Below are 72,089 nucleotides of genomic sequence, written 5' to 3'. Positions count from 1 at the left end.
GAAATAGACTCACAGAAAAAACAAACTTATGGTTACCAAAGGGAAAATTGGTGGGAATAAAGTAGGAGTTTGGGATTATTAGATACAAACATTACTATATATAAAATAAACAACAAGGACCTATTGTATAGCACAGGGAACTATATTCAATATCTTATAATAATTTATAATATTTAAAATTTTATTGTTCAATTAAAAATGTTTTAGGAATTAAAAAAATGATTACAAATGCAGTTATGTAATCTCAGATGTTACATGTACACCTAATAATTTTCTTATAATAGATTTTACAAAAGCTAGTTGTCTTCATGAGCCATGTGAAATAAAACCTCTTTTTGCTCTACTTTTAAAAAAATGAGATCAAATAATATGTGTTTATAAACATTTTGAATGACATAGAAAAATATGACATAAGGTCATAGAAAAAAAGTAATTTTAGTTTATATGGAGGATGATCTGCCTATATAAAGAAAAACCAAGATCAATGTTTAAAAGACTAGAAAAAGACCAAAATCTTATAGGTTGACCAGTGATCAGTGGTGGCGGTGTGGTCGCTAAGTCATGTCTGACTCTTTGCAACCCCGTGGACTGTAGCCTCCAGGCTCTCCTGTCCATGGGATTTCCCAGGCAAGAACACTGGAGGGGGTTACCATTTCCTTCTCCATAAACTGTGAAAGTGTCAGTCTCAGTCGTGTCCGACTCTTTGTGATCCCATGGACTATAGCCCTCCAGGCTCTTCTGTCCGTGGAATTTTCCAAGCAAGAATAATAGAGTGGGTAGCCATTTCCTTCTTCAGGGGATCTTCCTGACCCAGGGATTGAACCCAGGTCTCTTTACCATCTGAGCCACCATGGAAACCCAACTGTGATCAGTAGAACTTGAATATTTTCCCTTTTCCTGTTCTCATTTTGAACTCCCAGAATTTCTATAAAAAGCAACACTTTTTAAAATCACAAGAGAAATGTATAATTCAATATGTTTTGCTGAAATACCTTTCAGCAAATTGATAGTGAGATTTTATTTTTTAAATTAATTTTTGTAAGCTACTTGCAAACCTATCACCAAAATGCACTATTTTATATTTTGTTCTCTTTCAATCAGTCTGTAAAGGGTTTTTATATCTATAATACAGTTCATATACAATTTTAAAGTTCCTATTTCTACTCAGTTTTACTACAAAAACACATATACATGTTTCTACTTGGAGAGACAGCACACTTGGTATGTTATGATGGTAAACCATCCCATCACATGTATACACTGTGGTTTATAGAAACATTTTCCTATTGTTGGGCATTTAGATGTAGGTGGTTTGTCATGATGACAAATGCCACAACTTTGCACTCAGAGCCCTTTTCTTCTTTTTATAATTTTCTTGGATATTCTCCAGAATTGTAATTTTTGTGCATAAGGGAATGCATGAACATTTTTATGGCTTTTGTTATATGTTGCCAGATCACCCTCCAGAATTTATGGAGTTTCTATATCCTTAATATTCTCTTACAGGAAAAAAATGAACAGAAGGAAAAACCCATTGGACTTCTTGAACAGGAAACTAGAACAGGAGCTGGCAATCAGTTGAATTGTCGATTCTAATTTTATAGGAAGAAATAGGAATCGAGAGTAGTCACTGGTTCCAAGATCCAAGACAAGTTTCATAAAGAACAAAGATCAAATTTAGACCTCTTGACTACAGAGCTCCTCTCACATGGCTGCACCACCTTATTCTCTCTCCCCCTTTTCTCAATCCTCTTCCTGGAGTCTAAGGAAGAAAACTTTTATTTTAGCTTAAGGCAGTAGAGTAAGCAAGAATTTGCTTCAGATCAAATCCTTGCTCTGCCACTTGTAATTCTCACCATGCTGCTTAATTTTCCTGGCCCTCAGTTTTCTAACTATAGTGTGGAGATCATTATACTATGCCCACTTTACAAGGTTGTTGTAAGGGTTAGAGATAATGTTTGTGGAGCCATCATTAGCTCATATGATGCTTTGCAAAGGTTAGAAAGAATCACTCCCTCTGAAAATGTGTGCAAGGGATAGAATGCACCATTTTATGAGCAGACAGAAGCCTTGTGCCAGTTAGAAAAGGTGTCTCTTCCAGGGGAAGCAAAGCCTAACAGGGTGTGGGTAGCATAACACAGAATTCTGTCAGCTGTTATTCATCCCTTTGTCCTAGAGCCTGACTGCACCACACAGTGAGGCCCAGTCCGTGGTCATCATTCTTATTCTCATTATTATTTGGGGAGGCAGGGAGGACAATTTCCTTAGGACACTGACCCCATGCACCCTAGCCCTACAACAGTGAAGGCAGAGAGTACTTCCTGGCAAGCAAGAGTTAACAGGGGGCTAAATCCCACTGCTCTGAAGGCCATCAAGGCCAAATGAGAGCACCGACCTTCATTCATTCAAGCTTTGTACTTCTGCTAAGGGACCACAGTTTGCCTGATGCATCTGCTCTTTCTAATTTGGCCTGTTTGGGTAACAAAACTCCCAGTGATCATCTAAACCTCATTTGATGCACCTGTGAACAATTCATTATATTAATATAACAGCAGGGGAGGAGCGGAAACACTAATAAATAGACGTTCGCTGCCAGCACCCCTTGTTGCAGCCTTGGAGGCCCTTCATTCTTCTCTCCTCGTGCTCTCCGGCCCTGGCTGCACTGGGAAGTTCCTGTATACTGCAGGGATGGTGGAGCTCACACTCTAAGTCCCTGCATCTGGCCAGAGCTAAGCATATCAGTGAATTGTCTTTTCTCAAGTTCTGTAGAATTTCCATCTTATCCAATTAAAAAAATGTGTTCTCAGGTAGAACTAAAGAGCCTCTTAATAAAAGTGAAGGAGAAGAGTGGAAAAGTTGGCTTAAAGAAAGCTGAGTGCCAAAGAAACGATGCTTTTGAACTGCGGTGTTAGAGAAGACTCTTGAGAGTCCCTTGGACGGCAAGGAGATCCAATTAGTCAATCCCAAAGGAAATCAGTCCTGAATATTCATTGGAAGAACTGATGCTGAAGCTGAAACACCAATAATTTGGCCACCTAATGTGAAGAAGTGACTTATTGGAAAAGACCCTGTTGCTGGGAAAGATTGAAGGCAGGAGGAGAAGGGGATGGCAGAGGATGAGATAGTTGGATGGCATCACTGACTAAATGGGCATGAGTTTGAGTAAGCTCCGGGAGTTGGTGATGGACAGGGAAGCCTGCCATGCTATAGTCCATGGGGTTGCAAAGAGTCGGACATGACTGAGTGACTGAACTGAACTGAACTGAGACATGGAGCATGAGTGTTGCTAACTAAGGTAGCTTTGTTTAGGCTCTGAGATCTCTCCTCATGGCTGAACCTCCATTTATCACAGCAGATCTGTTCCACAGCAGCCCACAGAGTGGTTGGTCACTGTCTTTATCTTGTTGACTCTCAGCACTTCTGTGCTGGCCTAGAGAGAGTTTTCCCTTTTCTATCACTTGAGAAGATATCCCTGTATGTTTGCTAATGCTCTGTTTTACTGCTTCTTCAAAACATGGCTTATTTTTCTTTATTCCCCCCTCAAACATAACTCACTCAACTTCAAACTAAAAATACATAGTTCAGGAACCCAAAGTCAACCTACAGATGTTCCAGTATGGCGTACATCACACCCCTCCCCCATTCTCCCCCAGGATGTGACCCCTGACTTCCTCTCCAGCCCAGGCTCTCCCACTTTCTGTCTTGTGTTTCATATTCTAGGAGGAAAAGGAAACTAGGAGGAAAAGGAAACTGTTGGCAATTCCTCGTGGATGTCACACTGTGACCTGCCCCTGTGTGTTTGCCCAAGCTGTGTACTCCACCACAAATGCCCTGAGCTGCTCGGTGAGCCTGGGTACCTCTTCTTCATCCTTCACATTTTGCTCAAGACTGGATTAATTATCCCTCATCTGTGTTCCCTGTGCCCACCTCTGTCATTCCATCTATCCTCTCTTATGATAACTATCTGTTATATTTCTATTTTTTCCCACCACCTCCCCAGGAATGTGGGCTCCAGAAATGTAGGGACTGGTCTTAGTCATGCTTATCCTCAGTAGATGAATAAAGCCAGGTGCAGCTTTCTGCTCAGGGCAGATGCAGGTAGAGGAGAAAGGAATACATAAAGATGGTGAGACATGGACTCCAGTGGTGTAGATGGGAACACTGGCCACAAGGCCAGTGAAAGTGAAAGTGAAAGTTAGCCACTCAGTCATGTCCTACTCTTTGTGACCCTATGGACTGAGGAGCCACTAGGCTCCTCTGTCCATCGAAGAATTCTCCAGGCAAGAATACTGGAGTGGGTTGCCATTTCCTTCTCCAGGGAATCTTCCCACCCCAGGGATCAAACCCAGGTCTCCTGCATTGCATGCAGACTCTTTACCAACTAAGACACCAGGGAAACCCCGAGGCCAGACGTCACTGCCAATGATTAGCTGTGTGAGCTTAGACAAGTCAGTTCACCCATGTAGGCCTCTGTCTTTTATTCTATAAAGAATGTTGGATGATCTTTGGAGCTCAAAGGATTCTGATGGGGTTAGGGTTGTCCCCGGGCAGGTGGGTAAAACAGATGAAACTCCAGTACCTTCTTGCTTCACATTCAGCTTAATTTGAAGAATGAGTTCTATGTCTTAAACTATTGGCCTGAGAAAGTAGTTAGCATCTACTGAAACCTCCCATGATGTTTGATATCTACTAACTCACTTCCTCCTTACCATAATAACCCTGTGGGAGGGTAATACTGTCTCCATATTTTAGAAGAGGAACTGAAGCACAAGAGAAATCAAATAATGTGCAAATGGACACACAGCTCAAGAGTGATGGAGTTAAGATTTGAACTCAGAGTAAGGGGCGTTTCAGGACTAATACTTGGTGGTTTTATATTGAGCTGAGGAGATAAATAAAAAACATAACTATGTACATAATATAGTATTTGCAAAGCATGAAATTAAAAGACACTTACTTCTTGGAAGGAAAGTTATGACCAACCTAGACAGCATATTAAAAAGCAGAGACATTACTTTGCCAACAAAGGTCTGTCTGGTCAAGGCTGTGGTTTATCCAGTGGTCACATATGGATGTGAGAGTTGGACTGTGAAGAAAGCTGAGCGCCGAAAAATTGATGCTTTTGAACTATGGTGTTGGAGAAGGCTCTTGAGAGTCCCTTGGACTGCAAGGAGATCCAACCAGTCCATCCTAAAGGAGATCAGTCCTGGGTGTTCATTGGAAGGACTGATGCTGAAGCTGAAACTCCAGTAGTTTGGCCACCTCATTCGAAGAGTTGACTCATTGGAAAAGACCCTGATGCTGGGAGGGATTGGGGGCAGGAGGAGAAGGGGATGACAGAGGATGAGATGGCTGGATGGCATCACCAACTCGATGGGCATGGGTTTGCGTGGACTCCGGGAATTGGTGATCGACAGGCCTGGCATGCTGTGATTCATGCGGTCTCAAAGAGTCGGACACAACTGAGCGACTGAACTGAACTGAACTGAACTGAAGCCAGTGATGCAAATCTAATGGCTGAAAAGCAGGGTCCAGAGGATGGTGTAATCATCTGGCTTGGCTTATTCAGGAAGGGAGCTTGGAGGAAGTAAAACTTTAGCAGAAACCCCAAGTGAGAGCAGGATCCAGATAAATGGACAGATGAGGGAGAACTATTAGTTCTAGGAGAAAGACAATAGAATCTAATCTAAAATATAAAGTGAATATGTTTAACAAACCCAAAGGTAGCAAGGAGCAGGAACTGACAACCCACTCCAGTGTTCTTGCCTGGAGAATTTCATGGACAGAGGAGTCTGGTGGGCTACAGTCCTGCTGCTGCTGCTACTGCTGCTAAGCCTTGTCAGTTGTGTCTGACTCTGTGCGACCCCATAGACAATAGCCCACCAGGCCATGGGGTCACAAAGAGTCGGACATGACTGAGCGACTAACCACACATAAAAACACACACACATACACACACACACACACACACACACACACACACACACACAGGTAGCAAGGGCTTCATAGTTTATTTCTAAAAGGCATTCATTCCTTCTTTTCCCTGCACACACAGGTCCTATTTGGGCTTCCCTGCTGGTTCAGATGTTAAAGAATCCACCTGCATTGTGGGAGACCTGAGTTTGATCCCTGGGTTGGGAAGATACTCTGGAGGAGGGCATGGCAACCCACTCAAGTATTCTTGCCTGGACAGAGGAGCCTAGTGGGCTACAGTCCATGGGGTTGCAAAGAGTCCAACATGACTGAGAGGTTAAGCATGGCACAGTCAGGATCCAAGGAACAGCTGTACCTCTGATGAACTGCGCTACCCTGGACAGTTCCCTTGACTTTGGTGAGCCTCAATCTTCCGATGTTTAGAACAAGGTTAATGATAGTGGATTGTACATGATAGATGTATAGTTATAACAAAGTACAAAGGCACCAAGGTTATTACTATGGGCATATTTTAACTATCTTCAATATGCTTATTGTAAAAATTGTGTACATATAATTCTTGAAATAGCAATATAATAAGGGTTTCTGTTTTGGAGGTCTGAGATTTTTATTGTCGTGTAATAATACTCTAGGCTTCCCTGATGGCTCAGCAGGTGAAGAATCCACCTGCAATGCAAGAGGCACAGGAGATATGTGTGTGATCCATGGGTCAGGAAGATCCCCTGGAGAAGGAAATTGCAGCCCACTCTAGTATTCTTGCCTGAAAAATGCCCTGGACAGAGGAGCCTGGTGGGCTACAGTCCAAAGGGTTGCAAAGAGTTAGACACGGCGGAATGACTGAACGTGCAATACACTCTAGCTGTACATTTTTGCCTCATGGGAGGTATAGAGAAGAAATATAATGCCCCAAATTTATTCTAAGAGACAAGAAGGAAGATCTTTAGGATTAGTGTGTCTCTTACTTTTCTGCTGTTTCAAGCTTTTAGTGGCCTGAAGCAGCAGAGTTTTCTAATAACCACTACAAAATAAACATCTTAGTGATTGAATTAAAGAGCTTTTCTTCTTTGAATTTCCCACACTTAGCTAAGCCCCAAGATTCAATAGGATTCTATCTTATCCTATCCTATTGTTTCTAATCTCTTCTATTTATTCATTTACTCATGAAATATTTATTGAGAAACTATTTTGTGCCAGGCACTCTATTACGTGTGTTGATATGGCATAAATAAGACATAACACGTGCTTGCAAAGAACCAATCATTTAAGTCAGATACAGACATACAAACAACAAATATTTGCTATATCTCTACGTTGAAGAGTTTCTTATGTACCACATAGCTTATGCTCTAGCTGAAGAGGAAGCCTGGAACACTAGGAGAAAACCCAAGAAGCACCACTATCCTGAACTTGAATTTTTCTTGGTTCCTCAAAAAAAATGAGTAAATACTAGCTAACATTTCATGTTACTAATAAACACTGAACTAAATGCTTTAATGGACTATCCAATTAACCCTTAAAACTCTATAAATATGGGTTTTATCATTATCCCCATTTTAAAGATGAGGACACTGAGGCTTAGAGAAGTTGAGCAACTTGCATGCTCTCTTTCACCTAGAACTCTTCTTTTTTCATTTATTTTTATTAGTTGGAGGCTAATTACTTTACAATATTGTAGTGGGTTTTGTCATACATTGACATGAATCAGCCATGGAATTACATGTGTTCCCCATCCCGATCCCCGCTCCCACCTCCCTCTCCACCCAATTCCTCTGGGTCTTCCCAATGCACCAGGCCCGAGCACTTGTTGAAGCATGTATATTATCTAGGGTAGAACTCTTTTTTTTATGTGTTATAGCCTTTGTTTTGAAAATGCCATCTCCTTATTTTTCACTGGTCCCCTCACTCACCCCTCCCCAAATGACTAGATAAACCTAACTCCCACCTGTGTTTCTGATTTTAGTTGAATATCGCTTTCTCAAAATGGCTAGCTTTGATCTCCTACACCACTTTCTCACAGCACAGGTACTCTGCAATCTTGGTTTATCATCAGGTACCAGAATTGCTTGTAGAATCTTCCTCTCCTTCACCAGCCATAATCTCCACAAAGGCCCTTCTGGTTTGGGTTTGTTTCTTTCACTAGTATTTTCCAAGAGTCCAGAAAAGGGTTTGGCACACAGAAGGTTTCAAAAAATATTTCTTAAATGAAAGAAGGGGGAGAACATATACACAACATTTCAGGCAGCCATCAAATTCAAAAGATCTCCAAGCACTTAATAAGAAATTCTTCCTGGGGTCTTATCATACTGTTTCCACAGATGGGAAAAGGACAGTCGATTGGTGGATTGCGTCAGTTATCTTAGGCAAGTTGACATTTGTTGTACTGCAGGGGATTTCTCTTAGCACAATATTTCCTGGGAGGAGCAGGTAAATATTGAGACAAGATACACATCAAGTTTTTTTTTTCCTTTTCTTTTCCCTGTGAACCACTGTACAATAATCAATTCCAGAGATAACAAAGGCATTTGTTAACAGCTCCTTCTCCTTTTTCAAAGCTCAGTTCTCAGTCTGGCAACGTTACAAAGCTCAAGAAAAGAAGTGTTGTTAGCAGATGCCAACCACTTGTCAGAGGAAAAATCCAAAAGGCACTCTGCAATACCTCAGCTTTTTTACATACAGATAGGCTTTCTGTCCCCCAGTTCATCAAAATTCCTGATGGAGTGGCTGCAGAAATGGAAAGTGAGGGCTTTACAAGCCGATTAAATAAGAAAAAGCTCAGTCCAGCAGAAAAATCTCCTTGCACAGTCCTCTGGTTTTTAGGTTATATTTTCACAAACGAGTTCATGGCTAAGGACATAAGTTTCCCTCCATTAGACTACTCTGCACATTAAATGTGCCATTACTGTTAACATTTTTTGGTCACCTGTGCTAGATTTTTCAGACAAAACTTTGTTTCTTTCACCTTTGTACTTTTGCCTCCCTGGGTAGCACATCAAAGTTCCCAAGGGTGTATATTCTCTGAGCAAATGAATGAATGACATGAATGAACATTCAATGAGTGAAGTCAGCAAAGCCCCTACTTGGAAGAGATACATAATTCATTCTTGGAAGGGTTTTTGCAGAATTTTTACTAAGTACTTTTGGAATTCACCTATGTAAACAGATTAATAGACTCAAAAACTGTTTTCAAAAGATAGGATCAGAATTGGGGATAGATTTTTCTTTTCATTCTTTCTGAAGAGAAGAAGTTTTTGTTTCGGGTTTAAACTGCGGTCTGATGAAGTCCAGTTGCCTCTGTATCCAACTGGACACAAGAGTGGGAGTCTCATATGTGGGTCAGCATGACAGCTAAATGGGTGAACGGATGGATCTTCCTGTTTATCGTCCTTAGTCAGTGTCTGAGAGAACAGAGGAAAAGCTGAACGAGAAGGCCAGGCTGAGGCAAGCTCACATCACACCTCACACCTTTGGCAGAATTATATTCTCCTGATTCAGTTGCCAGAGGACAGAACTTCATTGAGTCTCTGCATTTCATATCCCAGTCATCATCACCACACTTTAATTGCTGTTCTTGGATGAAACACCATCACAGCCTTACTTATATGTTCTCTTTATCTCTAGCGAGCAAGGAGGATGTAAGACCCTGGTCAAGGACCAAGCTCAGCTGTTTGTTCCCAGCCCCTGATACACTGACTTCACTGCCAACCTTCGGAGCCAATGTCAGGAGAGGCTGATGGTTCAGTCATCTCCAATCCATGAATTGCAGCTACACCAAGCCTGAAAGAATATCCCGACCCTCTCTTATCTTTTCAAACCAGTCAATTATCTTATAGAAAGAGCAGACTGGAGTTTGCAATTTCTGTGGGCACATCAGAGAAGTAGGACGCAACTTTCCTATGTGTACTGACTGGGGTCTTTCTTCTTCAGCTTCTTCCAGTCTCCTGATTTCCTGTATGCTTGATTTCCCACCCCCACCCCCTTTTTTATGAGAGTTAGGAAACTTTGGAGAAAAAATATATACATATATTTATACACACACACATACACACACACACACATATATACATATACACACATATACATGTATATATAAATTCAAATTATGTAGAAAAAGAAGCTCTCTCAGTCATCCATGATGTGGGGATAATAATACTTAGGTATCAGAGCTCCAGGATCACATTATATAATATAGTCACTGCTGAGCCTGAGTGTCTTTGCATTAGTTTTTGGTTTCTGCATAACAAATTACCACCTTTGCCAGCTTAAAGCAACATTCTCTCAGAGTTCTGCAGGTAAGAAGTCTAGGCAGATTTGGCTGAGTTCTCTGCTTAGCGTCTCAGTCAGGCCATCAACCAGCCTGGGATTTATCCAGACTCTGGGAAGAATCAGCTTCTACGCCCCTTCAGGTTGTTGGCAGAGTTCAGTTCCATGTGGCTGTGGAACTGAGGTTCCTCTCTCTTTGCTGGCTGCCGGCGGGCACTGAGGTCAGTCCCTAAAGCAGCCTGCATTCCTTCTCACACGACACTCTCCACCTTCTAATCAGCAATGTAATGCATTGACTTTTGACTCGTGAAACCTCACCAAATTCTTGTTTTGCCACAAACCAGAGAACTCTGTCTTTAAAGAGGTTGCATAATTAGCTTAGACTCACATAATCCACCTTTTGCCATATAAAATGACATAACTGAGAGAATGACATCTCATTGCATTCATAGGTTCCAACCACATTCAAAGGGGAGGAAATTACATAAAATCAGTGCCCCTGAAAGCCATTCTTAGAATTCTGACTACCACAGTGTATCAGAATCACCTTGGAGCTTTTAAAAAAATTATTGATTCTTCTCTGCTGAAGACCCTCTGAATCAGAAAGTCTAAAATTGTGTCCTGGGAATTTGCATATTTTAAAATGTCTTCATGTAATCTAAACTTAACTGATCTATGAGTATAATATGAAAATCATTGAGTTAATATATTCAGAAAGCTTTGTACAGTGCCTGAGATATAACATGAACTGAACAAGCGTTACTTCCTGTTCTTCTTTCCTCTACTATCTTGGCACTAAAAATGTGGTCCATTGACCACCATCACTTAGGAATATCTTAGAAATAAGGAAGCACAGGTATTACCTCACAGATTCAGAATCTGTATCATAAAAAGATCTCCAAGCCATTTCTTACATTGTCTTAGGAAGTTCTCCTAAAATGGACCCATATTAGAAACCCTAAAATGTCATTTGTACCTACTATTTCCAAATGGATGTGTATATACAAATATTTCAGTTCTATTAGAATCAATTCAACTGAATCCCAGACCATTTCCTCACATCTATTGTTTACCTAGCACAGTGATAGATGGTATTTGAAGAAAAAAAAGAATTGCAAGTTATGATCATAGTTAACTAATGCTCACACTGTTATTGGAAGCATAAAATACAGAACAATTCAAGGCAGCAAGTTTGATAGAACATTTTGAGCATTGTAAGAGAATTTTATGTCAGAATAGACAGGGTGAAGACCTTCTGCTGGTTCTTGAGGTAGACTTTCTTTAAACCCTAGATCAAATGCTACTTCATTCATTTATTCACTCAACAAGTACATTTGTTGAGCTCCCACAAGGTACTGGGCACTTAGAATAGACACTGTTCCTGACTTTCAGGGGCTTCCTGGCTCTCTATTTTGGCCTCATGCTTTTATTGCATCATTCAGACATGTCCTTGCTGAGTGCATCAGGTTCCCATGAAAGATCTTGCACTTCACAGAGAGCAAGGGACAGTTTCCTTGGTATCCACTTTAGCATGACAGTGCTTGACATTTGGTAAAGAGCTCAGTGAGTGAGTGAATGAATGAATGGATGAATGACTACAAGAAAGAGAAAGGGCATTTCTGTGAAGAACATGCATGGATAAAGGTGTGGAGGGAAGAAAGCCCACAGCTTCTTACAGAGAGAATTCCAACCTGATCTGATCTGAGGGTTCATCCTGAAACAGTTGATGGAGAAAGGTTCATTGGAACTAGAGGACAGAAAAAATGGAATTTTAGGATGGAAATTGTACTTTCTGATTAAATTCAACAGATATGTATTAAGCTGATGAGCAACAGGAAGCTATACTACAGGATTTTGAGGGAAACTGTGACATATGGTTTGGAAATCTTCAGTGTCAATACTTCATAAAGGTGAATCACATAGATCAAGTGGCTCTAAACAGAAAAGATGAATGCGGCAGAGATGGAGCCATCAAGACAATGTAGAGGTGTGTGCACACACATGTGTGTATTTACAGTGTGTTTTTGAGGGTTGTAACGAAAGAGGTATCATAGCAGTCCAAGAAAAAAAGCATGAGCAGATGCTAAATATGGAAAAACTCCCATTTCAAGCAAGCCAGAACAGTTAAAAATAGATTGATAGGCCAACTCTATCCCAACAGAGCTCTGAGAAAACGTCCTCGGAATGCTGATAAAGAGTTCACTCACTCATGCATTCATTCTTGCATTTATTCAACAAATATTAACTCAATGCTGGGCACTGTGCTAAGGTCTGGGGTTACAGAGATGAATAAAATGAGGTCTCCTGCAAAAGCCCTTCCAAAAAAACCCTTCCAAATTAAAGCTATTCACTCTGTTGGAGGATTAATCGTGTTACCGATAAGATGAAATTGCTCGAAATTGAAGATGAAAAACTCCTTCTGCAAGTTCTTTAAGCTTTCATTGAAAGTCTGATATTTTCTAGCTCAGCAATGTGTTTAAAATGGAAGGCAGACAGATAAACCTGGTGCTGAATCCATCTGTTACTAACTACCTGAGTTTATGTCAGTTTCTTCATTTGTGAGTGGGTATGATTCCTACATTACAGGACTGCTGTAAAACTTAAACGAAACGATCAACGTATGTGAAGTGCCTAGGTAAGTACATGGCACATCTCTGGGTTTGAGAGGATGAACCTACACACTGCAACATCCAGGCTACATCACTGACTGGCTTCTAGTCACATTCGGCCAATGGTGGGACACCAACAGAATCACAGGGTAAAAGGAGAAAGAAGTTGGGATGTGTTTCCCCCATTTCTTTCGTGCTCCCTCCCTACTTTATCACTGAACCACTGGTAGTAGCCACATTCCTCTGAGAGGCTAGGTCCCACCAACAGCCCCAGCTCCTCTCTGGAGCTTGCACGAGGCTCCTCTCCTTGCTCCTGAAAGCAGTGGTAATATTTCCTGCATTGCTTACCCCTACCTGGGTCCTTCACCATCCACTATTGGCTTCTTTAACTCTTCTCAGATCTCTGTAAGTCCCTTTGTTAGCCTCATCATTTAAACCATCTAGGTTGAATTATAATTCCTATCAGTATTTTGACTGGTACAAAGATATTAAATTTTACCAGCAAGGCCACAACTTCTTAAAGTGTCGTTCATGAGTTATTCTGTGGAAAAGAGGTTTCTATGGTCAAATAAGTTTGGAAATGCTGTATATTTGATCTCCTTCTTTGAGAGTCACAATATATATTAACATATTAAAAGTTCAGAGAAGCCTGAAATGAAGAAATGTGTTTAATTTTATTTAACAGCATTTTCTATACTCATTTGACCATGAAACTATTATTTCATGTAACACCTATTAACATCCCACACTTGAGGAAATGCTGAACTAGGCTAAACTAATAAGATAATTTGTCACATTTATAGCAGTTTGAGGGCAAAAGAACATTGGATTTGGAATCAAGATTTGCTACCTCTAGTCCTGGATCTGCCACTGACTCATGGAAGTCCTTGGGCAGACACCGCACTGAAACTCAGTCTCCATGGCGAGGCTAGAGAAATGATCTGTTTTTTTTCCCTCCTACAAATCTGACTCCAGTGCACACTCATAATGTTTTCATCAACAAGAGCAATCTTGGCAGTTGGGGCAGACGTATCTCAGCCATGTTTTGCTTTGTTTCTTTTGCAACTGCAGCTTTTCACCCCCCAGAATTTTACTTCTTCACAGTTTTCCTATCAGTCAAGACTCCAGAATTTCAAAAGCACTTGTATCAAACTACACAGAAATGTTTATAAAGCAATGTTCCACAATTTTTAACATTCTTTCCACTCTTGCACACTACAGTTTCTGCAATAAAAAAGGGATAGTACTGAAGGTTTCTCCAGTAAGGTCTTAGGATGAGCTGGATGTACTACTTTTCTTTTGGTTACTTATGCATCAGAGAGGGGAGAGCTCCCCAAAGAGTCTTGTAATATAGTGAGTCAGAATCCCTAACTCTCAGACTACCCTAGTGGTTCAACGGTAAAGAATCTGCCTGCCAATGCAAGGGACAGGGGTCCGATCCCTGGTCCAGGAAGATCCCACATGCCGCAGGGCAACTAAGCCCATGTGCACCACAACTATTGAGCCTGTGTTTGCAGCAACTATTGAAGCCTGCAAGCCTAGATCTCATACTCCAAAACAAGAGAAGCTGCTGCGATGAGAATCCTGCACGCTGTAACTAGAGAGTAGCCTTAACTCACCACAACAAGAGAATTCCCTCAGGAACATCAAAGACCCACTGCAGCCAATAAATACATAAATAAAGAGGTGTTTTTGTGGCCTTCCTAAAAAAAAAGAAGAATCCCTCATTCTCATATGGTCTACTCCAGAAAAGCAATGCCTGAACACATTTAAACTCTTGATGATGACTCTAGTGATGTTAAAGAGTCAGGCATCAAATAGCATCCTAAATCCTAGACCCAGCAAGAAAGAGCTATGTCTCTGGCCACCAGAACAACCCCACAGACATTTCACTCTGCTTGGCTGATATTATTCCATCCACAAAATGCAGTCCAGATATTTCTCTCCACAAGGCGAATTGTAGCTCACAGGAAATGGAATTGAATACAGATTTCAGTTCTCAGAGTTTTAGATAAAAATGTAAATGAGGAGCAAGACAATAATTAAACAAATCATTCGCAGGAATTTTTATGGCCTACTTAAAAACCATCAGCACAATTCAAGACACAGCAAGACATTCTGAGTCCTCAAAATAATTGATCTGTGACAAGGCAAACACTCATTTAATCACAATACTAAAGCTGAATCAAAGGAGCAGAGAGTTCCCTAGTTTCTCATACTTTTACTGTTTTCCCCCTAGATATTTAAGGAGAATGTGATGCATAAAATTCCAAAAGGAAAGATCACCATGATAGTTTCATTTTACAAGGTGATATGATCTATCATCCAAATTCAACACTATCTGAGATGGTGATGACTCAAATTACATGTAAAACAAAGTCATCCTTTCCAAATGGGGACAAAGAGAGGTAGGTGCTCTGTGAAATGACTATTCCCTATGTAGTTAAAAAATAAGAGTGTCCTCTCCAAAGATGACTTAAAATTTCCTTAATATGCAAATCAAAATGCTGAATGCACTTCATAACTCTTGACTAATGTTTGGAATTAGAATTGTGATGCACGTATTTGACTGGTGGCATCCCAAATTGTCACATTTCTGTATAATGTAACACTTTGTTGTTGTTTAGTCACTAAGTTGTGACCGACTCTTTACAACCCCATGGACGATAGGTCAACAGGCTCCTCTGTCCGTGGGATTTTCCAGGTAAGAATACTGGAGTGAGTTGGCATTTCCTTCTCCGGGAGATCTTCCCAACCCAGGGATCGAACCTGGGTCTCCTGCATTGCTGGCAGATTCTTTATCACTGAGTTACCAGGGAAGCCCCCATATACCACTTGAGACAGAGCTAAAAGCCATTTTAGATGAGTTCAATGTAAATACAGATGTTCATCAAGGTGGATGTTTGAGAAATGTAACTTTGGCTAGGAAGTGCCTACAGTGTAGACTGGGGAAATAGAGTCATGCAAAAGAGAAAACCTGTATTGCAGAGTAAAAAGGATGATGGCAGTTAAAAGCAGAGGAAGCAGGAGACTAGGGCAGATAATGTCTACAGACACATTTTTCTACAGATGAGACAGTAAAGTCCAGAGACACGCTGTCTGAGTCCCCTGGTAAGTAAGTGGCAGAGCCGGGATGACAACTAAGAATGGACTCCTAGGCTGGTTCTCTTCCCAGAACACTTTGTTGACCCTCAGTCAGGTTCTGGCCCATGTAATTTTAGGACAGGTCAGCTATAAGGAAAATGGTACTGGTCTCTTAACTTCTAAGGCCCGTGGAGTGTCATTCCAGGGGAAGAGAGGCAAAGCTGTTACCAGCTTTATTTAATTAGGGGCATATTTTTACTTAGAAAAAATACCCTCCTCTTACCATTTTGCTTAGCATGTTCATACATTTATATTTATGGTGCACAAAGGAATTAGATTCTGCAGCCAAAAAAACATACTAAAATCCTTCTTCCTTGCATTTATGTGTTTGGGTTTAAGGACAGTCTTCTCTATCTAATGCACAGAGCAGGGAGGGTTTGCTTTATTTCTCCAGGAAGCACTAAAGTCCTTGACCTCTCTGGGAAGTTCATCATATGCTTCTCTGTGTTACTTTTGGACTCTGTACAGGACCTAGGTTAGAAGTTACCACTCAGATTGCATTTATAGTGGAGGCAAAGTGGTCAAGAACTTGTAGTCAGACAGAGCTGGGATCAAATCCTAATTTACTAAAAATGACTCTGGACACTTTTGTATCATAATTTCCTCATTAAAAAAAATGGGGCAATAGCTTCATCAAAGATTGGGTAGTAGATGTTGTTGGTTCCTGAGCTGGGTACCTTCCCTTAGCTGCCCTGAATGTTGGCTGCACACACTCCCATCAATCATTTGTGTAACAATCCCCTTCTTAAGCCTCTGATTCTAGGGAATCAACTAAAGACAGTTGTAAAGATTAAATGATAAACCAGTTTTCACATTGCCCAACATGGGTAAAGTATTCCCATATAGTAGCTATTATCATATTATCAGCCCCATGTCTGAAACCTTTAAGACAATTCCTAACACTTTGAGTGTGTTGTGTGTGCTCAGCTGCTCAGTCATGTCCAACTCTTTGCTACCCCGTAGATTGTAGCCCACCAGTCTCCTCTGTTCATGAATTTTCCAGGTAAGAATACTGGAGTGGGTTGCCATTTCCTTTTGCAGGAGATTTTCCTGACCCAGGGATTGAACCCACGTCTCTTACCACCAGCACAACCAGGGAAGCACTTTGAGGTGTTCAGTAAATTATACAAAGTGAGGCTACATGAAATCATGCCTTACCATCAATGTATTTGATCTATGCGTGCATGCTAAGTCCTTTCAGTCATGTCCAACTGTTTGCAACCCTATGGACTGTAGCCCACCAGGCTCCTCTGTCCATGGGATTTTTCTGGCAAGAATATTGGAGCGGGTTGCCATTTCCTTCACCATGGGATGTTACTGACCCAGGGATCAAAGCCGCATCTCTTATGTCTCTTGCACTGGCAGGCAGGTTCTTTACCACTAGCACCATCTGGGAAGCCCATCTGATCTGATCTGAGTACCTTGAATATCCAAGGAGGTGTCTGTATTGACCTCGATCTCTATCATCTCCAAATAAAACTTACCCCTCTATCCATTTCTATATATTTTTCTTTAAGCATATTAGCCATAAAAATGTCTACTGTATTCCTATTCCTAAAGACAAGATGTCCACAGCGGAGAGAGAAAACTTACAATTTCTATTCTCAAGAAGTATAAATGTGTTCATAGATTTACTATCAACATAAAAGAACAATGCACATCAATGGATTTCAGGAAGTATTTAGGGAAAAACCATTAAGGTATTTATATGTTTACAGTTTTATAAGTAACCACATTAATGGGATATTGATCTATTTAAAGTATTTACTTGCTTTTTCTCCTCTTAAAATACTGGAGTACTGATAATACTGAGCAATCTGAGCAATTCAAAGGGCCAAACCTATATTTTGAAAATTTATAATCACATGCTCTCACAAGTACATAATAAAATTAAGCAAGATTCTGACACTTGATGATTCAGTTGTCATAACTTGTGGGATACTGTTGCCAGGAAAATTAGCAGTTCTTCCGGTTGCTTCCATTTGCACAACCATGAAAACAAGTCCATCTCTCCTCATTCCTCTCCTTTTATCTATATCTGCTAAATAGACCAAACCTTATGTCATGTAAGGACAGGCAATAGATAATGAACTAATTTTATAAATGTGGGTTCACTTTTTGTTTCCATTAGGAAGTATGAACTTTCATGTCCCATTGTTTGTTCCAGAGAACATTACAAGCTCAGGTCAGAAGTCTTAGGGAGAAGAAGCTCAGCTTCATGACTCTGTGGGAAAGTATTTAGCTAGAAAGACACATCCTATATAAAAAGGTTTATATTCATGATAGAATTCAACAGTCGAGAAAAAAAAAGAAAAGGGCACTCTTCATAAGGCAAGTGGCCCATTCCAACAAAATAATACTCCTTCAGAAGCTTTAGTGTTTGAGGCAGATAAAAACAAAGGGACTCTAGGGTATTTTTGAGAAGGCCAGAACATGAACATATCCTTAAATATATATTATAATGATTCTGGGTGCTCTGACACCTGGAAATCTTGGGGTACTAAGAAGGAAAGCATCAGGTCTAGGAGAAAGGAGGTTGTAGCTCAATAGGGAAATGAAAGATAAGCAAGGAGGACAGTGGCCTGGGCCCCCAGTCCAGGAAGCAAGGAGGCATCACAAGATGGTACCGCCTAGCTTTTTTCCATGGAAAACAGACAACCCGAAGTATAGCATTCAGATTCATAGGCCTCATTTTTGGCTAAGGGAATCATGGCAGAGAGGAAGGAACGTCAAATAACTTGCTGGGGTCACACATACTAAAAAATGTTACTGTTGGCCATCAAACTGCAATTTTTATAGAGTGCCATGTGCTTTATGCAAAGTGTCTTTGAGACGAGAAAACTGAGTCTCCAACAAGCTAACTGAAGTACTCAAGGTGTTACTAGTTCTCAGGGTTAGAGCCCAGGACTTTTGCCCAAATGATGAATTTCTTCACAAACACAAACACTTTCATCTCTTATAATAGGATATTTCTTTCTAGCTAAATACTTTCCTACACAGCCATGACTGCCTGCTAAGTTCTGGCTCTTAACTGCTAGGTCATACCGGCCAACGTCCTATTATAACCACCTATCATCTATTCACTCAGCTTCATTATTGACTGTGAGCTCCTCAATGGGAGAAACTGTGTCTTGTTATCCCTATATTCCAGGATAAGCCATAGGGCTTGGCTCAAAAATACTTGTTGAATAAATGAATGGACTAGATTGAACTGCATATAGGATACACTTGGTTCTCAGGTATGCCTATAAACAGTGCAATCATGAATACAAAATGAAAAAAATGCACATTTTATATTATGTGTAACATTTCTCATAGTGCCTTTATCTATCTATACAATTTCCCATTCTTTTGTGATGATCTCCCCAGCCGTCATACAAAGTGATCACTCCTTCTGCTAAACTTTGTTAATATATTTATTACAATAGAAAGAGGCCAAAGAGAACAATGGACCAGGCTTTTCTCTTGGCTGAAGATCAGTCTTCATTTGTTAAATGGTGACACTTTCTCCCACTTATTTAATATGTATTGAGTGATTTCTGGGTGCATGTAAATATGTGCATGGTCCAAATGCAAAACAAGGAGCAGGACATGGTTCATGTTCTCTCAGATTTTATAACTTAGTGGGGGAGACAGACATGGAAGCAGATAATTACAACACAGTGCAGGAAGTGCTATCTTAAAACCTATGTGCCAAGGGACCAGAAGAAAATTGTTGGGCCCAGTCCTGGGGTTTTAGGGAGAATCTCTTCAATGTAATGGCTAAGAGCTCAGGCTTTGGACCCGAAGCCTGGGGGTCAAATCTTAGCCTGACCACTTTGCCCTTGTGTGACCATAGACAGTTTGCTCAATGCAGTGGTCACTTCCCATCTCCCTGTCTGTAAAATGGGAATAATATCAGCTCCAACCTCAGAAGTTTGTTCTGAAAATGAAAATAGTAAATAAGATCTCAAATTTAGCTCTCCCTAAAGGTCCGTCTCAGAGAAGGCAATGGCACCCCACTCCAGTACTCTTGTCTGGAAAATCCCATGGACGGAGGAGCCTGGTAGGCTGCAGTCCATGGGGTCGCTAAGAGTCAGACACGACTGAGCGACTTCACTTTCATTTTTCACTTTCATGCATTGGAGAAGGAAATGGCAACCCACTCCAGTATTCTTGTCTGGAGAATCCCAGGGACGGGGGAGCCTGGTGGGTTGCTGTCTATGGGGTTGCACAGAGTCGGAAACGACTGAAGTGACTTAGCAGCAGCAGCAAAGATCCGTCTAGTCAAGGCTATGGTTTTTCCAGTGGTCACGTATGGATGTGAGAGTTGGACTGTGAAGAAAGCCGAATGCCAAAGAATTGATGCTTTTGAACTGTGGTGTTGGAGAAGACTCTTGAGAGTCCCTTGAACTGCAAGGAGATCCAACCAGTCCATCCTAAAGGAGATCAGTCCTGGGTGTTCATTGGAAGGACTGATGCTGAAGCTGAAACTCCGATACTTTGGCCACCTCATGCGAAGAGGTGACTCATTGGAAAAGACCCTGATGCTGGGAGGGATTGGGGGCAGGAGGAGAAGGGGACGACAGAGGATGAGATGGCTGGATGGCATCACTGACTCGATGGACATGAGTTTGTATAGACTCTGGGAGTTGGTGATGGACAGGTAGGTCTGGCATGCTGTGATTCATGGGGTTGCAAAGAGTAGGACACGACTGAGCGACTGAACTGAACAAATAGTAAAAGTCTGATTAAGGCTTCACAGAAGTTGTGTCTTGAATAGTGAGTTGGAATTTGTTGAAGAAACAAAGAAAAGTATAATATGGAGAGGGTCTTCCAGGCGGAACAAGCAGAATGCAAAATAGTTGTGATGTGTGAAGCTTTCAGTGTTTCGATTTTTTAAAAGATGGTAAAGAATATACTTGACATCACAATTTGATACACACATAGCTAAAACCATAGTTTAGTAAAACAATACTTACTCTCACTGTGTCAAACATACTCTGATTTATTTCAACCCATTCTAATTTTTTTAATGTTGGTTGAAGTCCACTGAGTTAATTTTGTGACCGCTTAGTGGGTTAAGACCCGCAATCTGGAAGACATCTATTTTAGAAAACAGTAAGTGCTGTGGTTTTACATAGCTGAAGTGCTGAGCATAAAAGGAGCAAACCTGATTATGCTACACATCGTTCCTGGCCCTAGGCCCTAATATGAACAAGAGTGATTGGAGATGAAGTAGAAAAGAAAGTTAGGGTCCTTACTCTAAAGATCCTCATAGAACTTCTGGGCATACACACTGAGGAAACCAGATCTGAAAGAGACATGTGCACCCCAATGTTCATCACAGCACTGTTTATAATAGCCTGGACATGGAAGCAACCTGGATGCCCATCAGCAGATGAATGGATAAGGAAGCTGTGGTACATATACACCATGGAATATTACTCATTCGTTAAAAAGAATTCATTTGAATCAGTTCTAATAAGATGGGTGAAACTGGAGCCCATTGTACAGAGTGAAGTAAACCAGAAAGATAAAGACCAATACAGCATACTAACACATATATACGGAATTTAGAAAGATGGTAACGATAACCCTATATGCAAAACAGAAAAAGAGACACAGAAGTACAGAACAGACTTTTGAACTCTGTGGGAGAAGGTGAGGGTGGGATGTTTCGAAAGAACAGCATGTATATTATCTATGGTGAAACAGACCACCAGCCCAGGTGGGATGCATGAGACAAGTGCTCGGGCCTGGTGCACTGGGAGGACCCTGAGGAATTGGGTGGAGAGGGAGGTGGGAGGTGGGATCGGGATGGGGAATACGTGTAACTCTATGGCTGATTCATATCAATGTATGACAAAACCCACTGAAATGTTGTGAAGTAATTAGCCTCCAACTAATAAAAATTATATATATATATATTTTAAAAGAAAAAAAAAAAAGAAAAGGGTTGGTGGGAATATAAATTGCTGCAGCCATGTGGAAAACAGTATGGAGTTTTCTCAAAAAACTATAGTTGCCATATGATCCAACAACCCCTACTTCTACACATAAACCCAGACAAAACTACATTTCAAAAAGATACACAAACCATTATGTTCATAGCAGAACTATTTACGATAGCTATGATACAAAAACAATCTAATTGTCTATGGATGGATAAATGGATGAAGATGTGGTACATGTACACAATGGAATACTACTCAACCATAAAAAAGAATGAAATCATGTCATTTGCAGCAACATGGATGGACCTAGAGACTACAGTATGAAGTGAAGTCAGTCAGGCGCCTAATATCATATGATATCACTTTTATGTGGAATCTAATGACACAAATGAGCCAGGCTACAAAATAGAAACAGAGCTACAGACATAGAGAACAAACTTGGGGTTGCCAAGGGAGAGAAGGGGTAGAGGGAAGAATTGGGAGTTTGGAATTAGCAGCTGCAAACTACTATATATAGAATGGATAAACAAGAAGGTCCTACTGTACAGCACAAGGAATCAGATTCAATACCCTGTGATAAACCATAGTGAAAAAGAATACGTGTGTGTCTGTGTAATTTAAAAAATACTAAAAACCCTCATAAAACAAGTTCCTCGGGCCCAACTTGATTTGCAAGTGCTGAGGAAACTCTGTAGAGTTCTGACACAATCAGTGTTATGGGTATGGGTGATCACTCTGCTGGTTGTGTACAGGATGGCTTTGGAGGGGCCAGGACCGGAGGGATGTCACAGAGTTATGCACTGATGAAAGCACTGAATGACTGCTCAATTCTATTTTATGATAAACTTGGCAGTAAATTATATACCTCCTCCTAAAATTCAGTGCCTTTTCCAGGATGCTGGAACCTCTATCCTGTTTATGGTTGTACCAAGATTTGTCTGGGTTGGATGTCATCACCGACTCAATGGACATGAGTTTGAGCAAGCTCCGGGAGTTGATGATGGACAGGGAAGCCTGGAGTGCTGCAGTCCAAGGGGTCGCAAAGAGTCGGACGCAACTGAGCAACTGAACTGAACTGAACTGACAGAAAGGCCAGGGTCGCAGGGCTGCATGAGTAGATCTGCTTTCCAAGGGTAAGAGCATTTGGTAGTTACAGTATTAGAGAGCTTGTCATGATGAATTTTATTTTTAGCAAGCGATTTGAAAATATTATGCACCTAATCTGAACTCTAACCTACGGGAAATGATTTTTTCATAAAGAGAAATGTAATGCATTTTCTGAAATAGTATGAAATTTAAGTGGCTATCAAAGGCTACTTTGTTAAAATTATCTGCTGATACTTGATGCCAGGGACTATTTGCAAGCAAGGTTTTTGGCAAATTAGGATTTAATGGTTAGAGAAGATAGCATTTAATGAGTGCCTACTGAATGCTAGAGCTTTTATACATATTATGATCACTTAAAAAGACTGTTAGATGAACAGGGTTCCCATTCTTTTAGTAAGTCTAATAACTAGTATCTATAACTTTAAAGACCACGAGTGGCTTGCAGACTTTTCTTTAGAACACCTGTATACTTGCATTCATGTTGGATGAACTGTATGCTCACTGTGTATTTGTTTAGTCAAATTATACTTGTTATTTTTATCCTGTAATCTACTAAGTAACATGCACAGTGATGCAATATATTCACAAAAAGCAGTATTTCTTTTCATGAAGTCTAAGTTGAATGCTTTGGAAAGACTTGATAACATAAATGAACTGCCTAATAAAATGCTGAATTAAGTTCGAATAGGACACTATAAAGGATAGAAGGAAGTGGAAAATGTTTAAAGTGTTATTAAAACATTTATTCTACTTTAAAGAATCTGACACTGAAAAACATTTTAAAATGCTTTATACATATGGTTCATCCCAGGGGTCTGGTCAGTGGGCTATGTCCTCCAAGAGAAGCCCTTGGCTGTAGATGAGAGGACTGATAAAAAAAAATTATATTTATTTTGAAATAAATTATTTAATATCTGTACAGATTATTTTTATTCGTGTCCAACTCTTTGCGACCCCATGGGCCTGCCAGGCTCCTCTGTCCATGGAATTCTCCAGGTCAGAATACTAGAGTGGGTAGTCATTTTCTTATTCAGGTGATCTCCCTAACCCAGGGATCGAACCTAGGCCTCCCACATTGCAGGCAGATTCTTTACTGTCTGAACCATCAGGGAAGCCCTTAAGAAGCACTAGGACTCATTTTTGCTAATGAATCTGCATTTGGGGCCCTTCTGGGTGGGATAGCTCCCCTCTGCTGCACTCTGTGACAGCTGGGGCAGCTGGAAGGTCAGAGGCGGGGAGTCATGTGTGGGATAGTACATTCACACCTGGCAGGGGAAGCTGAGAAGATGCTAGCAGGTTTCAGCTGGCACGACAGGGGATGTATGGGCATCTTTTCCTCTCTCTTCGTGGCTTCTCCACATGGTCTCTCCAGCATGGTGGCTTCAGAAGAACCAGAGTTCTTACAAATCAGTTCTGGACTCCCGAGGGATCAGAAAAAAGAGTAAGCCTAGTAAAAGCTGTATTGCCTTTTACAATTTAAACTCACACGTGTCCTTTCCACTGTAACCTACCCATCGAGCATTTACAGATATGCACCCATGTTCAAGAGGAAACAGCATGGACCCTGCCTCAGATGGACATTCCAACTAGACCACATGGGATGAGAATAGTTGGCCATCTTTGGAAAATACTATCTGCTACACCTACTTTAACTTATCTTGTTTTCCAATAACCGGCTAAGAATCCTGATGCATGCAAGCTAAGTCACCTCAGTTGTGTCCAACTCTGTGGCCCTATGGCCTTACAGGCTTCTCTATCCATGGGATTCTCCAGGCAAGAATACTGGAATGGGTTGCCATGCCCTCCTCCAGGGGATCTTCCTGACTCAGGGATTGAACATGTATCTCTTTTGTCTCCTGCATTGGCAGGTGGGTTCTTTGCCACTAGCACCACCTGGTAAGCCCAAAGACCCTGATATCATTAGATAAAAGGAATTTCATTAGAATTAATTCTCACAACAAACCTACTAGATGGGTGCCATGCTGGGGACTAGGAAGCCGAGGCTCAGAGAAACAGTCTGGTCTGGCTAAAGCCTGCTCTCTCTGCATTAACACTTGGTGCCTTTCTTCCTCTGATAAGGCATGAAGCTTGTGTTTTCTATATGTAAATGTTATGTTCCTCCAAAGACCTATAAACCAGCCCAACCCACTGGGACATCAAAAAATCTGGATGCACGAAATGGAGTATGGATTATTTCAGTTCCACAGCACATCACACATCACCTGTATTAGTGTCTCCAAATTTCTGCTATACATTAGAATCATCTGGGAAACCTTCTAAAAATTTCTGATTTCCACATTGCATCCTATACCAATGAAATCACAATGTCTGTGGGTAGAAGCCAGGCATCAGCCATTCTTAGATGATTGCAAAGTGAAGATCCCAAAGATGGGATTCTTAGATGATCCTGAAGTGAAGCAAAGTTAGGGAGCTATAATCCAGATTCTCTCTGATCTAACCCCTCTTCAAGTGTCTACAAAGCCTTGCCTCTCCATCTCTCTCTCATTTTTGCTACTTTTCTTGGCATCTCTGGTTCTCCTCCAAGTTGCTTACCCCAGGGGTTTTGATCAGGTAGTATCTTCAGCCCACACCTCAGACCCTAAAATGTAGTAGAGAGCCATATAACTTACAGCTCAGTTTTCTCATCCACATTATAGGAAAATGACAACGACAATAATAATACCTCCATTGCCATGTTATTATAAGGATTAAAAGAGATAATGTGGGACATATTCAATAAGTCTGTTAAAATATTTGTTGAATGGATGAAAAAATTGAATCATTTCATAAATTTATTTTATGACCAAAGAAATTAAGTCAACATGAATCTGGTTTCAGGTATTAAACATAGATTAATATATTCATTTTTGGACACATTTGTTTTAAATTTAACACATGGGTTCATGAATAACACTATAAAGAACCCATTCCTTAAAATATTAATATAAATATCTATGTACAAGGGGAAATAATTGGGGGATTTTATCTCCTCTGATGAATAGGAAAAAAGGCCATTTAAAAATATTACTTTCTCCCTTTCAGACAGAGAGTAGAGGTGAAGCACAAGAAATCCAAGTTCACATGCAAGGGCCATGATAAAAAATGCAGGTGCTGTGAAACATTTATAAGGGCCTCGCATAAGGCAGTATGTAGGCTTGAATCTGAAATGACACTTTGGCATAAAACAGATCTCCCACAGGCAGATTTGAAACTTCCAGAAAAGTCTGAAAATGACATCTTTCAAAATGAACAATCATCAAATATGCCCAAGTCATTACCTCAAAGTACTTTGCTAATGAGACAGGCTGAAGAAATGGCTAAAAATAATTGACCCCAGTTTTACAGCTGAAAGTTGTAAAAAAAACACCAAAAAAAGCTATTGCAGGGTACCAACCTAGAATTAGGCATTGGCAACCGTTTGGCATATTAAATACAAACATTAGGACATGTCTGGCTCAGTAGAGAACCACTGCCAATAGCTTTTTACTCACGAATTTCAAATTGCTTTACAAATGACTTGATGTCATCTTTTCTCCTGTAAATTTTATTCCCCTTATACGGTGCTGTGCTTTTTTTTTTTCTTTTTAAAGACATTCACCCCAATATCTAATGAGATGTTTGCTCCAATATCTTATTAGGTCCTTGCACAACGCTGTAAATGAGGCAAGGCAGATTTTATTGTTCCCATTTTGTAGATAAAGACATTGAGGTCTGGAGAGGTTAATAACTTGCTTACATCTTTCAAAGTCTTTCAAATGGCCTGCTCTGTCTCAGCTAAACAAAAACCACAGCACAGCATGGGTACCTGTATAAGTGTTTTTCAGGAAAGGAAGTCAAGATAGGAAGAAGGAAATTAATGATTCTGGAGCACTTATTACGTGAACTATTGGACACAATGTGGAGAATTGCTTCTGGTATGTTAAATATAACAAGTAGGCTATAAACTGGTTGTACCTAATGATCTCAACTTAAAAGCATGCAGAGGAAAAACACAGAAAGAACCAGGTACTGTTTTAGACACGGGAACTTGGCAGTGGAGAAGACAGACTCAATCCCTGCCCTGTGCTGCAGATGTGCTGGAGGTGAAATGGACAACAGAGAGGAAAATCAATCCATCCATCAGTCAAGAACATTTCCTGTGGTGATAGTGCCATGGTGATTGCAGGAATAAGATAATAAGAAATGCACAGGATGCAAGTGGGGGAAAGATGGGCAAATTAGAGCATAATCAGAAGGATGCTAAAGAACACACTGTACAAGGTCTCAGAAAGAAGCATGGAAACATGCTTTAGGGCAGGAAGCATTGAGAATAAAAGCCTGTGGTAGGAATGAGCTTCAAGAAATGGAGGAACAGTCTAAAGGTCAATGTCATAAGCAGAACCAGAGGTGAGGAGGACAGAGGAAATTGGTAGTTAGGGGCCAGATTGTGATGGGCCTTGACGGCCATGTACGTTGTCTGAATTTATTAAAATGTGACGAGTAACATCAGAATTTCTTCAATAAAAGAGTCCTCCCTTAACCTAGGGGATATGTTCCAAAACCTCCATTGATGTCTGCCCCACATATGGTATCACAGTACCAAACCCTGCATATACAATGTTATTACCTATGACTGTTGTTCTTCAGTCATGTGCGACTCTTTGTGATCCCATGGACTGCAACACTCCAGGCACCCATGTCCTTCACCATTTCCCAGAGCCTGCGCAAACTCATGTCCACTGAGTCAGTGATGCCATCCAACCATCTCATCCTCTGTCTTCCCCTTCTCATCCTGCCTTCAATCTTTCCCAGCATCAGGGTCTTTTCCAATGAGTCAGCTCTTTGCATCAAGTGGCCAAAGTATTGGAGCTTCAGCTTCAGCATCAGTCCTTCCAATGAATATTCAAGATTGATTTCCTTTAGGATTGACTTGTTTGCTCTCCTTGCAGTCCAAGGAACTCTCAAGAGTCTTCTCCAGCACCTCAAAAGAATCAATTCTGTGGCACTCAGCTTTCTTTATAGTCCAACTCTCACATCCATACATGACTACTGGAAAAACCATAGCTTTGACTACACAGATGTTTGTTGGCAAAGTAATGTCTGCTTTTTAAATATGCTGTCTAGGTTGGTCATAGATTTTCTTCCAAGGAGCAAGCATCTTTTAATTTCATGGCTGCAGTCACCATCTGCAGTGATTTTGGAGCCCAAGAAAAGAAAGTCTGTCACTATTTCCATTGTTTCCCCATCTATTTGCCATGAAGTGATGGGACTGGATGCCATGATGTTAGTTTTTTTGAATGTTGAGTTTTAAGCCAGCTCTTTCATTCTTCCCTTTCACTTTCAGCAAGAGCCTCTTTAGTTCCTCTTTGCTTTCTGCCTTAAGGGTGGTGTCATCTGCATGTCTGAGGTTATTGATATTTCTCCCAGCAATCTTGATTCTGGTTTGTGCTTCACCCAGCCCAGTATTTCACATGATGTACTCTGCATATAAACTAAATAAGTGGAGTGGCAATATGCAATTTTGCAAATTCCCAATTTGGAACTAATCTGTTCTTCCATGTCCAGTTCTAATTGTTGCTTCTTGACCTGCATACAGGTTTCTCAGGAGGCAAGTAAAGTTGTCTGGTATTCTAATCTCTTTAAGAATTTTCCACAGTTTGTTGTGATCTACACAGTCAAAGGATTTATCATAGTCAATGAAGCAGAAGTAGATGTTTTTATGGAATTCTTTTACTTTTTTTATAATCCAATGGATGTTGGCAATTTGATCTCTGGCTCCTCTGTCTTTTCTAAATCCAGTTTGAACATCTGGAAGTTCACGATTCATGTACTACTGAAGCCTAGCTTGGAGAATTTTGAGCATTACTTTGACAGCATGTAAAATGAATGCAACTGTGCAATAGCTTGAACATTCTTTGGCATTGCCTTTCTTTGGGATTGGCATGAAGATTGATGTTTTCCAGTCCTGTGGCCATTGCTGAGTTCTTCAAATTGGCTGGCATATTGAGTGCAGCACTTTCACAACATCATCTTTTAGGATTTGAAATAGCTCAGCTAGACTTCCATCACCTCCACTAGCTTTGTTCATAGTAACGCTTCCTAAGGCCCACTTGACTTCGGACTCCAGGATGTCTGGTTCTAGGTGAGTGAGCTCATCCTCGTGATCATCTGAGTCATTAAGATCTTTTTTGTGTAGTTCTTCTGTGTATTCTTGCCATCTCATCTTAATATCTTCTGTTTCTGTTAGGTCCATACCGTTTCTGTCCTTTACTGTACCCATCTTTGCATGAAATGTTCCCTTGGCATCTCTAATTTTCTTGAAGAGATCTCTAGTCCATTCCCTTTCTATTGTTTTCCTCTATTTCTTTGCACTGATCACTAAGGAAGACTTTCTTATCTCTCCTTTCTGTTCTTTGGAAATCTGCATTCAGATAGGCACATCTTCCCTTTTCTCCCTTGCCTTTTGCTTCTCATTTTTTCTCAGCTATTTTAAGGCCTTCTCAGATAACCATTTTGTTTCTTGCATTTCTTTTGCTTGTGGATGGTTTTGATCACTACCTCCTGTACAATGTTTATGAACCTCCATTCACAGTTCTTCAGGCATTCTGTTTATCAGATCTAATCCCTTGTATCCATTTGTCACTTCCACTGTATAATTGTAAGAGATTTGATTCAGGTCATACCTGAATGATGTAGTGGTTTTCCCTACTTTTTTCAGTTTAAGTCTGAATTTGGCAATAAGGAGTTCATGATCTGAGTCACAGTCAGCTCCTGGTCTTGTTTTTGCTGACTGTATAGAGTTTCTCCATCTTCAGCTGCAAAGAATATAATCAATCTGATTTCATTATTGACCATCTCATGATGTCCATGTGTAGAGTCATCTCTTGTGTTGTTGGAAGACGGTGTTTGCTGTGACCAGTGCATTCTCTTGACAAAACTCTATTAGCCTTTGCCCTGCTTCATTCTGTGCTCAAAGGTCAAACTTACATGTTATTCCAGGTAATTCTTGGCTTCCTACATTTGCATTCCAGTCCCCTATGATGATAAGGACATCTTTTTTTGGTGTTAGTTCTAGAAGGTCTTGTAGGTCTTCCTAGAACTGTTCAACTTCAGCTTCTTCAGCATTAGTGCTTGGGGCATAGACTTGGATTACTGTGATATTGAACAGTTTGCCTTGGGAACAAACAGAGGTTTTTTGTCATTTTTGAGATTGTACCAAGTACTGCATTTTGGACTCTTTTGTTGACTATGATGGCTATTCCATTTCTTCTAAGGGATTCTTGCCCATAGTAGTAGATATAAAGGTCATTTATATAAAGGTCAAATTCACCCATTCCTGTCCATTTTAGTTCACTAATTCCTAAAATGTCGATATTCACTCTTGCCATTTCCAGTTTGACCACTTCCAACTTACCTTGATTCATGCACCTAACATTCCAGGTTCTTATAGAATATTGTTTTTTTACAGCATCAGACTTTACTTTCATCACCAGACACATCCACACCTGAGTGCTGTTTTCACTTTGGCTCAGCCTCTTCATTCTTCCGGAGTTGTTTCTCCACTCTTCTCCAGTAGCATATTGGGCACCTAACAAGTTGAGGAGTTCATCTTTCATGTCATATCTTTTTGTCTTTTCATACTGTTCATGGGGTTATCAAGGTAAGAATGTTGAAGTGCTATTCCCTTCTCCAGTGGACCACGTTTTATCAGAACTCTCCACCATGACCCATCATCTTGGGTGGCCCTACACAGCCTGACTCATAGCTTCATTGAGTTAGACAAGGCTGTGATCCAGGTGATCAGTTTGGTTAGTTTTCTGTGATTGTGGTTTTCAGTCTGACTGACCTCTGATGGATTAGGATAAGAGGTTTGTGGAAGCTTCCTGATGGGAGGGACTGGCTGTGGGGTAAAAGGTCTTGCTGTGGTAGGTGGGGCCATGCTCAGTAAATCCTTAATACAATTTTCTCCTGATAGGTGGGGCTGTGTTCACTCCCTGTAGTTTGGCCTGAGGTCAAACTGCAGCAGGGGTAATGATGACCTCCTTCAAAAGGACTTATGCCAGCACACTGGGGCTCCCAGGATTATTGTATTCAGTGCCCCTGACTGTCGACCCATTCCTTCCTCTGATAAAGTTTAATTTATATATTGTTGTTGTTGCTATTTAGTTGCTAACTCCTTGTGACCCCATGGACTATAGCCCACCAGGCTCCTCTGTCCATGGGATTTCCCAGTCAAAAATACTAGAGTGGGTTGCCGTTTCCTTCTCCAGGGGATCTTCCCAACCCAGGGACTGAATCAGTGTCTTCTATATTGGCAGGCAGATTCTTTTACCAGTGAGCCACCAGGGAATACATTAGACACAGTAAGCGATCTACAATAAGAACTAATAATAAAATAGAACAAGTATAATACTACACTATAATAGAAGTTACATGTATGTGGTCTTTCTCTGAAAATATCCTACTGTACACATTTAAGGCCTTTTCCATCTTAACTAAGCATTCTCCATGCACTGTGGCTGTAATTTTTGTGGGTTGAAGTGTGACAGCAATATTACCACAAATTTCTTTTTCTTCCTTCACTATTTCATGAGTGGTGGTGGTGCTTCAATCCCTAAGTTGTGTCCAACCCTTGCGACCTCATGAACTCAAGCCTGCCAGGCTCTTTCATGAATAGAAGATTTGATCTTAGTGACCTTGGCATACAATATGGTTTTATTTCCATATTGAAAACTTTCACCTTTTCAGTTAAAGGAAGCATTTTACAGTTTCTCTTTGGCATATCCAAATTGCCAGCATCACTGCTCTTATTTTTTTTAATTTTTAATTTTATATTGGCGTATACCTGATTAACAACGTTGTGATAGCTTCAGGTGGACAGCAAAGGGACTCAGCCATGCCCAACACCCCTACTCTTGTGCTTTGGGGTCATTATTAAGCAACGTGAGGTTTACTTGAAAACAAGCACTGGGATATCAGATCAGTCGACCTGAAAACCAGGACGACTTAAGTGACTAAGGAACAAAGGGATGATTCAGGGCCTGGATGAGTTGGGATGGTGCCATATTTCATTGCGCTACTCAGTATAGTGTACAATTTAAACTGATGAATTGTTTACTTAAGGAATTTTCCATTTAATATTTTTGGACCATGGTTGACCATGAGTAACTAAAACTGCAGAAAGTGAAACCATCAATAAGGGGGTAGGGTAGTATTGTATGTGTTTTGGGTAGGGGACTTGTGAATGATCTGATTTACATGTTACAAATACAGATCTGGCTGCATGTAGAAAACAGCTTGTAAGGAGGAGGCAAATGAAGGAGACCAAAGAGGAGCTGGTAGGAATTGTCCAAACTGTCCAGTCCAAGTAAGAAAAGACAGTGGCTTGGTTAGTGAAATAGGCCTAGAGGTGCTGAGAACTAACTTGGTTTGAGATATTTCTTTTGGGGAGGGGTGGTCTGAGTTCAAATGATTCTACCCTCTACCAGGTCGGGGAGCTCAGGGAAGGAGCAAGTTTGGGAGAACACTGAAAAGTTCTGTTTTGGACATGCTAGATTTCCAAGTGGGGACATGGTAGAGGCAGTCTGGAGTCTAGCGGAGTGGTCAGGGCTGCAGGCTATATTTGAGAGTCATGGGTATGTAAATGGCTTTTAGAGTCATGTGGCTAATTAAGGTCATCCAGGGAGAGAACAGCTGGAGAAGAGAGCTCAGAACGGAACCCTGCACTTCCCTAGGATTTTTTAAAGTAATTTTTATCAGAGCAAAGTTGCTTTACAATACTGTGTTACTTTCTGCTGTACAAGAAAGTGAATCAGTCATACAGATACTTATATCCCCTCTTTTTTAGATTTCCTTCCCATTTAGATCACCTCAGAGCACTGAGTAGTGTTCCCTGTGCTACATGGCAGGTTCTCATTAGTAATCTATTTACCATTTTTAGGTCTGTAGGAGGAGCCAGCAGCCAGGAGTGAAGACTGGAAATGAGCGGTCATGAGATAGAAGGCGGAAGGAAACGGGGAATCTACTCTAAGTTTTCTTGGAGAATAAGAGAGAAAGAGAGGGAAAGAATTGGTCCTAAAGGTTGGTATTTCAGACACAAAATGTCTCTATGCTGCTGGTAAGCAAATTATCTCAAAAAATTTTTAACATTTCCTCGAAAATCACAAGAGGGTAAGAACGGGTACTGACCTCTGAGGCAGAGAACTGGAACTTGAGGTGAAGTCCTGCCACTGCCTCATGCTATTTCTTGCAACTTCAATGCATCAAAACTGCAGGCAACTCGGCCTTATCTTCTGTAAAATCGGGATGACAGAAGCCAACAGCAAACCCACAGGCTTAGCAGAACACTCTCCTCTGTGCCACTCTCTTCTTGTGACTCTTCCCTCCACACTGCATTGGATTGAAACATGCTGCTTCCAGACCTGACTCTAGCTTCTAGGCAGTGAACTCTAAGAGCAAGGATAGCATGTTATATACACTGGGTCTCAGGTGATGCCTGGTGCATGCAATAGAAGAGGAGTCAAAATCTGGCTCTTTGGATGAAACTTCTACCATTTTTACTAGCAGTGCAACACTGGATACATTACTTATCCTCTGATCCTGAGCTTCCTGATGGTTAAATGGGATTTGACACCTACATCACAAGGAGATAACATATGTATAGTGTTTACAATAGTGCTTGGCATTGGCTAGGAGGAGACACATTATTAGCACAAGCACACCTTGTTTTATTGCACTTCACAGATACTGGATTTTTAAAAATCAAGTAGAATGTTTGTGGCAACCCTGCATTGTGCAGGTCTATCAATACCATTTTTCCAAGAGTATTTGCTCACTTTGTGTCTCAGTGTCACGTTTTGCTAATTCTCACAACATTTCAAATTTTTTCATTATTATTATACTTGTTATGGTGAGCAGTGGTCAGCGATCTTTGATGTTATTATTGTAATTGATTTGAAGAACCACAAACTGTACCCATATGAGACAGTCAACAATCGATAAATGTGTGTTCTGACTGTTCCACCATCTGGCCATACTTCCTGTCTCTCCCTCTTCTCAAATGTCTCTGTTTCTGGAGATAAAACAGTACTGAAACCAGGTCAGTTAATAATCTTATAATGGACTGTAAGTATTCAAGTGAAAGGTCCCACTTTAAATAAAAAACTGGAAGCTATTAAACTCAGTGAAGAAGGCATGTTGAAAGACAAGAAAGGCTGAAAGCTAGGCCTCTTGCACCAAACTGCCAATCTGAACGCAAAGGAAAAGTTCTTGAAATAACTTAAAAGTGCTCCTCCAGTGAACACATGAATGATAAGAAAGTGAAATAGCCTTATTGCTGATAGGGAGAAGGTTCTAGTGCTTTGGATAGATCAAACCAGTCACAAGATTCCCTTAAGCTGAAGCCATATCAGAGCAAGGCCCTAACTCTCTTTAATTCTATGAAAGCTGAAAGAGATGAGGACGCTGAAGAAGCAAAATTTGAAGCTAGCAGATGTTGGTTCATAAGGTTTAAGGAAAGTAGTCATGTCCAGGACATAAAATTGCAAGATGAAGCAACAAGTGTTGATGTAGAAGCTGCAGCAAGTTATCCAGAAGATGTAGCTAAGATAATTAATGAAGATAGCTGCACTAAACATCAGATTTTCAATGCAGACAAAATAGCCTCCTATCGGAAGAAGATGCTATCTAGGACTTGCACAGCTAGAGAGGAGAAGTCAATGTTTGGCTTCAAAGTTTCAAAGGACAGCTGACTCATTTGTTAGGGTTTAGTGTAGCTGGTGACTTTAAGTTGAAGCCAATGCTTATTTACCATTCTGAAAATCCTAAAATTAAATCCTAGTCCTTAAGAATCATACTAAATTTACTATGCTTGTGCTATAAATGCAATAACAAAGCCTGGATGACAGCACATCTGTTGACAATATGGCTTATGGAACATTTACAGCCCACAATTGATATATATTGCTCAGAAAAAAAGATTCCTTTCAAATTTTTACTGCTCACTGATAATGCACCTGGTCACCCAAGAGCTCTGATGGGGCTGTACAATAATTAAGGCTATTTTCATGCCTGCTAACACAGCATCCATTCTGCAGCCAAAATAACGAGTAATCCCAACTTTCAAGTCTTCTTATTTAAGAAATATGTTTGTAAGGCTACAGCTACCATAGATGGTGATTCTTCTGGTGGATTCAGACATAGCAAGCTAAACCCTTCTAGAAAGGATTCACTATTCTAAATGCCATCAAGTACATTTGAGATTCATAGGAAGAGGTTAAAATATCAACACTAACAGCAGTTTGAAAGAAGTTGACTTCAACCCTCCTGGATGATTTTGAGGGTTTCAAGACTTCAGTGGAGGAAGTAACTTGCAGATATGGTAGAAAGAGCAAGAGAACTAGAATTAGAAGTGGAACCTGAAGATATGACTAAACTGTTGTAATCTCATGATTAAACTTTAATAAGTGAGGCATTACTTCTTATGAATGATCAAAGAAAGTGGTTTCTTGAGATGAAATCTACTCCTGGTAAAGATACTGTAAAGATTGTTGAGATGACAACATATGATTTAGAATATTACATAAACTTATTGATTAAGCAGTGGTAGAGTTTGACAAAATTGATTCCAACTTTGAAAGAAGTTCTAATGTAGGTAAAATCTATCAAATAGCATTGCTTGCTACAGGGAAATTGTTCATAAAAGGAAGAGTCAATTATGTGGCAAACATCATTGTTGTCATATTTTAAGAAATTGCCACAACTATCCCAACCCTCAGCAACCACTACCCTGATCAGTCAGCAGCGATTAACATCAAGGCAAGATCCTCCACCAGAAAAAGATTACAACTCATTGAAGATTTCAATGATGGTTAACAATTTTTAGTAATAAAGTATTTTGAAATTAAGGTATGTATTTTTGATTTTTTTAACACATAATCCTATCACACACTTAATAGACAACAGTAGAGTGTGAACATAATTTTTAAAATGCATTGGGAAATTAAAAAAAAATTAGTGCACCTCATTTTACTGTAATATTCACTTTATTGTAATGGTCTGGAACCGAACTTGCAATATCTCCAAGGTCTGGATGTATTTGTGTTGCCACACATTTGTGACCCACCGTCTGCCCTTCTCCACTCTGCTCTGAGTTCCAAAAGATGACATGATCAGAACCACAGGGCCAGGCAGATCTGAATTTACATCTATGCTCTTCTGTTTACCAGTTGACTTTGATACCATGTGTGTGACTTTTAGCACCATGAGCTTTAGTTTCCTTTTCTGGAAAGAGGGGATACTAAGAACAAGCCCAGTGGGATGTTGGTAGGATAACTGTGAAAAATGCAATTAAGTCCTTAGCACTGGTGTCCTGTATGCACTAGATAAAGTCTCATTGTTGTCACCATCTCTGTGATATGCAAGAAAGTCCTTGTAAACTGTAAATGATTATACAACCACAAAGAGCTGTTTTAATTTTTATTCATAGGACGGTCCATTGCTGCTAGCTATAAGGCTGCCCTTGACTGAAATGTTGCATTCCTTCTTTCCATCTTGTATAGGGATCTATGATCACTGCCTCCTCTAAGATTTGGCCCTGGCTCACCCCCTCCAGGAAGCCTTCCCTAATTAACTGTATTTTGTCTAGTCTTTTATTCTCCAAACACTCTATCCTTGGAAGTAAATTCAGATATACAAAACAGATGAATTAGGGTTAATTAGTTGTAGCACTAGAGGATTCCTCAAGATTGTTTTAAATCATGCACTCCCAAAGCACTGTTCCACTACATGCAATTTACAAACATTTGATTAACACTCAGGGGCTCTGGGACATCACTCTTGCCCACATTGAGGTCCAGATTTAGTTTGGGCTACTTAGTGTATGTATGTTAGATGTTTTTCTAGTCTACAGAGTTAGCTCTGCCTCTTCTAGGATTTACTATTAATTTCCAACAAAAAGGACCTTGGCTTTAATTTTTATTACTTTCAGGGAAGATGTACCCCAAAGGGGTGTCATAGGTGGGACTCAGAGGCAGGGAGACTGCCAACTGATTTTTAACAAGCCACATAATTCACGCCTATTTTATTCTCTTAATCACCTCTGTTATGGAAAGTAAGAACTTCCTGGAATGGTAACAAATTATAGACCAAAAGTGGGGATTTGAGGGGAATTTCACTCCTAAAGGCGGGGGATTACAGAATCATAGACAAAGATAATAGTTTTAGAATTGTTTTTCTTGATTTTTTTCCTTTGTTACTCTCCTGGTCAATTATGGTAAAATCACTCAAAGATGGGAGACAGGTACGACAATGCTTCAGGTACCACAACGAAGGGGAGGCAGAGGGAATGGCAGGCTCCACAGCGGGACTGGGAGAAGAAGAGCCCTGCGAGCAGAGATGATACATCTTCATGTGATAATACTGAAGACAAATATAAAACAGGCTGTGTCCCAGCCACTTAAGGGCAAGAAGGAAAAAGTAGGAGTCAGGGCCTTCTGTACTCTGTGTACATGCATGCTGTCGTGTCCGACTCTCTGCCACCCCACAGACTGTAGCCCGCCAGGCTCCTCTGTCCATGGGATTTCCCAGGCAAGAATACTGGAATGGGTTGCCACTTCCCACTCCAGGGGATCTTCCTGACCCAGGGATTGAACCTGCATCTTTTGTGTCTCCTGCATTGACAGGCGGATTCTTTACCACTGCACCACCTGTGAAGAATCTATTCTGGGACTTCATAACTGACAGACGCAGGACCCCAAGGAGGATGCAGAGGCCGGAACAGCCAGAAGGCTCCACAAAATCAGAGGTTTCCTCAGAAGGGGCACAAAAGAGCAAGCCTAGCCTCCTGATGGGCTCAAGTCTGGACACTCGGCCTTTAGGGATGACGGGAGGGACCCAGGCAGAAGGATGTTGGATAGAGTGCAGATGCTGGGTCCTCTTCCTCCTCTCTGGCCTGGGCAGGTACCCAGTGGAGACTCAAGGTGAATTCTCACTCACAGGCTGCAGCTTCAGCTGAGGATTGCCTGCCAGGAGGGCCAAGGCAACCATTCCAGACCTCCCCACTAATTTCTGTCCTGCCCTTCCTCTGCACAGATGCCCACCCCACTCCAGACTGTGCTGCTGTTTCAGGATAAAGATCTGCTCTGGTTCTGCTGCTTGGCTTTTGTATTTGGTGGTTCTGGCTCTTAATCCCTGTTTCTCTACTCAAGGATTGAGGCTTGGTTACATTCTCTCATCCATCCCATGTAAAAAGCTGCCACTAACACTCTCCTTCTGAAACAGGAAGGAAAAGAGCAGGACAACTGCTAGAAAAACGAAGAAGGGGCACAGTTGTTAGGATGTGATAAAAACAGCTGGAACCAGCTGAAATGAGCCCCTAATCTGAACATTTCCCTAGATCAACACATATAGAATCAACATATCCTTTTAATAGCTGAATAATATTCCACAATATAAACTGTCTCAATGTATGTAACCAATACTATACTGAAGAATATTGAAGTTGTGCCCTTCATTTTACTGTTATAGTTTAGTAATAAGCATCCTTATACAGATGCACTCACAAGTTACAACTTTTGTTTCTGTTGAAGATATCTAATTATTCCAATGGGCCCATGAGCACATGGATATAATCAAGATGTCTTAGAATTAATTGGTGGGTCAGCTGGTATGCGCATTCAAAATTTTATAGGTGTTGCACTGCCAGATATTATAAGAGAATACAATTTATAGCCAGACTTTCAACACACTAGTTGGTGATTTTAGATTAATTATTTTGATTTCTGAACTTCAATTTCCTCATCTACAAAATGGAAATCGTACATTTTTTGAAGTATTAAGATAAAAGTGTTTGCCACCTGGCACAATCTGGACACTTCAGTTCAGTCAGTTCAGTCACTCAGTTGTGTCCAACTCTTTGTGACCCCATGGACTGCAGCACACCAGGCTTCCCTGTCCATCACCAACTCCCGGAGTTTACTCAGACTCATGTCCGTTGAGTCGGTAATGCCATCCAACCATCTCATCCTCTGTCATCTCCTTTTCCCCCTGCCTTCAGTCTTTCCGAGCATCAAGGTCTTTTCAAATAAGTCAGTTCTTCACATCAGGTGGCCAAAGTTTTGGAGTTTCAGCTTCAGCATCAGTCCTTCCAATGAATATTCAGGACTGATTTCCTTTAGGATGGACTGGTTGGATCTCCCTGCAGTCCAAGGGACTCTTAAGAGTCTTCTCCAACACCACAGTTCAAAAGCCTTAATTCTTCACTCATCTTCGCTCAATTCAAGGCACTCATCTTTCTTTATACTCCAACTCTTACACCCATACACGACACTTAGTAAGTTTATATATATATATATATATATGTATATAAAATTCTGCTTGTTATCAAAAGGAAAATCCTAAATTTACAATTAGCAGAAAAATAAAACCAAAGGCATGTGGCTGGACGACTCATGCTAATCTCAGCGCTCCCATTATTTGGTGTAAGCCTGGGCAAATCATTTGAATCTTTAGAGCCTTCATATCCACAGTTATTGAAAGTGGGCATCAGAAAAAGCTACCTCTAGGTTCTTCTGTAGTTCCATGATTTCTGTAATTGGTTATTTTGTTTCCAGGGTATTATTAGGATAAAGCTATCAGTCTTTCAGATCTACACAAATTATTTGCACTGAGACAGAGACAAAATTGTAGAATAAAACAGTCCCAGGCCAGTCCCTTAAATACATTATGGAGAAACACAGTTGGCCCTTAAAGAAAGCATATTCTTCTACCTGATTTGCACTGTTGGCAGGCACATCAAAGCTGTGATACCATATCTATTAGGTTATCAAATTTTCTCCTTACAAGAGGGGCATTAACCAAGTTTTGCTGAGTGGAATTAAAGTGTGAAATTATTTTTAAACTGACTGGATACTTTAATTGAAGATACAAGCCTTCTCCTTTATGTGCTTAATGGGCTTCGCTGGTGGCTCAGACAATAAAGAATCCACTTGCAATGTGAGAGAACTGGGTTCCATCCCTGGGTTGGGAAAATGCCCTGGAGAAGGAAATGGCTACCCACTCCAGTATTCTGATCTGGAGAATTCCATGGATAGAGGAAGCTGGCAGGCTACAGTCCATGGAGACACAAAGAGTCAGACATGACTGAGTGACTTCTTTTGGAAATGTAGCTAAATTGAAAGTATGACTCAAAAACTGTTAGTGTGGGAGGAATTTTAGAGTATCTCTCCCAAAACCTTTATTTATTAGTTTACTCATTTACTCAACTAATGTTGCTGTGTTCTAGAAAAGAAAACTTCTAGAAGAGATCCAAGGTAAGTGACAATTTCAAGGGTGCACAGTTAGCTGTAGAAGAATTTAGACCAAGACTTAGGTTTTCTGACTCCTGATTTTAGTGCTCAGTTTGTGTGCCATGTTGCAGCAATAATCATCAATTTAGTGACTATAATTTCATGCACCATAGTTCTCCACAATATTTTCAATATATACACATGACTGGGCTTCTTGAAATTTTTGTTCTCTAAGATTTTTATGAAAAAAATCACAACCCATAAATTTCCCTTGTGATTGTTTTCTCTTAAACCATCGTGTTATATAGCAGAACATTTGTTTTGGTTTCAGCCTACAAACAAGAGAATCCATTAATAATGTCTAGAGAAGCTACCATGTTTCTGATAGAAATATAATTCACTTAATAAAAAGTCAAAATTCATAACCACTGTTATTTGGGTGGTGTCTAAACAATGAGTTATGGAGTTTCTTTAAACCAAGGCAAGAGCTTTGAACTGTCTGTTCCTCCTACCCTCACTCCCCATAGTATTTCAAGTCTGATACCATATCCAAAGTGGAAAGTTGATATAATAGGAACTTGCAGAGTTTTGGAGTAACAACTGTAGCAGATTCTTTTTTATTATGTGTTGAATATAATTTACATGTAGGAGTTTTTCAAAGCTGAGAAGGACACAACATTTACATACTCACTATGATAGCCTAAATCAGTACAGGAGAAGCTTGTGCTGCAACAAAGAAGAAAGGCGGGGCTCTGGAGTCAGGTGGACCGAAGTTTAAATTCTGACCTTGTCACTTCACATATTTGTGAATGAGAAATTCTTCTGTTCTTATCGAGCCTCAGTTACCCCATGAGTAAAATTGGGATAATGATATCTTCCTCCTCATAGGGTTGTTGGAAGACAACATAGAAGAAATGCAATTGGGCCAAATGTATAACCAACCAGAACCTACTATGTAGCAAGTGGAACTCTGCTCAATGTTATATGGCAGCCTGGATGGGAGGGGAGAATGCGGGAGAATGGATACGTGTATCTGTATGGCTGAATCCCTTTGCTCTTCATCTGAAACTATCACAACAAAATAAAAATATACAAAATAAAAAGTTTTTTTTAAAAAATGTAGCCGTGTCCAGTACAATGGCTGGAACATTGCAGGTGGAGTCAGAGTCATGCAAAACGTGGATAAAATGAATCCAGTAAGTAATAACAGCAGAGTTGAGACCAGTTACCATGAAGGGTTCACACTTGAAACAATAGTTCATAAAGATGAGGAAGGTGCCTCTTTCCCACCTAACCTCCACCATTCCATCCCTCTAGGTCATCACAGAGCCCTGAGTTGAGCTCCCTGTACTATACAGCAGTTTCCCCCAATTAAAAATAAATTTAAAAAAAGAAAAAGAAAAAAACAAAATGAAGAATGTGGTCTACATGAGGTCCTACATGGGCAATACCACACAGGAGAAGAAAGAATGACTTCTTGTTAAAGCAGAGAAATAGTGTTTCATGAAGTAACAGATGCTTTCTGGCAAGAGAGGAACAGTAGCTCTTTGCAGCCCAGACTGAGGTTGGTCAAGCAAGATTTTCTAGAATATGTGACTTATGAACTAGAGCTTGAAACTTAAGTGAGATTCCAATAGACAGAAAGAAAAAGGTTAGTAGTCCAGGAAGGTAACCTGCACAGAAAAGGCTCTAAGACTGGAAAGTGACTGATAGATTCTGTGCTTGGAGAAGAGATGAGTATTGAAAAAGAGGAAAGGAAGGAAGAAGAAACTGCAAAGTGTATTTATTCTGATTTGTGAAAGGGCTTGATTGTCAGACTAAGAGATCTGTGTTTCCTCCAGTTGACAAAGAAAGTCAGAAGCATGATCTCATGAAAAGCAGTCTTTTAGGAAGAATAATCTCAAGGTTGAGCAGGAGTGAAAAAAAGACCAAAGGCAGGGGGAGGTTATGGATTAATGCAGGGTGTTGTGGGGCTGGGGTCAGAGGACTGGTGGATTTTACATTCCAGCATTACTGCTTGATAGCTGTGAAACCAACAGTGAGGTAGGTACTTGGCCTCCCTAAGCTGCAGTTTCCTCTTCTACAAAATGAGAATAAGAATGTCAAGGTTTTGTGTGATGTTCATACACATAAATAAATTAATAGGCAATTAATAGGCAGTTTACTTTGTAATCTTGGAGAAGGAAATGGCAATCCACTCCAGTATTCTTGCCTGGAGGACCCTATAAACAGAAGAGCCTGGCCAGCCCCAGTCCATGGGGTAGCAAAGCGTCGGACACAACTGAGCAATTAACACTTTTCATTTACTTTGTAAACTTTGAAGCAGGGCTATTCAACAGAACTTTCTGGGATGTTGAAAATGCTTTATATTTATGCTGGCCATATTGGTTGTCACTAGCCACACTTGAAATGTTAGTAGTCATCCTTGAAATGTGGCTAGTGTGACTGAGTAATGGAATAATTAATTTTAATCAATTAGATTTAAATTAAGCAGGCACCATACTGGACAACACAATTCTAGAGCCTAGGAGAGTGGTAGAAGAAATGACTTTCGAAACAGAATGGCCCAGGTTTCAAGCATGTTTTCAACCCAAAGGGCCAGTCACATTAATGTTCCAGGAGGAAGAGGAGGGGATATAGTTTCAAAGTAGCTAGATGTCCTTGAACTATGGGCTCTAGCCACCAAGGACTTCTCACATCTCCTAGACCACACCAGGCCCTCACGAACCTCTGTGAGGCTCTGTCTGTATGGACCAACCATCTACCTTGGTCCCTTGACTTTGCTTGGAGAAATTAGAGCTCCTTTCAGGCTTAATTCAGGCATCCGCCACACATGGTTCACAGAGTGGTTTCTAGCTCTGTGCCGATTCTTAGGCTGGGTTATGTCCTCAGGCTCACTATCAGAGCACAAGTCACGTGTCACAGTGCAGCCTGTCTCCCCTCCAGAGGCTGTTAGTACAGAGTTCAGGGCCTCCACTGAACATTAGGGATCAAATGATTTTTATGGCACGCTATATGTAACAAAAGTTTTACTATTTTAACCATTTTTGAAGTATCCAGTTCAGTGGCATTAACTATATTTAGTGGCATTAAATATTACCATCGTCCATCTATACAACATTTTCATTTCATCTTCCCCAAACTCAAACTCCGTACCCGTTAAAAATAACTCCTCATCCCCTACTCCTCAAGGCCCTGGCAACCAACATTCTATTTTCTGACTCTGAATCTGACTACTTTAATCACCCCATACAATCAGAAACAAACAGTATTTGCCCCTTTATGAGTGCCTTATCTCACCTAGCATAATGTCCCCATCCATGTTGTAATGTTGTAGCACGTGTCAGAATTCCCTTCCTTTTTAAGGCTGGATAATATTCCATTGTATATATCTACCACATTTTATTTATACATTCATCTGATAATGGACACGTGTGTTGCTTCCACTTTTTAGTGAAATTATGATTATGAATAATGTGGCTATGAGCATGGTGCATGGGATCTAATTTTGTATCATATTTTTCTGTCTCCAACTCAAACTGGCTGACCTACAAAGGGAATAAAATGATAAGAGATGTTTTTTTCATCACAGGACACAAATAGAATTTCCCTGCCAAGTACTATTCCTGGAAATACAGGAGGTATCCAGTAAAAGTATTGAGTACCAGGAATTAAGAAAGGGAAAGATGAAAGAAAGAAAAAAAGAGAAGGAGGGGGAAAGGCAGGCTGATTTATTCACAACTCAGACCTGCACACAAATTGAGTTGGCTTTCCCACTGAGAACGTCCATCACACTGGAAAGGCCTATCTCAAACCTTAACTGAAAGTTGTTCCTTTTTTTTTCTTTCATTTCCCTACCTCTTCCTTCCTTCCCCACTCCTTTCTTTCCCATTCATTTCCCCCCCTTTCTTTTCCTTATTCTTTATTATTTTTAAAAACTGGTCTCAAAATCAGAAGCCCCGTCTATCTTTCTGCCATTTGACTGAGATAAGTTACAATCCCCTGAAGCTTAGCTTCTTCATCTTTACAGTGAGACAAGCTCATCGTTCCAGGTCTGTGCCTCTGTGTGTGTGTGTGTGTGTGTGTGTGTGTGTGTGTGTGTGTGGTGTGAAGATGAAAGATGGGTATCCTCTGTGAACTCTAAAGAACTATATGAACTATAGAGATTTTGAGCTTTCTCCACAACTTTTCTTTCTTCTGTGTTTTAATTATAAGAAGTCAATTAAAATCCATAATGGAAAAAGAGACTGGAGACTTAGGGAGAATTTCATATTAAATTCCATTTCTAAACCTGGAGGCGAGGAGTGTCAAACTGTTAAAAATTTTTACATTCTAATCACTTTCTGACCCTATTGAAGTTTCAAGTGTTCTATTTGGGCTTGACACAGTCAGTGAAAATATGAAGCTTTTATAACACCAAAAAGTGCTAACACACAACTACAGTCATACTTCAGCCACAGGCGACATTTAAAGAATTCCCAGCTACATAATCACATTAACATTTAATGTGCCCGCATTCAGCTAAAATGTGTTTCCTCTCTTTTGCATCTCCTTCCTGAAGCAAAAATGCCAGTAGAACTCGAGAATTCCATTTGGGTTCTGTGTTGAGTTCCTGCAAAAGGGGGCATCCTCCAGACTTCTTCCCCATGCAGATAGCTACTCGAGGTAAACACATCTTGTACATGTGGGCAAACATCTTTTATCATTTTCCACTCTTTACAGGTCAGCCAGTTTGAGTTGGAGACACAGGAGAGTTCCCAGAGAAATTCATTACTGCCACTCATTCTGGTTTTCCGTCTCAATATAATTAAGCTTGGCTAATTGTCTATCATGATTAAAATCATGCCAATAACAACCTTGTTCTCACGTTTGGCTCAGCTCCAAACTTGTTAATCGCTCTTGTTTTAGAGTAGGTCATTCTGTACCTTGCTTCAGCTGTGAAATTCCTTAGACATAATGTGCTTAGATAATAAGATCATCCTTGGGTGACCAGAACCGTCAACACAGATGACACAGGCTGTGGCTAATATTCGGGATAACTGAATCACAATTAGAGACCTTCGCAACAGCCTGAAACACCAAGCCAATTTTAACACAGTGCCATCACACTATGGAAAATATGTGAGGTCTTGAATGTGGGTTAAAAGGATTAACTACACAGAGATAGGATGGCAGGAGTCACCCAAACAGCCTGAATTATACAAAGTGGGCCTCAAGTTTAATGTGAATCAATAGAACTTTTAAAAATACAAGATACGGGGACTTTCCTGGTAGTCCAGTGGTTAAGACTCCATGCTTCTACTATAGGGGACACACATTTGATCCTTGGTCAGGGAACTAAGATTCCACATGTCCCCTCCCCCCAAAATTACAAGATATGCTTCACTTAACAGAAATTCAATATCTCATCTAATCTAAGAGGTACTGGTGATAAGGCATACTATTATTTATTTTATTTTCTTAGGCTCAAAATCACTGCAGACAGTGACTGCAGCCTTGAGATTAAAAGATGCTTGCTCCTTGGAAGAAAAGCTATGACAAACCTAGAGAGCACATTAAAAAGAAAGATATTACTTGGCTGACAAAGGTCCGTACCGGTAAAGTTTTGGTTTTTCCAGTAGTCATGTATGGATTTGGTCTCTCCTGGTAGGTCAGCTGGTAAATAATCTGCTTGCAATGCAAGAAACCCTAGTGTGATTCCTGGGTAAGGAAGATCCCCTGGAGAAGGGATAGGCTACCCACTCCAGTATTCTTGGGCTTCCCTGCTGGTTCAGGTGGTAAAGATTCCACCTGCAATGCAGGAGACCTGGGTTGGGAAGACCCCCTGGAGGAGGGCATGGCAATCCACTCCATTATTCTTGCTTGGAGAATCCCCATGGACAGAGGAGCCTGGTGGGGTACAGTCCCTGGGGTTGCAAAGTCAGACAGGACTGAGCAACTAAGCATAGCACAGCATGTACGGCTGTGAGAGTTGGATCATGAAAAAGGTTGACCACTGAAGAATTGATGCTTTTGAATTGTACTGCTGGAGAAGACTCGAGAATCCCTTGGACAGTGAGGAGTTCAAACCAGTCAATCCTAAAGGAAATCAACCCTGAGTATTTATTGGAAGGACTGATGATGAAGCTGAAGTTCTACTACTTTGGCCACCTGATGCAAAGAGTTGACTCATTGGAAAAGACCCTGATGCTGGGAAAGACTGAAGGCAGGAGGATAAGGGGAGTGGCCAAGGATGAGACTGTTGGATGGTATCACCAACTCAATGGACCTGAGGTTGCACAAACTCTGGGAGATAGTGAAGGATAGGGAAACCTGGCATGCTGCAGTCCACGGGATCACAAAGAGTTGGACATGACTGAGCGACTGAACAACAATAACAGGGAAAAATGATGCTGCCAATTAAAAGTTATGACAACACTTCCATGTCTTGAATTTTCTATTGACCAAGAGATTTCGTGGACACATGTGTAACCTCTATCTTGCAACTCTGTTCCTGTGCTTTCCTGAGTAGAAATAACATTTCATTTCAAAGCTGAGTCATACTATAATCTTTTTGAAAATCCTTTAACTGTCAGTCCAACTCATCACATGTAGTACCAGCAATGTGCATAACTCAGCAGAAGTGATGGCGGGATGAGCTCTGACCAGGTATGTGAGCAGAGGTGGTGATGACCTCCTGCTGGCCAGGGGGAATGATAAGATGTCAGCAACTTGAGGATGCAACCTCATTTCCCAGATATTAAAATGTGGAATAAATATGTATGTAAGGGTTTATGCAGGATAGGATAGGGTGCAAAGCAAGAGAGGTGATAATCCTGCTCTTTAGTGTTGGGAGTTCTGTATCTTGGCGAAGCATCTGAGCTCTGAGCAACATTTTCTGTGCAAAGTTCTTTTGGATTTCCATATAGCTTCCCCTCAGATCTCACTCAACATCGCATAGGGTTCTGCTTACACTGATAGCTGAAGTGTGATGTCATGTTTATTCTTGTGTTTGCTTTATTTATTTAATATTTATGTATTTATTTATTTGCGTGTGTTGGGCCTGAGTTGCAGCATGTGGGATCTAGTGCCCTGTCCAGGGTTTGATCCCAGACCCCCGGCATTGGGAGCATGGAGTCTTAGCAATATCTCATCTAATCTAAGAGGTCCTGGTGATAAGGTTTACTATTATTTTATTTTCTAAGGCTCCAAAATCACTGCAGACAGTGACTACAGCCTTGAGAATAAAAGATGCTTGCTCCTTGGAAGAAAAGCTATGACAAACCTAGATAGCATATTCAAAATAAAAGACATTACTTGGCTGACAAAGGTCCACATAGTTAAAGTTTTGGTTTTTCCAGTAGTCGTGTACAGATTGGGGCTTCCCTGGTAGTTCAACTGGTAAATAATCCACCTGCAATGCTGGAGACCTTGATTTAATTCCTGGGTTGGGAAGATCCCATAGAAAAGGGACAAACTATCCTATCCCATGAATGACCAGGGAAATCTCTTCTATATTTGCTTTATAAACTATATAGTCCTTTAGACACTGTATGAAGGTCAAGGGAGTCTTCTTCATTTCTGTCCTATTAGTAACTAGGTACCAACAAAGGTCCATATATTCAAGGTTATGGTTTTCCCAGTAGTCATGTATGGATGTGAAAGTTGGACTATAAAGTTCTGAAGAATTGATGCTTTTGAACTGTGGTGCTGGAGAAGACTTTTGAGAGTTCTTGGACAGCAAGGAGACCAGACTAGTCAATCCTAAAGAAAATCAACCCTGAATATACATTGGAAGGACTGATGCTGAAGCTGAAGCTCCAATACTTTGGCCACCTGATGCAAAGAACTGACTCACTGGAAAAGACCCTGATGCTGGGAATGATTGAGGGCAGGAGGAGAAGGGGGGGGGTGGTGGTGCAGAGAATGAGATGGTTGGATAGCATCACCAAATCAATGAATGTCAGTTTGAGCTAACTCTGGGAAATAGTGAAGGACAAGGAAGGCTGGTGTGCTGCAGTCCATAGGGTTGCAAAGAGTAGGACACAACTGAGCGACTGAACAACAAGTAACTAGGTGTGACCTAATACATAGTAAGGGGCTCAAGGGATAAAAGAACAAATAAAAGAAGGAATGAATATTGTGTTGTGATGAACTCTGGCTCACAAAATAGATTTCTCTCCTAGGAATTTTGAAAAAATTGTTGTGATTAAATGATGCTCAAGCAGTCTTATTTACTGGAATACAAAGGTGGTGTCACTCTTCACGAAATTTCTTATACATCAACAATGCCCCTGGAACTGAATTTCAGACAGTTCCTCACTTTCCTATACCACCTCTGCACTCACATGTGTAGACACTGTGTTCTAATGAGGATCATTAGATGCTCTGGGTAGCAAAACTAACTCTGCCATTTAATTGCCTGAGGGAACTTGAGGTTTTTATTCTCTCCAGGTCTCAGTTAAAGAGATCTACCTCTTGAGATTGTTTTGAGGACAAAATGCCAGGTAGACAGCACCTATAACTGTGTCTGCTATTGTATATATTCTCAGAAAGTTTTAGCTACAGGTTTAGAAAGCAAAAGAGTTCTCGATTCTACCATGTCTCCTGGTTGGCATGCCAAAGCTGAGAGGAGGCTGTTCTATTTCTGTTTTAAACAGTAAAATTAAGACTCCGAAGAAAATCATAGCGGCAGACTAATACCTTTGATTCAGTTCTGATCAAATGATGCTTATTTTTCAAAAAGGATTTTCACCCTTGAGAGAACATTAGAGATGGTCTAGTCCCAAACTCCCATTTATCACATGAGGAAGTGAAAAGCAGAAGAGACCATGTTTGCTTTCAGCACCACTCAGCTGCTGATGGCAGAACTGGGATTGGAGCCCACAGATCTGGACTCTGAAAACATGCTTGTTTCAATATTTTTCACCCAACATGGTGTCCAGATCTGAGGACAGCATCCTTCACTGAGAACACTTTCTGCTCTTCTGTGGTCTTCCCTTTCCTTCTCTCCAACCTCATTTTCTACTGACTTGGCTCTCCTCTCTCCCCCATGTCCATGTTTTAGTTACCCCTCAAATAAACTCATTCACCCATGTCCTTGCTTTCTGTACAGAGAGCCTTCTCCTGCTCCTTTCCATGTCTGCTCCATCACTTAACTCAAGTCTCTTCTTAAATGCCACCTCTTCATAGAGGAATTCTCTATCCCAATTAGTGTGTAGACCCTAAATGAAAGAGCCCATTCCACCACCACCTAATATTCTCAATTCCTTTGCTCTGCTTTTTCTTACAGCACTTATTATTTTATTTTTTAAGAAATTTACTCATAATTGAATAACAATGCTGTGTTAGTTTTAGGTATACAGCAAGGTGATTTATATATATTCAGATTCTTTCCCCTTATAGGTTATTACAAAATACTGACTACAGTTCCCTACACTATATAGTCGTTCCTTGTTGGCTATCTATGTTATATATTGTAGTGTGTAGATGTTAATCCCAAATGCCTAATTTATTATTTCCTAATGTAATATGTTTAACTTGTTTAATGTTATGTCTCTTCCACTACAACGTAGGGTTCATAAAAGCAGTGACTGATTTTGTTGGTTTTGTTTTGTTCATCCTCATGTTACCTCCAGAGCTACTATGACTGGACGTGTGTTCCATGAAAACAGTTGCCGAATGCCTGCTATTTTCCAAGCACTGGGATATGTGCTGGGAAAAACAATTGTAAGTCAAAAAGACAGCTTCTCTGCAGTTTCTAGTGTAGTGAGGGACACAGATATTAATTAAATAATTACTGAAGTATATTGTAAGAGTATATAATCAGGAGATGTGAACTAGTCTTGAGATTCTGGGAAGACTTCTCCCAGGAGGTAAATTTCTGCATACACATCTGATGGATAAATGGTGTAAACTAGGTGAAGAGAGTGGAAGACAGGGTTTCCAACAGAGAGAACACTAATAATACACTCTAGCAGGGAGAAAGAGTAATGATGGAGGGCAGGTATCAAGGATGGGGAAGTGTGAAGAAATCAGACTATGGGAGACTTTTCAGGACACATTAAAGACTTTGACCTTTATCTTTTGAGTCATGAAGAGCCACTGGAGGATTTTAATCACAAAGGTGATAACTCAGTTCTCCATTTTTAATGATCGATTTGGTGGTTGCTTGAAGATTGATGCAGAAGAGGGTAAGCGGGGAATCAGAATGACTAGTTAGAGGTCACTGCAATAGACCCTGAGAGGAAGTGACAGCGGCTCATACCAGGGCAGAGACTGGGAAAGGGGGGAGAAATGTAGAAATGGAGACAGATGGAGAGAACAACCCTGTGGATATTAAGGGGGAAGTGGGGAACTTGGATGAAACGGGAGATTGGGATTCAGACATATATGCTATTGATAACTATGCATAAAATAGATAATTAGTGAGAACCCACGATATAGCTCAGGGAACTCTACTCAATGTTCTGTGGGGACCTAAATGGGAAGGAAATCCAACAAAGAGAAGATATGTGTATGGACACCTAGCTGATTCACCGCTATACAGTAGAAACTAACGCATCACTATAAAGCAACTATACTTCAGTTAAAAAAAAAAAAAAAAGAAATGAATGGTTCAAGATCTCAGAGTTGTATTTAAATGGATTTGGTCTGGGATCAGGATTGAGGAAGAATGTGTGTCAAAGATAACTCTCAGGTTTTTGAGTTTTGGTCCTTTTTTTTCTTTTTTTTAAATTTTACTGTGAAATTTGATGAAAGGTGGTGACGTACAGATGGGGAATCTTGGAAGAGGACAAAGTCATGAATGCTATTTTGGACGTGCGGATGACTGTGACTTGGATCATGAACTCCTTATTGCCAAATTCAGACTGAAATTGAAGTAAGTGGAGAAAACCACTAGACCATTCAGGTATGACCTAAATCAAATCCCTTATGACTATACAGTGGAAGTGAGAAATAGATTTAAGGGACTAAACCTGATAGACAGAGTGCCTGATGAACTATGGGTGGAGGTTCATGACACTGTATAGGAGACAGGCATCAAGACCATCCCCAAGAAAAAGAAATGCAAAAAAGCAAAATGGCTGTCTGAGGAGGCCTTACAAATAGCTGTGAAAAGAAGGGAAGTAACAAGTAAAGGAGAAAAGGAAGATATACCCATTTGAATGCAGAGTTCCAAAGAATAGCAAGGAGAGATAAGAAAGCCTTTGTCAGCGACCAATGCAAAGAAATAGAGGAAAACAATAGAATGGGAAAGACTAGAGATCTCTTCAAGAAAACTAGAGATACCAAGGGAACATTTCATGCAAAGATGGGCTCAATAAAGGACAGAAATGGTATGGACCTAACAGAAGCAGAAGATATTAAGAAGAGGTGGAAAGAATACACAGATGAACTGTACAAAAAAGATCTTCACGACCCAGATAATCATGATGGTGTGATCACTAACCTAGAGCCAGACATCCTGGAATGTGAAGTCAAGCAGGCTTTAGGAAGCATCACTACAAACAAAGCTAGTGGGGGTGTTGGAATTCCAGTTGAGCTATTTCAAATCCTGAAAGATGATGCTGTGAAAGTGTTGCACTCAATATGCCAACAAATGTGGAAAACTCAGCAGTGGCCACAAGACTGGAAAAGGTCAGTTTTCATTCCAATCCCAAAGAAAAGCAATGCCAAAGAGTGTTCAAACTACTGCACAATTGCACTCATCTCACACACCAGTAAAGTGATGCTTAAAATTCTCCAAGTCAGGCTTCAGCAATATGTGAACCATGAATTTCCAGATGTTCAAGCTGGTTTAAGAAAAGGCAGAGGAACCAGAGATCAAATTGCCAACATCCGCTGGCTCATCAAAAAAGCGAGAGAGTTCCAGAAAAACATCTATTTCTGCTTTATTGACTATGCCAAAGCCTTTGCCTTTGTGGATCACAATAAACTGTGGAAAATTCTGAAAGAGATGGGAATACCAGACCACCTAACCTGCCTCTCGAGAAACCTGTATGCAGGTCAGGAATCAACAGGTAGAACTGGACATGGAACAACAGACTGGTTCCAAATAGGAAAAGGAGTACATAAAGTCTGTATATTGCTACCCTGCTTGTTTAACTTCTATGCAGAGTACATCATGAGAAACCCTGGGCTGGAGGAAGCACAAGCTGGAATCAAGATTGCTGGGAGAAATATTAATAACCTCAGATATGCAGATGACACCACCCTTATGGCAGAAAATGAAGAGGAACTAAAAAGCCTCTTGATGAAAGTGAAAGAGGAGAGTGAAAAAGTTGGCTTAAAGCTTAACATTCAGAAAACTAAGATCATGCCATCTGGTCCCATCACTTCTTGGCAAATAGATGGGGAAACAGTGGAAACAGTGTCAGACTTTATTTTTGGGGGCTCCAAAATCATTGCAGATGGTGATTGCAGCAATGAAATTAAAAGGCACTTACTCCTTGGAAGGAAAGTTATGACCAACCTAGATAGCATAATAAAAAGCAGAGACATTACTTTGCCAACAAAGGTCCGTCTAGTGAAAGCTATGGTTTTTCCAGTGGTCATGCATGGATGTGAGAGTTGGACTATAAAGAAAGCTGAGCACTGAAGAATTGATGCTTTTGAACTGTGGTGTTGGAGAAGACCCTTGAGAGCCCCTTGGACTGCAAGGAGATCCAACCAGTCCATCCTAAAGGAGATCAGTCCTGGGTGTTCATTGGAAGGACAGATGTTGAAGCTGAAACTCCAATACTTTGGCCAGCTGATGCGAAGAGCTGACTCATTTGAAAAGACCCTGATGCTGGGAAAGATTGGGGGCAGGAGGAGAAGGGGACAACAGAGGATGAGATGGCTGGATGGAATCACCGACTAGATGGACATGAGTTTGGGTAAACTCCGGGAGTTGGTGATGGACAGGGAGGCCTGGTGTGCTGTGGTTCATGGGGCCACAAAGAGTTGGACACGGCTGAGTGACTGAACTGAACTGAACTGAACTGAGATGCTCTTGAGGCACCTAAATGCAGATATGAAGCAGCAAGAAACATAAGTCTGGAGCTCAGGAAAGATGTATCTCCACACTGGAGGTGCACATGGCTGGTTTTAGGTGGTCCTTGAGGCTACAGGTGTATAAGGGGTAGAGGACAGTCTGAGAAGCAGCCTACAGTGGTACTTTATGAAACTCCATAATTTAATGACCAGGTAGAAAAAGGTGGGCCTGAAAGGGCACAGAGGAGTGACTGGAAATGAGAACACCAGGGGACATGTGTCCCATTGATCAGGAAGGCAGAGGTATTCAGTGGAGAGAGGTGTGATCAGCAATGCACACGTGGCAGAGAGGTGGAGGAAGTGGGTGCTGCTGTGGGGCCTTTGCGGTCGATGACATCAGAGCCACCTGTTGACCAGGGAGGGCCATTCAAATGAAACAATCAGAAAGAAACCAGATTAGAGGAGGCCAAAGGGAAAATAATAGCATTTGTAGTGGAGAGAGCAATAAAAGCCAGAACTTTTGAGAATAGGTGGGAAGTTAAGGGACAGAGAGAGAAAAAGGTTTTAGTTGGTGGGGGAATGGGTGGGCTTTCTGGAAGATTATATGTCCATTGATTTAAAACCTGAAGACTTGAGCATGTTGACATGATGATGGGAAGGAGCTTCATTCCAAAGGACACATTTGAAAGCCTGTGTAAATAACCTCGTCTCGGCAAAGGAACTGGGACCACTCTCCTCTGTTGTACTAGAAGGGAAAAAGGGCAGGAGGGAAAATTTATCACAGAGAGTAAGACAATATGGAAAGGCTGATCCTTTTGAAGTTGGTGTTCATACCAGTCTACCCACTGAAGTGACCCTCCAGTCACCTGTGTTATCATGAACACAAGAAAAGATGGGCTCAGTTTATTCCAGATTGGGTTTTTTTCCAGATGCATGTAATGAGAAAGAAGAGGCAAGGAAGTTATAGACTGTGACAAATGTATTGTAGACATTATGTTGAATAAAGCATGCATTTATTATTATGTTTACGGGTTGGAGAGAAGATATTTTCTCTTTCACGCATTCTTATTCTGAGCACTTTTTTTAGGTGAGGTTTTAGACTTATCTGGGTCAATCTGGTTCATGTCCACACTTTATACTTGACTGTGAACTGCTTTCAAAGAAGGGGCCATAACTAATTCACATCTGCATTGCCTAAGCTTGGTTAGGTATTTTTCATGTTGCGGATGCCTGATAAATGGACACTAAGTATATTATATAAATTGATGCATGTGGAGGGCATTTAGGCAGGGCAATTACTAATAAGACACTTATCTATTCTTTAATAATAAAAATAATAATCACCACTATCCTTGATACAGATTTATGGTTTGCCTCTCAAAATAAAACACAGAATGAGCTGAAAACCTGACTAAGTTGTGAAGGAGAGATGTGGTCATTATTTTTTCAGTTCTGTTTGCTAAGGAGATGTTATTTCTCCCCCTTCTAGATAAATGAGAAAAAGAGGAGTGAAGCAGACTAGATCGCTTTAAAATTCTTCATTAGCATCCACACTGAATAAATTTCAATGGCAGGAGCCTTAACACAGCTTTCACTGTATCTGATGCACAGAAAACGAAGCCTGCCAATCTTGCAACATGTCTCAAGATGAGGAAGGTCAACATATCAGAAAATAAAATCAGTGGCAGAGATTTCAAAGAAATTCATCCCAAGAGTTCTTCTCAATGAATGCAGTGGAAGATTGAAGAATTCAATTACATGAAAAAGCGGCCTTTTTTTTTTAATACCATGCCCTGCTATTAGTTTTTTGTCATTGCTAACATGAAGGCATATTGTTAGCCATCAGGAAATCTCAACAAATTCATACATTCAAATCACAAGGGATTTGTTTGGTAGATGGATCTGAAATCTGGTCTGCCTCCAACTCCTCACCCAAGATTTCATTTATGCCAAGGAGAATGTTATCCATAATCAGAGATAGAAAAATCTAACTCATTGCCACTGAGCTGCTTTATTCCTTTAGAAAAGAATCCTACTTTTAATTCTGATGGAACATAATAATTAACATTTTTTATTTGAGTCTGATCAATTGAATTTCTTCTCTTCGAAAGCAGAGATAGTGAATGGTTATCCAAATATATTCTGGGAAGCAATATTGCCTTTGTATGAAGAGCCTTAAAAATGCATCTTAATCTTTTTCCTAATAAATAAAAATCTATGGATTGATTCAAAGGAAATAATGTTTCTGACTCGACATAAAGCTTTACTTATAGAAATGTTCACTGTAGCACGTTGTGTACTAATCTCTCATCAGATGAATAGCCACAGATCCCTTACATCCCAGCATGTGTTCCCTTATAAGGTGACTTTAGGGCTTCTGTCATCCAGAGGTAGCATCTATTTTTCTATCCCTTGATTTTGGGCTGACTGTGGGACTTGTCTTGACCAAAAGAATGGGATGGAAGTGAAATTTCACTAGTTTGAGAACCTAGACCTCAAGAGGTCTTGGACTTTTGCTGGCCCTCTTGGCATGCTACCCTGAGACTTCCCTGTAAGAAAGTCAGTCTGGCTTATAAGAGGACAGAAGCACTGATGAGAAGAGGGTTGGCCAGTGTTCACCCAGCACCAACTGTCAGGCATAGGAATATGATCATCTTGAACCTTCAAACTCAGCTGAGCCTCTAGCCAACAGCAACTGCTTGAGTGAGTCCAAGGTAAACCAGCAGATCCACCCAGCCACTCAACAGAAGCATGAGAAATAATAAAGGAATGTTGCTTTAGGGCAGTGAAGTTTTAGGATGATACACTCAAAGAATTAGATAGCTACACAGTGATGGAAACTTGATATACCAAAGGGAAAAAAAAAAAAAGAAATAATAAGCAATAATGGAAGGTTAAATGAATTATTCTATACTCACATGATGGAATATCATGCAGATATTACAAATTATGCTGGCAGAGAGCTTTTGGTGGTTTGTGAATGTGCTTGTGTTACAATGTTTAATGAAAAGCAACATGAAAAAAGTTATATACCATGGGTTGTCATTAAACAATAGAGAAAATGGCTGGAGAAAACATACCAGAATGTTTCAAAGGTTACTAATGATGAAATCAATTATATCTTTTGACTTCTGTTTTTCTCCTAGACAGCTGTTTTTAATTGTATTTCTGCTTCCTACCTTTATTCAAGCCAACAGTCATAAGTGCTTTAAAAAAATATTGTGTCCCAAATTGAGGTAGAACTTTCGCTAGTGTTTTTAGGAAAGATTATTGCCAATATTTATACTGTTCTGCCAAAACGTGTCCTCTCACGGCTCTTTTTCTTTTCACAGTGTCAATGGGAAACATGGGTCTTAAAATGAAGGAAACCCACTAGGGTAGGACAGCCACCTGTGGAAAATTTAATCTGGGCAAAATAGAGTAGGATCAATAAAGAACATGTTACAGGTTAGGCATATTCTAGTTTGGTTTCCTTCATAGCACTTAGCTTTCTTTGATGTCAGGTTTTCTATCTGTCTCTTTGTTTGTACATTTCTCCACCTCAAATGGTAAGTCCATGAAGTGGAATATTATTTATCTGATTCCTGCTATATTCTGGTCATAGAATAGCACTTTAAATAAATGTTCATAAAGTGAATAAACAAAATAATTGACCAAAGATTGGCCTTGTATTCATCAAGTCTCTGTCAGATAAAAACCTAGCAGCGAGAATCCGAGACTTGGGAGTTCAAAAATCTATTCTGGGGCTTTTAATTTTTGACAAATCCTCTCACTTCTCTGAGACTAAATTTCTTGACATGAAGAGAGAATGCTAAATTTTACTCTCAACAGATAGCTTAAAGAGTAAAGGAAATTTATGAGAAATGAAACAGTAAATCAGGGACAATTTTAAATAGCAATAATAGTGGCACTTGTGTGTGTATCAAGAGCATTACATACATTAACTGTCATCCTTATTGCTATAGGATGTAGATATTACTGTTTTTCACTTTACAGATAGGGAAACTAAGCCTTATGGAAACTTAAGATAGATCAGCTAAGAAGAAGAGGTAGCATTCAACCTTGGTAGAGTTTCTTGGTTGGATCCAAATCACATACTCATTCTAATATAATAATAATAATAATTGCATTTGATAACCTTTGCAGATAAATGCTACCACAGTAATAGAAGAATGTTATGATTCTTCTCTCTTTGCTTCTTTTCTGACAAACTCAGATTCCCAAGACTTAGGATGCTCTAGTCAAATTCCTGAACTTCTTCTTAGGTCACTCTCTTTGGTTGTGCTGGAACTCAGACTGTACATTCTAGAAAGAAAAGAAGTGCAAGAACCATACTGTTTCTAAATCCCTCGGTCCTACCAATTAAATACATACTTCTCTCACTGACACTGCCCTGGTTGAGGTCCTAACACTTCTCCCCAAACCTTTGCTGTTCCCTCTTTTTGCCCAGCAATACCACTTCTGGGCATACACACTGAGGAATCCAGATCTGAAAGAGACACGTGCACCCCAATGTTCATCGCAGCACTGTTTATAATAGCCAGGACATGGAAGCAGCCTAGATGCCCATCCGCAGATGAATGGATAAGGAAGCTGTGGTACATATACACCATGGAATATTACACAGCTGTTAAAAAGAATTCATTTGAATCAGTTCTAATGAGATGGATGAAACTGGAGCCCATTATACAGAGTGAGGTGAGCCAGAAAGATAAAGAACATTACAGTATACTAACAGATATATACGGAATTTAGAAAGATGGTAACGATGGCCCTATATGCAGGGCAGAAGAAGAGACGCAGAAGTACAGAACAGACTTTTGAACTCTGTGGGAGAAGGGGAGGGTGGGATGTTTCGAAAGAACAGCATGTATATTATCTGTGGTGAAACAGACCACCAGCCCAGGTGGGAGGCATGAGTCAAGTGCTCGGGCCTGTTGGGCTGGGAAGATTCAGAGGAATCGGGTGGAGAGGGAGGTGGGATGGGAGACCGGGATGGGGAATTCGTGTAACTCTATGGCTGATTCATATCAATGTATGACAAAACCCACTGAAAAATAAAAATTAAAAAAAATAAAAAAAAATAAAAATAAAAAAATAAAAATCTTTACTGAATTTGTTACAATATCGCTTCTATTTTATGGTTTGGTTTTTTGGCCACAAGGATCTTAGTTCCCTGACCAGGGATCGAACCTGCATCCCCTGCATTGGAAGGTGAAGTCCTAACCACAGGACCACTAGGGAAACCCCTGCTGTTCCCTTTTAATGAGTCATTTCACCTCTTGTCTCAGTCCTCCCACCTGTCATCCACACCATATCAAAATGACCCATAACTCTGACCTTATCATGTCACTCCCTCTTTCCTATCATTTACAGAGAAGTTCAAGCAATGTAGCATAATAAACACAACACTCAAAAACCAGGTCACTTGTCTTTGTTGTCAACCCCGTGCTGCTCATTCCCCGCCTGGCAATGTCTGACTGACAGCTTGCCATCCCCCCCTCTCAGGGCTGTTTCCCTTTCTGGCGTGTTGAATTCCCACCAACTCTACCCAAACTTCCCTTCCCTTAGGCATCGCCTCATCCAGGAAGTTCTTCCACAGATGAACTGGGTGTCCCTCTCCTGCTCCCAACACCCCTGCTTGTCTGTTTCATCACCAGAAGGTGAGCCCCAGAAGAACAAAGGAATCCTGTCATTGTTGTCCATGAAATGAGAAAGATAATGGAACCTACACTTAGAAGGACTGTCACAAGTGTGACATGACCCAGCACACATAAAAGGCTTAGAACAGTGTATACAGAGACTGTCCTCGTGGGAAGCACTCATTGAGTGCTGATATCATCTTACATTTTCAGAAATGTGTGCCACAGCTGGCACAGAGGAGGCACTAAAGTAAATATCTGCTGACTTTGAGGCACCAAATTGTCTACACGGTCAATGTTAACAGTTTTATAAAGAATTCTTAGTGTCTGCACTGGGTGTCCTTAAACTCAGAAAACATGACATTAAAAAAATTATCCATTTCAATAAAAACAAAAACAACAACAGGATTCTTTGGAGGAATAGCTGATTTCTGTCTGGGGCAGGCAATGTCCAAGATAAGCCTGAAGTACTCACAGTGCCAGAACATAAAGAAGTACTCAAACAAGACAAAGGAAAACACACACAGTGGTGTGGTATCAAAGGGACGTAAAGGCCAACTGAAAGAACTTTCACTGGTCCGAACCACAACACTTAATCAACAAAAATAAATAAGTGTGTTAGCTTTTAAGACAAAATATAAAATATCCATGAGTCCTTGCTGATACATAGAAGATTGAATATGTAAATAAATGAGAGAGAATAGAGAATTCTCTTCTGCAGGAGAATTTCAAATAATTTCTGTGACTACTTTTGCCCTCAAAGAGGTGGAGAAAAACTCCATACTCCGTAAGTCTGGGGTGGGCATGGTGATATCCTCCCATAGAGTACAATATGGGAAGAAAGCAAACAGGAGTGACTTCACAGTGGAGCAGTCAAGGAAAAGCCATCTCAGCCAGGTGATCATGGCCAACATTAACTAGGATAAGTCTTGATAACATCCACCTTTGATGGGATGGGATGAAAATGGTATGTCACTTTGTTACCTTTGTGGTCTTTCTTCTCAAACTCTATATGGACTGTAGCCTGCCAGGTTCCTCTGTCCTTGGAACTCTCCAGGCAAGAACATTGGAGTGTGTTGCCATTCCCTTCTCCAGAGGATCTTCTCAACCCAGGGATTGGACCTGGGTCTCCTGCATGGCAGGTGGATTCTTTACTGTCTGAGCCAGCAGGGGAGCCCTTAAAATCTATATACGAGTTTAATTGTGAAAAAAAAATATCAGACAAACCCTAATTTAGGGACTGAGAAACATTCTTCAAAATACCTGACCAGTATTCCTCAAAACTGCTAAAACCATTAAAACCATGGAAAGTCTGATAAAATTGTCAGAGTTAGGAGAACCCTAAGGAGACCTGAGGACCGAATGTTACATAGTATCCTGGACAGGATTCTGAAACAGAAAAAGGACATTGGGTAAAAACTAGGGATATCTGACTAAAGTACAGACTTTATTCATGATAATGTATTAATTGGTTCATTGATCATGACAAACGTACCAAAGTAGCATAAGATGTTAATGGTAGAACAAACTGGGTATGGGTTATTTGGGAATTCTCTGTACAATCTTTCTGTAAATATAAAACTATCCTGAAATAAGTTTACTTTTTATTAAGTGTCCATTACATTCCAGGCACTCTGCAAGGTGTATTTCACTTGTTGTTGTTGCTTAGTTGCTAAATCAAGTCCAACTCTCTTGTGACCCCATGGACTATAGTCCACCAGGCTCCTCTGTCAATGGGATTTCCCTTTGGAGTGTGTTGTCATTCCCTTCTCCAGGGGGTCTTCATGACTCAGGGATTGAACCCAAGTCTCCTGCTTGGCAGGCAGGAGAGCCATCAGGAAAGCCCTATTTCATTCATTGGTGGTGGTTTAGTAAGACATGTTCGACTCTTGTGACTCAGATTACATGTAGTACGTGTAGCCATGGAGCATGTGTAGCCCACCAGTATCCTCTGTCCATGGGATTTCCCAGGCAAGAATACTGGAGAGGGTTGCCATGTCCTTCTCCAGGTGATCTTCCCAACCCAGGGATTGAACCTGAGTCTCCTGCATTACAGGGAGACTCTTTACCTCTGAGCCAATACTCATTAGCGAAGTTAATTCTTACAGCAACAGATGAGAATATTGAGTCTCAAAGAAACTAAGAGATTTACTTGAGATCACACAATTAATAAAATCTCAGAACCAGGATTCATGCCTGAGAGTATCTGCCTTCAAACCTCATGACCATTTGATGACACTGTCTGGAGACTCTCGGACAGGAAGGACTCTCCCTGAGGAGTACCAGTGGCCAGAAAAGCCAGAGGGTGCCATCAGGCAACATGAGGATTAAAGTGTAAGCGACTGGCATAGCCTCAGTGTTCAAAACTTTTGAATTTCCTTCTGGAATTATTGCACTTCTAGGTTTCTTGACCAACTAACATTTTGTATTTCAAAGATTTTGCTTTAGAAATGACAACTTAATTTGGTAAACGAATTTCCTCATCCACTCTAAGAAAAAGGTTTTAGAACATTTCATCTTCCACTCTAAGCCTTCCACTGTATTTTGGGCTTGGTAAGGGGGAAGCTTAGGGGAAGCCCTTCTCAATGTGCCAGAATCCTTCTGGGTCTAGAAGGGCTACTGGAACTGTTTGATTTTGCATTGTACTGTTAAGAAATAAAATAAGGGGAAAAATGAAAGAAAGTGGGAAAGTTTTACATCAATATCCAACTTCGTTTATACTATTTCTATTGGCGCATTGATCAGTTGTTTTTAAGTCTTTAAAAATGAATCTTGGAAAAAGAAATTAGTTTCTAATAAGTTTTGATTATTCTTTCCTGGTGGACTCACACTATTTTATCATCAGGGCTGGTTTTTGTCCTTCTTTCTGGGCTTCTGACATAAGTTTTACCACATGGGATGAAGCAAACAAAACTAGTCTCTATACATACATACAACTCTTTTATTTTTAAGAATATATTTATTGAATCAGTATATGACTCTTTCTCTTCCCTTGAGTGTGTGTGTATGTGTGTGTGCACAGAGAGAAAGAATAACAACATCCAACTGATATACCACCCTGAGTCCAATGAATGGCCTTATATTCAACCTCAAGGGAAGGGAACCCCTGCCCACACTGATCTTATCCCCACCGACCTCTTCCTGGAGTTCCTGCCTTTTAAACTACTTGCTCTCCTGGCTCTCTTGCATTTCAAACTAACAGGCTCCTCACTTTCCCCTCTTGTCTATCCCTGTTCTCCCAGTTTCTATAAATTGCATCAAGGTCACCACAGTTATCCAGGTGGGAAGCTGAAAGTGGTCTTGGACTCTTTCCAAGGGCACACTCCATGTCTCTATTCAATTGCAAGCTCCTTCCTCCCTCTCTGGCCCTGTTGCATCTATCTAACCCAGGTCCTCAGTATTTCTCACCTGGGCCTTTTCAATGATCTCCAAATTAGTCTCCTCACCTCCAGGCTCTCCAATCCACATCCTATCTTCCTTCCATCATCCCACTGGTTTAATTTCCCGAAAGTGCAGCTCTAAGCCTGTAACCCCACTGCTAAAAAAGTTAAATGGCTCCCCACTGCCTCCAGGATAAATGCCAAAATCCTTATCTTGGCATTCAAGGCCCTTCCCCATCTGGCCCTAAACAACCTTTCCAGACTTATCTCCTATTACTGCTCTACATGAATTTTCTATTCCAGCCAAATAGACCCACTAATTACTGCATGCCTGTGCTGTCTCTGATTATGGGACTCTCTGCTCAAGTGAATTTTGCTATCTGGATAGGCTTATTCAATTCTCTCTGTCATTAAAGGTTATAACCCACCTAACCCACATTATTTCTGGCTACCCAGCCCCACCTAATTACCTGTCCCATTAACTTCGCCTTTTCTGTTTTATAATTTTAGTGCATGTTCTGTTTGTACCTCAACTATGAAACTCTGAAGGGTAGTAATGCGATGGTGCAGACACTTCAAGTAAGCTGGCTATCTATCAGCCTTGTCTTGAAAAGAAAGGCATGAGGGCCTGAGTTATAAGCTAAATCTGACAGCTGTCCTCACAGTGCACTCAACATCGTTCTTTCCCTCTGACCAGCAGGGCTCTGCAGCAACCAAGTCCTCTTTCCTTCTGTCCTGAAGCTTCAACTCTCCTTCAGGAAGCTTCATGGTCTCCTTTGTAAACAGGCTTCCACATCTACAAGTGCCCTTATCCACTGGTTTCCAAAAGGTGCTCTGAGATATCGGAATTCCAGTGTGAGACTCTTAAGTCACCTTGAATGGGAGGGGTTCATACTTTCCTGCCTCCTTCCCTCTGCTGATACCCTACCACAGCACACACACACTCTTGAGTCTGATTTCAGTGAACTTCCACCACAATGGTTCAAAAACATAAAGCCTAAGAATCCTCTGAAAAGTGAAAGTCGCTCAGCCGTGTCTGACTCTTTGCGACCCCATGGACTACGCAGTCCATGGAATTGTCTAAGTCAGAATACCAAAGTAGGTAGCCTTTCCCTTCTCCAGGGGATCTTCCCCACCCAGGGATCGAGCTCAGGTCTCCTGCATTGCAGGTGGATCCTTTACCAACTGAGCTACCAGAGAGGCCCTAAAGAACTTGTTAAATATTCAGCCTGTGTCCCATCCCTAGATATTAAGATTGAGTAGGTCTGGATTGTGACCCAAGAACATATGTTCCTTTTGTTTTTGTTTTTTCCTGCCATGCTGAGCCCAATTCTAGTTCCCTGAGCAGTGAGAGCACCAAGTCCCAACCAGTGGACTGCCAGGGAATTCCCAAGAACACATATTTTTAATGAGCTCCCTGGCTGATTCTACTGATGGTCTAAGAACCATACTTTGAAAGTCACTATTAAATATTCTGGCCCTCCATGTCTGCCCCACTTCCATCCTTTGGGTCAATCTGGACCATTTTCTATTTCTGAAACTTTCCTGAAACAACCATTGTGCCCTTTGCTCCAGGTTTGCTTCACAGCAATGGCTTTCCTTCTAACCCCATCTCTCAAAACCCTATCTACCCATGGAATGCACGGCTCACAAGGGTAGGGCTGTTTATCCATGCCGCTCACTGTTGTATCCTCAGCACCTAGAATGCTGCCTGGCACATAGGAGATGCTAAAAAATCTTTGTGGATGTTTATCCATGTTGTTCACTGTTGTATCCTCAGCTCCTAGAAAAGTGCCTGGCACATAGGAGATGCTAAAACATTTTGTGGAAGGAAGGAATGAATCTACTAAGAGGAAATTCAAGGGTCACTGCTTCCTTGAAGCATTTCTTGATCACACATACACAAAATGGTTACTTGTTCTCAATCTGAGCACCTTTCCCCTTGCACTTGATCCTATGGGTTGGCAAACTCTTCCATAAAAGGTCAGATAAATATTTTAGACTTTGTGGGACATACAGACACTACTGCAACCACTCAGCTCTGCAAGTGTAGTGCAAAAGCAGTCAAAAACAATATAGAAACAAATGGGCATGGTTGTATTCCAATAAAACTTTATTTGTAAAAAAGAAACAACAGGCAGATGGTGAACTGAATTTGACCTATGGACTGTATTTTGGTGACTGATGCTCTAGTCATTGGTGTACAAAATTTCTCTCTTTGGCTAGATTCCTAGATTATAAGTTCCTTGAGACAAAGACAGAATCTTATTTGGAAATAAATGTGTGTATGTGTGTGTGTGTACACACTGTGCATGTGTGTCTGTGTGCATATATGTTCACATATGTGTATATACATTTATATATGTAGACATACATAGAAAACACACATATCAAGTGATTGTGAATGTATTATTTAACTTCTTTGATCCTCAGTTTCTTATCACTGAGACCTCATTCTAGGATACTAGAGATGAACTACCTGACTTAGTACTTAACAACACATGCACAATGTCTTGCTGTCCTCTTCATTTTCCTTAAAACCGTACCACCATCTCCTATACAATGCACTCAACAAAACATTTATTGTGGGCCTGCAATGTCAAAGGACCATGCTTGGAACTCAGTGTGATCCTGAGGTGAAGGTGAAGAGTCCTGAGTGAGAAGAATCCATTCTAGATCAGGAGTCAGAGTGTGGTGCAGTCCCAACTCTATCCACCCTTTCCCCAACGCACTGACTTTCCCATTCTTGGAGAAGGCCATTCCACACCTTTTCATTCTCCTCCCTTTCCAGAGCCCCACTCACACCCAAACCGTCTTAGCTGATGACCTCACCTCATACATCACTGCAAAGAGACATCGCCATAGCATCCTGTCGCCTCTGCACCACGATGCTACAACCACCCCCCCCCCCCAACTCTGCGCCTACACTCTGTGTCTTTCCTCGTATTCTCATGGGTGCAGTGTCCCTACAGCTATCAAAGCCAGGACCCTCCACCCTGTGAGTACCCTCCCTTCTCCTTTTCCAAGGACTTTGGTTTTTTACACATAATCTTTCATTGTATCATAAATCACCCACCAAACATACTGCCATATCTCCCATTTAAAAGCAGAAACAATACACAAAACCTCTCCTGAACCCCATGCCTGACTCCTAGGTACTGCTCCATGTCTTTGCAACATTTACTACCAAATTACTCCAATAACTTGCCTAGTGTTACTGTTTTCATAGTGTCACTTCCATTACTCTTCTCATTTTTCAGAAAATAAAAGTAAACTAAGAACAGAAATATAAAAAGACACAGAAACATTCATATATACAGCTTTATAACTCATAATGATGACATTTTGTCTTTTTAATGTAGACTTTTAAACTTACAACAAAAACTGTGAAGACACAGGTGAAGTTCCCTTTCTCATTCATATTTTTAGTCTGGGCCAAGTTGGTCTCTACCTTCACCACTCCCAAGGCCACCAGAAGCCTCCATGTTGTCCAATCCAATGGACACCTCTCTATCCTCATTTCCCCAGGGTGTGACTCCAGACCCACTCACTGCCTGCTTGTATTGCTCTCTTTTCTTGGCTCACAGTTTCCGTACTCTGGTTTCCTTCCTACTTCACTGACCTCTCTTTCTTCATCTCCTTGGCTGGTTCCTCCTCTTCCTCTCCCGAATCCTGGGGCTCTTGTGTCTTCTGTATCTACATATCCACCCTGAGAGCCATATCACCATGGCTCTAAGTACCATCTGAATGCTAATGACTCCCAAGTTTCTACTTCTAGCACAGAATAATGTTCTGAGCCTTAAATATCATCGAGTTTTCTACTAGAAGTCTTACATTTAATATGTCTTCCGTGAAGCTCTTTGTGGTCACCCTTGCCAATTCTTTTCCAGCTCTTCCACATCTGAGTAAATGGCACCTTCTTGCTTAAGCAAAACCCCCTTGGAGTCATGCTTGATTTCTCCCTTTTTTCACTCTCTCTCTGCCCCAATCGAATCTATAATCACACTACATTGGTTGAACTTCCCAAATCTCCACTTCAACTCCACTAACCAACCTATTAAAAGTTGTAACAATCTTTAGACCTAACCTTTTCCTCTTGCATCATTAACCTCACATTCTACTAGTTCATTACCATTGTCCAGCAACCTTGCTCTCCTGTCTCTCTTAAAAGCAAAATAAAAGCCATGGATGACTGCAATACTCCCTAACTGGTTTTCTGCATAACTCTACTCCCCTACAACCTATGTTCCACTTGTCATCCAGAAGGCCCACCGAATAAATATAAATCTGATGGTGTCCCTTCCATGCTGGAAACATTTACCATCATTTGCCATCAGTAAAAACAAAAACAAAAGCAAAATAACAAAAGCTTCCCTGGTCCAAACAAATGCCACTCTTCCAGTCCATGATGTTTCACCCATAAAGATCTTGCCATCTTTGATTAAAATCAGAAAGTTCCCCCACCACCTCTGGGCCATGGTATTTGCTGTTTCCTCTGCCTGAAATGCTCTGCATCAGCTCTTTCCATTGCTTCCCCCTTCTATCCTTCAGGAATCAACATAACCGTCCCTTTTTCAGAGAACACTCTCATGACCACCTTGGCTAAAGGAATATCACAACATGCAAGTGCTCTATTTGATATTACTCTGCTTATTTCCTTTATAGACATGATCACAACAAGCTATCCATTGTTTATTAATTGTCTTGATTTTTCTTTCTAGTTTACGGTCTATCTTCCACTGAGGAATGAAACTTCCATGAGGGGAAGATTTTGCCATAATGCTTGTATGTTTCTAAAACTGAGTCCAATGCCTAGCACGTGGTAGCAGGCATTGCTATTTGTTACTTTCTGAAATGAACTAATGATGTACTCTTATCTCCAGACCTCTACCCAACCGCTTGGAAAGCCTCTTCATTTGGCAAAGCAAACTTTATCATCCACATGCATCCTGAAAAGCATTCCTCTGTGTTTCTAGTCCTGCAGGAGATGGCCATTCCTCCTTCTGCACCTTCATGCTTATTGTCCCTACCTCTATCACGGCACTAGTAATAATTACAATCAGTGTTGTGTATTGAACATCACTTTATTCATCATGCAGAGCCAAGCATTTTAAAACTATTGCCAATCTCTACAAACACACTAGGAGATAGAAATTATGCTCTCCATTATACAGATGATGCAACTGAGTCCAGAGAATTCGAGCAACTTGTCCAAGGCCACAAACTAAGAAGTTCAAACCTAAATCTAATTTCAAAGGTCATATTCTTCAGCACCAAGCTATAGCTTATATATATATATTTATTTTAATTGGGGTATTTGGGGGGCTTCTGAGGTGACCCTAGTGGTGAAGAGCCCACCTGCCAATGCAGGAGACAGACATGGGTTCAATCCCTGGGTCAGGAAGATCCCCTGGAGTAGGACATGGCAACCCACTTGAGTGTTCTTGCCTGGAGAATCCCCACAGATAGAGGAGCCTGGCGGGCTACACTCCTTGGTGTTGCGAAGAGTCAGACATGACTGAAGTGACTTAGCACACATGCACACATACAGTTGCTTTACAAGTTGTGTTGGTGTCTGCTGTAAAATGAAGAGAATTAGCTATATGTATGCAGGTATGCCCTCCCTCTTAAGCCTCCCTCCCACCTCCCCACCCATCCCACCCAGGTAGGTCACCACGGAGAACTGAACTAAGCTTCCTGCGCTATGCAGCAGGTTCCCACTAGCTATTTGTTCTATACGTGGTCGTGTATATATGCAATCCCAATCTCCCAGCTCATCCCACCCTCCTTCCCACCCCTCGTGTCCACATGTCTGTGCTCTACATTTGTGTCTCTATTCCTGCCCTGCAAATAGGCTCATCTGTACCATTTTTCTAGATTTCACATATATGTATTAAATACATGATGAAATATTACTCACCCATAAAAAGGAACAAAATTGGGTCATTTGTAGAGATGCTGATGGACCCAGCATCTCTCATACAGAATGAAATGTCAGAAACAGAAAAACAATGTTGTATATTAACACATATAGCTTGCATCTAATTACACTATAACTTCTTACACAGCTGCCTCTTGCAGCCTTCCTAGGGCAGGGTTTTTCTGCAGTTCTAAACATCCCCAAAACTTAGAACCCCCCTAGGAACAGAACTGGTGTTTAAGAAACATTTGTGGAAAAAATAAATCTGTCATCCGCAAGTTTATCCCAACAGTTCCTGAACCTAATAATACACATTAACAGCCAAGAAGGAAAAGAGCAAAAGAAATTGAGTTGGATGCTTCCAAGAAGGAGGTACACAAAATAGCTAAGTGCACAAAGTGTGTGGAGTCTCAGACTGGATGTTTTTCACACCAAAGACAATACCAAGGTCACTGGCAAAGAAGACAGACATTATGTAATTAGGGAACACGCTGCCAGCAATTACTCCAGAAGCTACCGCAAACTGAAGCATGCCGGTGTTTGCTCATGTCCCTGTTCACACAAACAAAAGGCCCACATCTTGGAAACTGTTTTTCTTTGTTTGTTTGTAACAGCTCAAGGCACTATTTGCTTGGCAGCCAGTGGCGCAATCTTGCTGGAAGCACTGCCTGGACCCCAGCTTTCACTGTGGACTGTTGGAAGCAAATGAGGAAGTAAATGAGATGCCCGGTTTGTGCCTGGGGTATCATGTTTGGACAGCATCATGAGAAAATGGAGCCTGCATATTTCTGCCTCTTGGGGTACAACCCATCTTTGTGGTTGGCAAAATAGGCACTCTCTCTGGGGACATCTTGGGAATACCCACAAAGACAGAACAGACCAGGGCTGCCTCTTCCATTTCTGTGCCAGGCTTGTTAGACTTTCTCATTTGTTCCCGACGGCAACATGGTTTTCCCATTGTGCAGATGAGAAAACTAAAGCTCAAGGCATTCATGACCTATCAAGATGATAGAGCCAGTGGCCGAGATCAAGTGTGAGGGCTGGTTTGTCTGACTGTAAAATCTGGCCTCATTTTTCTATCCTGTTATCAGTGACATTCTCACTTCCCTCCCACCATCCTGGTGGATTTGTTGTTCCTCAACCCTCCCCCGGCTCTTCTCTAGAACCTTCATACTTGCTCTTACTTATGCCTGACTGTCTCTCCCTCAGATCCCATACGTGCAACTCCATTCCTACTTTTATGTCCCAACACAACATCACTTTCTCAGTGAGGCCCTCTGCATCTGTCACTCCCCATCTTCTTCCTTTCTTGGCTTTTCTCCATCAAACTTATTACCATCTGACCTAATATAGATCTACATTTGCTTTTGCTGTTGTTTGTGTTTGCTGTCCTTCCCCCCAAATTAGAATGTAACCCCCATGGAATCAGTGAACCTGTCTTTTGTTCACTGATGGATAGCTAGAGCCTGAAATAGTGTCTGATGCATGGCTAGCATTCATTAAATATACACTGACTAAAGGAATAATTTGAACTTCCAAACACTTTGGACATAAGCAGACCAAGTACATCAGTATGAAGTTTATGTTTCTGGGGGAAGTTACTGAGACAGTAAAAGAGCAAAGAGCTGGCAGTACTGCATAGTATAGAGAAGAGTAGGTTAGAGCCAGCCTGTCTGAGCTCAAATGCTGGTCTCATCCCTACTAGTCTGTCACCTTGGATGAGGAACCAGATTCTCCATGCCTCAGTTTCTTCATTTGCAAGATAGGTATGATAAAAATATTTCTTACATAGGGGTTTTAAAGATCAAATTATTATGTATAAGGCATTTAAGACAGCGCCTGGCACATTGTAACACACAAAATTTTTAACTTTTATTATCATCTAGTTAACTATCAGTTTCCTTGAAGCATCATGCTGTAAAATTTTCCCATGATAGGATGTAAACCAAGGTTTATCTCTCTTCAGGCACAAGAAAATAACTCAACAATGCTGAGATTATTGTGAGAAAGAGAAGAAAAGCACAAAACAAAATAAAGCAGAAAACAACCAAAACCAAACAAAAAAACCTTGGTTTTCTTATCAGCTCTGGGTTAAAATCAAACCCTGTAGCAACATGTTCAGACATCTAGACATTGGGCTTCCTGGTGGCTTAGTGGTAAAGAATCTGCCAGCAATGCAGAAGATCTGGGTGCAATCCCTGGAGGAGGGAATGGCAACCCATGCCAGTATTCTTGCCTGGAGAATTCCATGGACAGAGGAGCCTGGAGGGCTACCGTCCACAGGGTGGCAAAGAGCTGAACACAACTGAGCTACTAAAACTTCAACACTTTAGACACTGGTTTTAAGAGGCAATTTAGATTTTCCCTGAAATAGTCAAAGAAATATGAGGACAATGGTATTGGAATCATTTGACTTCTTTAGGGAGAAAGTGAGTTTTGTTAGCTCATGACCAACACAGTGATCCCCTTCATTTCCTGGGAACCAAGGACAAGGCTAGTGTTCAAACCTCAAAGCAATACATAAAATTTGAAGCAAAGTCATGGTACTGGCTGGATCTTGCAGGTCACTAGTCCTCTACTTGAAGGCAGGGAGAGCTGGATGATTAACCAGATTGTTCCTGGGAAGTGACCAGCCCAAGGGTTGCCTGACATAAGCATCTGAATTGGATTATCTGTTCCCAGTCATTCACTCCTTTGCTCTTTCCTTCAACAAATATGCATGGGTCACCTTTATCATGCCAGGTCCTGACCAAAGTACTGGGGTCACAGAGGTCAAAAGAAGGACATAATCCCTGTCCTCATGGGATTTATGATCTAACAGGCTCTCATGCTGATTAAAATGATGGGATGGGATTTTCTTGTACTCAGTTTTCTAGCGGGAAATGTAATTCTCCCTCCCTCTCTCTCTCTCTCTTTCTTTCTGTCCCTACCTTTCATCTTGTCATCCATCTATCCATGGAAGACTTGCTCAACACAACATGCCATGTCCTGCTGCTAGGTGCAAAGCATTACAGTTGACTGTGTAGGTTATTTCATTAATATGTTGTCTGAGGACTTCCCTGGTGGCCCAGTGGTTAAGAATTCACTTTGCAATGCAGGGGACACAGGTTCCCTGGTGGGAGAACTAAGATCCTATATGCCACGTGGGACAAAAAGACTGCTCACCACACCTAGAGAGTCCATGTACCCCAGTGAAAGACCCCGTGTGCCACAACTAAGACCTGGCACAGTCAAATAAAATATATAAATGTACATTAAAACATGAAGTCTGTCTTGCTCCACAAACAACATAAGATAGAGAGAATTCACACAAATGGATCAATGCGTTGAAGTTTTACAGTTCACACAGCTGTGAGGCTTTGGGGTGGAGCACATGGAAGGGGACCATTTAAAAATGTTTTTTAATTAATTTATTTTTTAATTGAGGGATAATTGCTTTACAGAATTGTGTTAATTTCTGCCAAACAACAACATGAATATGTCCCCTTCCTCTTGAACCTTGAAGGGGACCATTTTAAGATAAGGGGGACTTCAGGCAAACACTGGAGACTGGATATCAGGACCAACAAGGAAAATTTATCGTCAGACATGGTGTGAGGTTAGACTTCCCCAGACGACAATTTAAGATGTACACATTAATACCAAAGAGTCTAAAGAAAAACTATATAGGATATGACAGGAAAGGAGAGAAAAGATTATACCGGCAACATTAATGAGACATAAGACTTTCTTGAACCTCCAAATTCGTAAATACATAAAGGTGTATTCACGTTCGGCAAGGTAACTGCTGTTTTGACTTTCTCTAAAACTTGATCTCTCACTAGATGGTCCTTTAATCACTAATGACAGCTACTGCTTCTACAATGACAAGCAGAGAATAATAAAGCCATACTCCTCTGATCTTTTCATCTGATTGCTCAAAAACTTCTAAAGACT

This window comes from Muntiacus reevesi, chromosome 1 (assembly GCF_963930625.1).
Source record: "Muntiacus reevesi chromosome 1, mMunRee1.1, whole genome shotgun sequence".
NCBI classification, from domain to species: Eukaryota; Metazoa; Chordata; class Mammalia; order Artiodactyla; family Cervidae; genus Muntiacus; species Muntiacus reevesi.
Note: the sequence above shows the minus strand (reverse complement) of the source record.